We start from the raw sequence: 70,837 nt of genomic DNA, 5'->3' as shown, positions 1-70,837 counted from the left end.
CACCCAGTACTGAGAGTGTAGCCTCACACACAAAGGCTGGCCATTGGATTCAGCTCTTTCCCTGTGCCCCCAACAAGAAAAGGGATACTCCTAGGCTCTCCTCTGTCTTCCTGCCCTTCTCCGAGGTCTTGGGAAGAGAAGGTCAGAGATGTTTCTGAGGAGGGAAATAATTAGAGCTGTCCCTGTTGGGTCAGGAAGTGGGGCGTGAGGCAGATGCTCAGACTGAGGGGAAAGAAGGTGGTTCTCTTCTTGCCCCCCCCAAGTCTGCACCCTCAGTTGGGGGAGGGGTTTAGGGTGCTGGTGGGGTCTTCTAGGCTTTCAGCCTCCCTCTCTCTCTGCTGAACTTTGATGCTTTTCCAGATTCACATTCCTTTCAGACAGAAGACTTCCAAATTTTCCAAACTTCCAAGAGCTATTTCTTTGTTGAATTCCCATCCTGCCCCCTTCTTTTACATTTTTCTCTCTTAGTTGGACTTCCTTCCATTTTCAACTATAAGCCCAGACAAGATCTTCAGGAGGCAGCTTGCCGTTTGGGGTCCCAATTCTGTGTTCTGATGAAAAGGTATGGAGGCCACAGGAGTCTGGAATGTTGAAAATGAATATGTGACACACTTGAGTTCTATGAACTTCGTCCGCTGTTTATAAAACTCTAAAACAAAAAACTTTCCAGTCTCTGTAAGGAGACCTTCTCTGACTGTTCAGTTCTTTGGCTTCATTGAGAAAACTGTCAAATCTCTTTGATGTTACTTAGGGTGATTATGAGTAGAAGTGTCACCGTTCTATTGCTGTGAAGAAACACCATGAGCAAGGCAACTTTAATGAAAGAGAACATCTAACTGAGGGCTGGCTTACAGTTCAGAGGTTTAGTCCATCATCATTATGACAGGGAGCAAGGTGGCACACAAGCAGATGTGCTGGAAAAGTAGCTGAGAGTTCTACATCCTGATCTAGAGGGAGCAGGAAGAGAAGAGAGTCTGGGCCTGGTCAGGCTTTTGAAACCTCAAAGCCCAGCCCCATTGACATACTTCCTTCAGCCTGGCCATACCTCCTAATCCTTCTAATCCTTTCAAATAGTTCCACTCCCAGGTAACTAATCATTCAGATAGGTGAGCCTTTGGGAACCATTCTTATTAACAGCCACAGAAAGGAAGGGAGTAGAGGCAGCTTCTCACTAGAGATGAATAAAAACGGTTTTGGAGTCATGAAGTGAGAAAGCAAGGTGTAACAGGAAGGCAGGGTCTCCAAACTCGGCTGCTGTTGACCCACCACCCTGATGTGTATGCCTCCTGCCCATCCAGAAGGAGGTACGGACTCATTTGAGTCTAAGTTAGCTCTTGTGTCTTACCTGACCAAGACAGTGGAAATGATTTTTAGGAACTTTGAAGGTTAGGTAGTAGCCATTTAGTGACTTGCTGGAAGGCTCTTGTCTAAAGACCCAACCAACTTGGTGTGTGTGTGTGTGTGTGTGTGTGTGTGTGTGTGTGTGTGATTTGGTTGACAGCAGACAGCTTGTTTGTAGTCACTGTAACATAGAATCACACTTGTTATTTAATGATCTCTTTTGGGACTGCTGATTTTGGCCACATCTTTCTCTTTTTTGAAGACCTTCTTTGAAAGTAGGTTCCTATTGGGGTTCGCATGTAAGTCAGCTAAGAGGCTAGAGTTTCCACGTCCCTGCCTGAGCAAGGAGACGGCATGAAAACAGCCTGCATACAGCCATCCCTTCTAAAGGAAGAACTTTCCTTTAGCAAACCCAATAGCAAAGATTCACATTGGACAGGAAGGCAAAGTGGAGGGTGGTCCTTAAATGTCCAAAAGCACTTTAAATGGAATCAGACTTAAACAAATGCGTAATGTAGCATTTCTGCGGGTACTCACTTGGAAAATGAGAGGGGCAGAGAAGGACCAAGCAGGCTGTGTCATATTCTCAAGGTAAATAACCCTTGATTGGTTCCTCAAAGAAAGAGACAACATGGAGCTGAAGTGAACAAATCTGGGTTAACATTTACATTAAGCTAAAAGTTCTTCAGGAACACCCAAATCTAATCCAAATTCCCCGACAAAACACAAGTCAGTAACAACAAAAGCGAGAGAAGGGGCAAAGGCATAACCGAAGAGCACCACGCCTGGCACAGAAGAGCAGGCAGCTTGGAATTTTTGATACAGTCCGAGTCAACTCAACACCATCTGGGTCTGTGCATATTCTGTGCATCCACTGAGGATGGCGTAGGCAGCTGAGCATGTAGAAATGGGTGAAACGGGATCCCTGCTCCCGAGAATCCACGTCGGCAGTAGCTGCACAGGGTCAACCATGCATGCGTGCACAGGCAGGGAAAGACTGAGCCGAGCACGGGACTTCCTGGCTTTCTGGGAATGCTTTGCCCTTTTTGACCTGCCCCTGTGTGGCCAGGCTCTGAATTGTGCCCTCTCTGGTCTGCAGGAGGAGGTGTGTGTGTGTGTGTATGTGTGTGTGTGTGTATGTGTGTATGTGTGTGTGTGTGTGTGTGTGTGTGTGTGTGTGATGGGGACTGGGAAGGTGGCACCCATTCTCTTCCCATGCACATCTGCAAGGGTTTGAGTTTGGTTGTAATCTTTGTGCTCTTCCCACTGTCAGTCTGGCACAAGTAATTATTAAAGCCCTTTCCCGCGATGGAAATACAAATACAGCCATAGAGCTAGCTGAAGCACAGCTAGTCCATTGAGAGCCAGCTGAAAGTGGGTAAGGCCAATAATTCAAAACAGATGAACTGCATGGCAAATACTATGGGCTTACTATCCAGGCTGACCTGACCTTTGAAACTTGCTGAAAGTCATCCCTGAAATTCACCAGAGCTCCTGGAATCACTCCTGTAAAAGGCTTATTTATCACAAAGTCATAAATAATATTTGCTAGCTCTTTGCTCCATCTATCTAGAAAACGAATTAAGCTGGAAGACAAGAGCTCGGTGGCTGAGTTGGGGTGGGGGTGGGGCAGCCAGGGCTGTGTGGAGGTTGCTTATAGTTCCAGGGAGCAGTGTGTATGTGTGTGTGTGTGTGTGTGTGTGTGTGTGTGTGTGTGTGTGTAAGCGCTGAGCTTTCCCTCCTCCTGGTAAAGATAGACCTCCTTGGGACACTGGTGCAGCCCAACAGATTTTAGTTTCGTTGTTCTACAAAGAGGTAGGTAGTTGTAGACCGTCAAGAAAGGATCTTCCCCTGGCCTAGCACTTGTGATATGGGTCAGATGGGCAGGACAGGGACTGCCCACCTGTCTCTGCCTCCCTAGTTCTGGGATCACAAGGGTGCACCATTGTGCTTGACTTATTTTTATTTTTATACAGACATACGATACGTTTTGATCAAGATCCTTCCTTACAACTACTCTCTGTCCATCCCATTCTTGCTACTCTTCTCACCAAATTTCATGCACTCTTTTTAAAAAACAAACAAACAAACAAACAAATAGACAAAAACCCGACTGAGTGCTGCCAGTATGTGCGATGGTGTAGGGTCAGCTACTGGAGCATGGCAGCCTCATCCTTGAAGGAACGGACTCATTGTTAGCAGCCATCAATTGTCAATAGCTCTTCAGCTTTGGGTGGGGCATCATGAGTCGCCCCCCCACTCCATGCTGGGATTTTGTCTAGTTTGATCTTGTGCATGTTTCGTGCATGGCAGTACATAGCTGCTGGGAGTTCATGTGTTAACTGCCCTGCTATGTCTGGGAAACACTGCCTTGCTGAAGGCATTGACGGCCTGAGGTTCTTTCATCTTTATACGCCAACTTCCATGATGACCCCGGAGCCTCGGGAGTGTGTGTGTGTGTGTGTGTGTGTGTGTGACATAGATGTCCCATTTAGGGCTGAGAATGCCGATTTTTTATTCTGAAGGTTGACCAGTTGTGAATCTCTGTGCTAACCAAAATGACATTTTATTTATTTATCTTGTGTGTGCATTTATTTTGAGTCCATGATGCATGGGTGTAACTTTGAGGACAACCTGTGGGAGTTGGCGCTCTCTTTCTCCATGTGGGTTCCCCAGGGTCAGGCTTGACAGCAAGCGGGCTTATCCTCTGAGCCATCCTGGCAGTTCATTTGCATTTTCTTTTCTTGTGTGAGTTCTGGGAATCAAACTTTTGTGTTCTCGGGACAAATACTTTACGGACTGAGCTATCTCCTCTGCCTGATTTTGTATCTTAAAGAGTTGTGTCTTTCTTACGCGTTTCAAAGTTCCAGAATCCTCTCCCTGAGATGAGGCTATCCACGGGCTCTTTGAATATTAGCATTTGGACCCACTCACCCACCTTTCACAGCCTACCATATCCATCTGTCCATCTGTCCATCTGTTCATCCATCCGTGCATCCATCCTGTCTTTTGCTCAATGTGTGTTGATTCATCGAGGCATCCATTGAAGCGTCTGTCGAGCATCTATTCTAAGTCAGGCGAAACGGGGAAGTGGTGCTCTTGATTCTCCTAAAGGGCATATGCTAACTGCAACAACCTGCTTGGTGGTCAGTCAACAGCTGCAAGAAAAGTCCCAATCTGTCCCCTCCTTGGATTCTCATTCTCTTCCACTCTGTGGCAGGGCTCTGCCGGGTCACTTGCTTTGGCGCTATGACACGATTAGAGTGACCATCACTTGTCCTCTTTGTCTTTAGAACCCTGTAACTGTCACCTGATGAAAAATCCCGGGCTGCTTCTAGCAGTGAGAGATGTGTGAGACTTCATCCTGGAAGCCCAACACCGCCCTGATGCGTGAGTAAAGTCATCGAGTGTCAATGTGTTTGTATTTATTTATTTACTCGCTCACTTATTTACTTACTTAGTGTGCATAGCCTCCAGCATGTGTGTGGAAGCTAAAGGACAACCCAGAAGAACTGGTTCCCTGTTTCCACCATGCGGGTCCAGGGTACTGAACTTAGGTTGTCAGGCTTGAAGGCAGACACTTCATCCACTGAGCCAGCTCTCTGGCCCAAGTTGATCATTTCAATGAGAGAGCTTCTCATTATGCTAGACAGCCTATCTAAGCCTTTCCAACCAAGAGTCTTTCTGCCCCCAAGATCTTCCAAACTTAAAACGTAGATGTGAATTACCACATTTGGGCTTTTCCGAGAGGTCCCTTCTCTTGCCGACTCTGATATCGACTGAATAGTGACCATTTCCTGGATTTGGTTGCAGATAAAAGAGGACAGGAAGGGCAGGTCATTGTCACCAGATTCTGAGGATGAGAGGAATGGACCAGGTCACTTCACTAGAGGGATGAAGGGGTCATTTGAGGTCTGTCCTTACAGAGGCTCCTGCTGGGAACACACCAGGGCTGAACACTACCTTTTCTGGCCAACCAGGTGCTTCATTTGCCTCCCCAACCCAGTAGAATCATGTATTCCTGAAGGACCAGGGTGACTGTGTTGCCGTAGATACCCAAGGAGCAACATCTGCTCACTCTTCTAGCAGTCTTTTAGAAGGATAAGACCTCAGTCTCCAATGGTTCCAGGGGTTCATCTATGGATGATGAGCCCTGTTTACGTCGAGGGTCTGATTGCAGGGTGGCATAGAATCTCTGTTGGCCTCTGTGCCTCAGTGGCACAGAAAAAGAATGTAGCGGGGACAGAGAAGAATCAGTCTGTGCTCTACACACTGGGCAGGGTGAAAGAGTGTGATGTCATACAGAAAGGATGCCCAGGATAAGTCTGTTGAGAATGATCATAGTCACGTGACAGTAGCAGCAGCTCTGGGTTACTCAGTGCCATTTGCTTTGTAGCCACCAGACACGAAGTTCTTTGTAGAGATTTTTGCCTCCTGGTTCTTGACATTCCTGAGAGAGTCTCATGAGTGCCCAGCTTGGGGGACAGCTTGAAGTGCCACCGTTGAAGTCGGTATTAGCGGCTGTCTGGGTGGAAGAGGTGGTGCTCAGACTTCAGATCTGACCTCCAGCCTCCCACTCCCTGGGCCTCCCCTCCTCTCTGTGGCATTTTTCTACCCACCCCGGACAGCCCCTTGAACATTAATATCTCCTACCCTAAATCACCACTCCCCAGCGTCTACATAATCCTTTCAGCTTCTGTTCCTTACCAGCAAACAGTTGAGCCCAGATAAAGGCAGCCCCACTTATCTGTCTGCCAGCCAATGTGGTGCTTTCCGAGATAACACAGCTTGCACGGGAGGTCATGGGGAGGTCCTCGAGTAAACGGCGTCTGCTTACCTCTCAGGAAGCACCGTCATGAAGGTGGCGGATTTGACTGTGTGCATCCAAGTCTGGTCCCTGGAGGCTAAGCAGCCCCAACAGGTTTGCAGACTCGGAGCTTTAGAAGGGGTTGAGCACGAAGTGGCCTCTGAAAGGCTCCATGAACTGCGGGAATTATATAGTTTTCATCTAAATAAACAAAATGCATGAAACAAAACTGTACAGACTTGCTGTTAGAAATAATATTACCGCTACCATCGTCCTGTGCCCCGGCACCTGACACGGCCCTAGGGTGAGTTGCTCCTTCTGTCTGCACTCTCGGGGTACACAGAGTCAGGGAGAGGAAAGGCCTTAGTCCCAGACCCCCAGGGCCCAGGTGGAGGTCCCGCCACTTCCTAAGTATTTGACCTTGAGAAAGTTACTCTTCTGGGCTCCAGTCCCTTATCTGTAGGGAACAGTAATAGTCCCTGTGACACAGCCTCACTATGAGGATTAAATAAGAAATTTCAGGCATGTGATAGAGCTGGCACCATGCCAGGGTAGAGGGGTGATTAGAGAGGACAGGCATTTGGGACAGAGTGACAACTCTGGGCAGGAGGCTCTACCCTTCCTGAATACTTCTAAGTGGGGGCTGATCTCAACCAGAGGGCAAAGTGGATATGTGTGGATGGGGTGTAGATCCAGGGAGCAATGGTCAGGCACACAGCTCGTGTCAGGAAGCAACCGTGGGAGGCCTGGAGAGGGGGCTTCAAAGAGAAGCATTCAGGAGCAGTGGCCAAAGCCTGGATAAGTAAGATGGCCTGGGAGGCAGAAGGAGAGAACCATCCTTGTTCCACGCTTGTTTAGACAGACTGTTCTTCAAGGGACGTGCTTCGTGCTTTCTTGCTTCATCAAAGACTCTGTTAGTTCCTATGGCAACCAGGAGTTACTGTTATCCCCATTTTACAGATGCGGAGCTCGAGGGCAAGCTCTTTCGTGACTTGTTAAGGTCACAGAGAGCAAGACAGTGTGAAGGACAGAAGTCTGTGGCCTTTCAGAGCTGGTGCTGGGTTCTGGGGAGCACCAAGACCCCGAGGTCTCCACGTCACCCGTACGTTTCTGTAACAAGGGAAGGCAAGGGGCGGCAAAGAAAGATTGATCACTTTGGAATCCTTGGTGCAGGGTTTTGTGAATCGTGCCAACCAGAGAGCAAGTACGGACGACCTCCAACTTGCCAGCCCAGGCTCAGAGCTTCCGGGAGGCAGGAAGCGTAGCGTGCTAACTTGGGACAGAGTGACTTGGGTTGATTTTTCTAAAATTGTCACCCAAATTCCAGATGCTAGCAACCCCTGCTTTTACTCCCGGGAAACTCTTCCCGACAACCTTCGTAACGTCCGTTTTCTTGATTTGTTTCTTGCTTCTCTTTTTAATTCAGGGAGGTGGGAGATTAAAAGAAGCAAGCGACCAACCAAACATAAATCAAGCAGGGCACTGAAGTAGGACCTGCTCCAGGAAACCACTGCTTCTGCCTAGCTGAGGGGTTTGTCCTGCCTGACTCTTCCCGGAGCCTGGGCTTCAGTGTGCCTGTGTAGTCTAGAGGCTTTGCCACTGTTGGTGACAACCGCCATTGCCCTGACTGAGGGGACTGTGTGTGGTCACATCTCTGGGGTGTCAGAGAGGAAGGGGTGAGCCGATTGATTTGTCCCTGACTTACTGCTGCAAGGCAGTGCCTTCTAACAAGAGGATTTCACTCGGCAGGCCACTTCAGTTGGCCTTCGCGTATTGTTCCCTCAATAAGCTCAGGCCCGTGTATTGAAAACCCCAAAGGGAGGCCCAGGGTGGGAAGGAGGGGCAGGAGAAGCCATTTTCTTACCATCTTTAGAGTGCCAGTTCTCTCTGGTTACTAAGTGGGACTCTGGCAAAAAGTCTTATGTAGTAAGGAGCTGTGGGCAGGCCTGCTTTTCGCCTCACCCGGCTCCCGCACGGCTAGCTTAGTCCCAGAAATAACAACACACAAATTGTATTCATTTAAGCACTGCCTGGCCCATTATCTCTAGAGAGTTAGTTACTGGCTAACTCTCACATCTTGATTAACCCATTTCTAATAATCTGTATTGCATCACGAGGTCGTGGCTTACCGGGAGAGATTCAGCATGTCTGACCTGGCGGCTGGTTCCATGGCATCTGCCTCATAGCCCTCTTCCCAGCATTCTATTCTGTTTACTCCGCCTACCTAATTTTCTGTCCTATCAAGGGGCCAAGGCAGTCTCTTTATTGACCAATGAAAATAACACAATAGTCAGATAACCCTCCTCCATCAGTCTTATGGCAGCCTTGGGTTTATTCATTCCTTTTTCATCCCTAATTCTTCTTAGTCCCTCCTGTTTACCTCCTTTACACCTATCTGTCCACATGTAGTATTGTGCAAGACTGCGGGTCAATACACAAGATTCTTCCCTTGCTCTCTATGCATTTCTAGTCCAGGAGGGTGCCTAAGGTAAATGCATACGTACGACCAATCGGCAAAACTAAAGGGCTACACTGTAGAGGACAAAAAGATCGCGTGCAATTGGAGAAGAGATGCTTTAGACAGGGGGCAGAGGATTTGAACCCGGAGAAGGAGGTGAAGGGATTTCCGTGGATGGTAGTGGCGGTGCTCAGCTATTTGAGTAGAGGGAGCAAGTGGTGGAGTCTGTCTACTCGAGAGAAGATGAATAAGATTTGGCCATAGAGCAGAGAGTGCTTGGGAGGTGAAGCTGGAGGGAGGGCTGTGAACCAAACCGTAGGGGGCTCTGAGGTCAGAAGCAGCTGCAGTAGGCAGGCTGGACCCATTTGAGGTTTCTGGATAGGTGTGGCGTGTGTAGGGTTGAGCCAGGGATCACTGTGCTAGCAGAGATGGCGACTTCAGGTGGGCACCTCACGCTTGACTTACATGCCCGTGGATGCATCCACACCCTTCTCACTCCTGAGCCCTGAACAGCTGATGAGATGGCACATAGTTGAGTCTTCTCTTTCCTGCTCAAGCGCTTTGAGCAGTGGCCACTCAGAACCACACACATTAAGGTTGGGATAGATACGAAAGCAACGCCAGAAACAGCTGGGTGGCTTTAGGGAAGAAAAGTTTTGGCCAGAAGAATCTTCTAAAGCCTCTGGAAGGTTGGTTTTGAGGTGATTAAAAGTTTTAAAAGCTTCATTCATATAAACATCCATTCATTCATTTTATTCATTCATGAGTGTGCTCATTCAAAGATCCTGGGTATTGCTATGTTGTCCAGACTGCTCTTGAACTCCTGGGCTCTAACGGTCCTTCGGCCCCAGCCTCTAGAGTAGCAGAGACCATAGGTGTTTGCTACTGTGTCTGGCTTGAACCAATTAATTCATTCAGTGACACATAGAGATACTAATTTGTGAATGTAAACCGCCCCAAACATCGTGTAGTACTTTCATGTATGTTTAAAGGTATTTTCCACAACAATCGCTCTCCCCATCTCCCCATCTCCCCATCCCAACTCTCGTGCCTTCCGTGACCGGCCCTCTTAATGGGTATTTTTGCTGTTGTTGTTTATAGTTCACAAGGCTGCCAGCCTGCAAGTGTGCCAACCCTGAGAACTGTTGGGTCTTTAGTTCCTCTCTACAAGCCAATTCCTGCACTCTCCAGGGCTTCCAGCTCCTTGGAGATCACCACCTGGAACTGAATATTGAGTAATTTCAATAAACATTCAACCAACACGTACCTGCCCTGTGCCAGGGCTTCCGGATGCCAGACTGCAGAAGGATGGCAGAGATGAACATCCCCTCAGTTGTGCTGTAGAGACCCAGAGGACCCTTCCTTCAGGCCTTGTGACTAGGCAGCAGGAACACCCCTCGAGTGGCGAGTGCCGTGTGGCAGGCCCCATTCCAGCCTTAAATGATTATCTCATTTAAATCCACTAACAGCACCCTTTATAAAACAGCTCTGAGAATTTTTGCCATTTCAATCTGCAGAAACGTGCTTGAAAACATGCATACATGTACAAGAATCTGACCGAGGAGGAATTAGCAGGCTGAGTGCAGACAAAAGCTGTCTCTATCTTCTCTGTAGCATTGGGTACGAGGAGGAAAGGCTCCTATAAACAGAGGAAAGCCAGTCAGGATAGGCGTCGGGAAAGCAAAGCATAGGGGGCAGAGACAAGGCCTGAGTGGGGCATGGAGACATGCTGGCTGGCTACAGGAGGGTCTTGTCTCGAGCACCTTGGCATCCTTACAGAGAGCATAGGCTTGACACATCCTGTGCACACAGCAGGTACCCGTTGAATTCATTCTTGCTTTCCTGTCACACATGTGGGGGACTCACTAAATTTGGGGAAATAACTATTAGATTGAACTTAGGTCTCCTCCTCCCCCTTGGCAGCTCCCCAATACAGCAGACGATAAACCTAATTCTTTCACTAGATGCTATGATAAGTTTTAATGTAGTTATAAAAGGGGTTGAGAATAGAAGCCTCCCTTTGGCGGGTTCTGGTGTGTGTGTGTGTGTGTGTGTGTGTGTGTGTGTATGCTTCTACTCCACCCAACTCTATTGCTCCCATGCAAGAAAACGTGGAACATTTTCCTTGGAAGGTCAGTGGTGGCCCATCCTCCCATTCATAGACTGGAGAAAGGGCATTAATCTTCTTGACAGGGCAGTGGTGGGGGAGGGAAATTTGGGCTGGAATCCCTTAAACTGGAAGCAGAGTCTTGTCTTATTTGGCTGTGCAAATCAGCTTTGGTTTCTAAGTCCAAAAACAAAAAACAAAAGTCATCTGGGCTTGAACAAATCAAGTAGCACAATAGAAAACAAATTCCATACTTTATTCCTTTACTGGGCTGACAAGGCCCAGGTGGAAGGGATTCCATGTCCACTCAGGGACTCTGAAGTATTTTTTGAGGACATCCATTTTCCTAGCAGGAGCCAGTGAGCAAGGATGATTGATGTGAAGGCAGCGTCCTGGTGAAGCCCAAACGTAAGAGCAGAAGCCCGGATGGGGTACATTCGAAAGCAGCATTTACAGATATAGGTGATCTCTCTCTCTCTCTCTCTCTCTCTCTCTCTCTCTCTCTCTCTCTCACACACACACACACACACACACACAGACAGACTGGCTGGCAGGACCTCTGGTGGCTTTATGGCTAGTTCATTTGGGTGCTCCCAGCCGTGCTGTTCTCTGTTCACCCAGATTTTGTAGCTCCAGGGCTCACCCAGAAGCCAGGGAGCCCCAAGGGTCCCCACCCTGTGTGTGTGGCGGGGAGAGCCCTTTCTGACTCTCCCTGCCCCTGGATTGAGCAGCAGAATTGAGAGTGAGGAGCATGAAGGTGCAGCAGGTACAGATTCAGCGGAGAGGCAAGCAGTTGTCACATACGGTGCTGTCCCATGAGCTGCTCTGTGCCCCTGCTGGTCTCATAGGGAGCACCGAGAGAGCCTTTCCCACCTCCTGAAACCTGGAGTCAGGTCCACTGAGTGTCCCTCCCACAAACAGGACACCTGTTTGTCCCTGGCTGTCCAAGGGCAGGCTATCTAGGTCCTCGAAACTTAGACTCTCCCTAGGAAGTTGATAGGTTTGCCACTGGCCACTCAGACCTCAAGTTAAGTGTCACCCTACTGGGAAGACTTTTTCCTATCAAAGCCATCCAGATGTAACCATCCTATGGCACTGCCTGTTTTCTGACACATTTGTGAGTGTCTGGGGTCTCTCGATTTGCCCTGCCAGAAACTGAACGTGAAAAGGGGTAACAAGCTTGAGGGCTCTGCTTGCTGTGTGCTGAGCGAAGTGGGGTAGTAGACAATTGCCCTGTGGTCCTGGCGACCGAAGAGCTGGGCACCTTGTCCTCCACCATGACCACCAGTGCATGTTGCTAAATGGTTGGCTAAGTGGTTCTCTGGATGAAGCTGGAAGCAGCGTAGTAGGAAGCAAGCCCAGGCCAGAACAGAGGGAGATGGCAGATCTCGGACTAGGGTCTGGGCTTGTTCCTCGTCTGCTACACCAGTCCGTAATGCAATCTCTTGGTCGTTTGCATTCTTTCCTAGTGTGATGCCCAGATCCAGAGGTGAGAAGGTAGATCTTCCTCAGGGCAGGAAACTCTGGCTCAAGGGGGGCCACTTTGGCAGCAGAGGCCCATGGTAGCCGGATACTATGAGGCTGTATACGGAGCCCTTAGAGCAGCATGGCTAATGAACGACTCAAGAGGGAACAAAGAGAAACTTTCCCAATTATTAATAAGGCCATAGCCCCATCCATCTTAATGAGACAGGGTGAAAAAAACCCAGTGACCAGGCTGCCAGAACACAATGGAATACAATGGAGACCTTGCTTTCCTTTTAAAAGCGGGGAATGAAAGACAGACAGAAAGGGAAAAGCCGTGCAGATTGGGAAACAGTTCCAAGAATCCACCTCTGCTGCCCCCTATAAAGAGTCACCCCACTGTGCAGCCACAGCTGTATGCAAAGGGCAGAGGGCACAGTGGTCCTCTGCTGGCGAGGACATGGAGGAGGGTCAGATGTATAACGGCCCCCACAAGTAGCCAGTACTTCGGCATCCAGGCAGAGCCGGTTTCCTGGGGCTTGACACAGCTCAGCAAGCAGGAAAGCTCTTGTCAGGGACACAGTACCTGATGCACTAAATGGGTCTCAAAAAGATTTGCCCAGTTTTGGATTTTTGAGCTCCTTTTTTTCTGCCACCACTAACGCCACCCTGTCTATCATTGATTTTCTGATAAGGCCGAGCATAGCGGCACACGGTTATAATCCCAGCACTCGGGAGGCTTGAGTGTTCTAGCCCCGCCTTGGCTGTATGGTAAGACAAGAAGGGAAGGAAGGCATGAAGGGAGAGGGGAGGGAGGAGAGGAGAAAAGAAGGATGGTTTTTCCGAGCCTCGGTTCTCAGTTCCTCTACTTGTTAGATATAGGGCTTTGGACAAATTGCCTGATGTGTACGTCCCCCTTGCTTGCTGAGGTCACATGGGGCTTGCATAAACAGTGGAGGTTTCTGACACAAGGCAGGTTCCAGGATCTGAAGTTCCCTTGGGCCTGAGAGCAGGCGATCTTGGAGAATGGCTCTGTCTGGTGAACCCTGATTTCCAGACCCTACACATCATGACTGTATGAACATCTGGAACTAGCAGAACCTGATCCACATGAGATACTCAGCATCCTTGGAAAGATGGGGACTTTTCTTCTCAGAGAATACACTCTAACACGAAACCAGTCAGGGGTTCTTTTAGACTTCAAGGACCAGCTGGAGCCCCTGATTGCTGTTCTGGTTTGGGGATTTTCTCCTCCTTATAGGAAAGCTGGGGGTGGGGGAAGAAGGTCTGAGGTCTCTCTCTGGTGTTTTGAGACAGGGTTTCTCTGTGTAACATCTCTAGCTGTCCTGGAACCAGGCTGGCCTTGAACTCACAGAGATCCTCCTGCCTCTGCCTCCTGAGTGCTGAGATTAAAGATGTGCACCACCACTATTGCGTGTCTGAGGTCTCTTAACCAATGTCAAGGGCAGTTACACAGACATTGAGTCAGAGTCACAGCACACAGATAGGCAGTATGTGAAGAAGAAAGCTGGTCTCAGACCTACAGGTTTCCTGAGGATATTCTTGATGGGCGATATTAACAACATTTGTTGGGTGTAGGGTATGAAGCAGGAGGAATGGTTGGTGTGGTTAGCTAATACAAGAGGTCTCAAATGCACCTGGGTCCCTGGGGTGGGGCAACTGTGCTTGTATGGAGAACAAGGCCTGACGCTCACATGTGGATGCCCTCCAGAGAAACCAAACTGAACCACGGGCGTTCATGTGCTGCTTCTGCTCAGACTTTGGTAGCATTGTGGTAAATCCTCACAAGCCTTCTGAGACCCCGCCTCCTGTGCCGACATGCTTCAGATATCGGAGTCACTGAACTTCCTGTCTCCTTCTCAGCTCAAGTAACACCTAGATCCCATAGACTTTCTCCAAGGGGAATGCCCTTTGACTCTGAAGAAAACCCAGACACTCTCTGTAACAGCCAAGGCAGACTTTCCCCATCCTTCCGTCCTGGGACAGAATCCAGTCCACATGGGAAAGGTGTTCGCTATGGCAAGTTCTTACAAGATGAATACGTACAGCCTGGGAAAACATATCTGCCAACACGCTCCTGGTATATGACCCTCAGGGTCTCCCTCTTGGCATGGCGTTGCTATGACAGGATACCCTGGCAGCACATGAGTCATGCAGAGGAGGAACAGAAGGGTAGAGAGGCCTGAAGTAAGCACGCCTGAAGGGAGGGAGTTCAGAGGCTTGGTTACCTCAGCAGCTTACTCTGTGACCTCAAGCGTGCTGTGTGAATCTATAAGCCAGTTTTAACACTCCTATGCTCCTTTGTCCAGATGTGGGCCAGGTGGAAGACATCCGGAACTGCTATCTTCTTCTTCTTCTTCTTCTTCTTCTTCTTCTTCTTCTTCTTCTTCTTCTTCTTCTTCTTCTTCTTCTTCTTCTTCTTCTTCTTCTTCTTCTTCTTCTTCTTCTTCGTCTCCTCCTCCTTCTTCTCTTCCTCCTCCTCCTCCTCTTCCTCCTTCTCCTCCTTTTAGAGAGGTCACTAATGGTTCAATGACTATGTGCCCAAGAGGAGTGTAGGAGATCCAAGAGAGCAGACTGGGGTTAATGAGAGGCATGGGAGAAGAGCGCATGCTCGAGTGGGAAAACGAGCCAGAGTGCAACTTGTACCAACCTTGCACATAGTAGGAACTCATTAGCTATTTGTTGATTGATTGTTGGCCTAAGAGTTCTCTCCCTTATTTGCTTCTGTGTGGTCTGGAAGGAAGATGGAGAATACGATTCCACATGCATCATGGAGCGGACAATGGGGGCACTTATCCAGAAAATGTGAACCCTAGATCTTTTGCAATAACCACCCAATGTTTAAAATGAAGTAGGATTTTTAAGAAGCTGTGTAATTGGGGCTAAGAGCTTTACATTTATTCTCTATACCCTGAATTGATGCTGTTCTATCAATCTATCCTCTTTCTCAAGAATTAATATTTATTTTCTTACATTATTTGCAAAAGTAGTCTATTGTCATTGCAGAAAAGCTACTAGAGGCAGTGAACACTTTAGGGGACCCTTCCCAGCATCTTCGGTGACAATTTTTCTTCTTTTTCATGTCTTCTTTTTTCATTTATTTCTAAAAAGATTCATATCACATTATATGCATACCTATAGCCTGCTTACTCAAAATAGCATGCATGAAGTCATCCACTCTCTCCTTTACTCAGCCCACAACGCTATGTAATGTCTAGTAAAGAATGTGGGGCTGGAAGTGATGGGGTGCTTGCTTAGTGTGTGTCAGTGTAGAAGACCCTGGATCCCCCAGCTCTGGGAGGTAGAAGAGAAGAGAAGAGGAGGAGGAGGGAGGAGGGGAAGCAGGAAAGACTGTAAAGAAGGAAGGAGGGAGGGAGGAGAGAGAGGAGAGGGAGAGAAGACAGGTGCTAAAAGCATAGCATTGCGAGTCCTGGCTTCGTTTATCAGGTGACAATGGTTTTCACAGCAGAAGAGACGGTCAAGGGACAGTGAGCTGTGTACGGGAAGCAGGCAGTCACCCTCGTGCCTTCAGTTTTGACCTAAGCGAAATAATTTTCAAAGTTCCACCGGGATAGCTCTTCTTCTAGCACCCACTTTCCTGTTCCCAATGATCTTTGTCAGTGACCATAACGATCACCAGCTTTCGCTTGGGGCTTTCGGTTTTCAAACCATTTTCGGGTAGGATGGTGAAGGGAACCCAGAGCAAAGACTCTTTTAACATCAGATGTCAAGGTTTGAAGAATCTGAGCCTACCTAGCCTAGTTCCCTCCCACACCAAGAACTTGAGACTCCAGAAGAGGGAAGACATTGCCCAAGGGCATGTGGTTCCCTACAGCGGGAAGCTAAAACTCTACCCAGCCCAGGGCTCTTCCGTGAGGCAGGTGCCTTTCTGGCTGACACGTGACAGCAAATTTTCTCCTCATAGCCACATTAGATTTTTCTTTCCAGTAAGCCTGGGGAAATAAAGTCCGCTGGAGCCCACCACAGGTGCCAGTTAGTTTGTGTGAAACATGCTCTGTTTTGCCCCATTTTCTGAGTGGTAGCCCTTCCCTGCCTCTAGACCCTAGGTCTCTGCCAAGGGGAAGCCTACTGGCCAGGAAAGAACCTGTGCCCTGGTGTCCAGCAGCCAAGACCCATGGAAGCACCGAGGATGGACTTTGTCTGGTCAGCTCCACACTGCTCCGAGTGGAAGAAAGCCAGTCATTTGGCAAAAATCAGCTCAGTTGTCACCATTGTTCTTAAAGAGGCAGAGCTGAATAGGGGGCCTAATGTATTCTATTATACATGCAGCTCTCACTGGGTGCTGGGGTGAGGATCGCATTCCTCTCGCTCCCTCCCCCCACTCCTAGCTCTGCACATACCCCCTCCAGCTCTAGAGGGGAGCAGCGCAGCACCCAAGAGGAGCCCTAAAAAATGACTGTGGGGAAGAGACAGTGATAGAACCTTGGAGCAGAAACAAAAAAGAGAGGCTGTAGTGATTGAAAGTCTAACATAAGACCAGGGATGCTCGTGGTGCGCTTGAGCATGAGATGGGATGAAGACAGGTGGATGCTGGAGGTAGCTGGTGGCTTCTGTGCAATAGGACGTATGGCCCCTGCCTGTGCCTCCTTTACACCTCATTTCTGCAGGGTGCAGCCACCAGTTGTATAGCTGAGCCCACAAACCCCTTCTCTACAGCCCCTACTCATCAGACACATTGCTCTTCCAGGAGACATGGGGTCAGGGACTGGTTTGTCCATCTCTTTTCTAAGGTCAGTCATGCCCAGACCAGGAGAAATATGAGTGATAGGAGAGTGAGGGGCTTTGGGGTGGGTGCCCAGTTTGTCACATGGGCCCTTAAGTATGACAAATGTGGCTCTGAGTGTCACCGCCTCTATCGTTCAGCTTTGCAAACCTAGGCCCCCATCCAGAACTTTCCTTGGTGGAAAACTAAGCCAAAGGAGGAGCGAAGGAAGGAGGATGGGACTGTGGGCTCCCCTGTCATTCCTAAGAGGACCCCAGGTTGGAAGTGTGGCCTCTCTGGCCCCAGGACTGGATGAGCTTGTTCTGTTTTGGACACCAGCGCTACCTGGCTCTTGCTTATTCCCTCCCATCCCATTCATGACCAGTGAATTTCCCCCTGTAGAAGCCTGACTCTATCTTATAAGAAGCTGGAGAAAATCATTTTCTTAGTACAGTTTGATGAGGAGCGAACACAGTGATGGAAGTGTGTGTATATGGATGAGAAAGAGAAAGGGAAACAGGAAGAGGGAACCGAGTACCCCCATTATAGGCATGTCCCCAGTGACCTCATTTCCTTCCAGGAGAGCCTATTTCTTAAAGGTTTGATTTTTTTTCCCAGTGGAGGCTTTAATACACAACCTTTGGGACGTTTAAGGTCCAAACCATAACAGTGACTGAGTTATCTCCTTGGGCTCGGCTTCCCTTCTCTACCTGGCCCTTGCCACAGTTCTGGGAGTTCTGTTTCCCTTGTTCTCTTTCCCGGCATCTTTCCTCCTCACTTGGAGGCATTCCGGGGCTAGGGAATGAAGACATTGTATCTCCAGGTTCTCTCTTCCCCCGCAGGACCTGGCTTAAGACCAGGGCCAATGTGTGTAGATGGTCCATGCATGCTTGCTGACCACTGACCTCTGGAATTAAGGGAGCAGAGCTTAGGAAGCCACAGCCACAGCTGAGCAGCCTCCATGGAGACAGAAATTAGACTCCCATGTGAAATCTCCATTCATTGCAAGGAGACGATTCCCATGGGATGGGGTTGGAAATAAAACCCAAAGCTGGGAGTTCAGATGAGCTAATGCAGGATGAAGAACATTTCATTCTCCAGAGAGGACACTTTTCTCTTGCGAGAGGACTTGACAGTAGCAATAAAAGCAGCCCTGCAGAATGCACGTGAGGATTGTGCACAGACTTAAGGAATAGCTGGTTATATATGTTCTTTGGACCCAAACCACACCAGGGGAGCTTAATGCGGAGCTTAAAAACCACGCGCCAAGGCTGAGTGATCTATTTGGAAAATCGCTACCTGTGTAGCTTTAGACTGTGTGTTAAGCAATTCAGTGACATGGCTACAAAAGGGCCTGACAGACAAATTGTAGTTTTCTGGTGGGACACTGTTGCTTTTCCTGTAACACTGAAGTTGTCAGAGGGTTTGATGAAAGGCCATTCTTGTGAAGAGGCAGACAGCGAGTGTGTGTGATAGGGTGTGAAAGTACTAGATGTTATCCGAAGCCTCCACTTCCTCTTCCCACCCAAGAGTGTGAGTTCGTGCCACCCTCTGAGTTCTCTGGACTCTCGGAGGCTGATGGACCCCCTCCACGTTCGGTCTTACCTCCGGGACAGTGGGCCTCCACAGGACTCACTAAAGGGCTGCAAGATGGAGGGATGCAGTACAACATGAGCTCACAGGCTGACGTAGCCAATGAGTGAAAAAATAGGCTGTCCCAGCATGTGGTGGAAGCGGGGGTGGGGGTGGGGAGGTGGGGGGCACTCCAGCAGAAACCCCGGTGCAGGGGAGTGGTCCCCAAGGTGGTGCGACTCTATTTTAAATACACATGGGATTTATATAGCGTTCTGATTAAGCAGCTCTGGATATGCGAATTCACAGTAACAGGTCACTAACTACCAAATGTGTTCCAGGGCGCGCGCTCTCTCTCTCCAGGAACTTAGCAAAGCAGTCAGATTTAGTGCAAAGTCCAAAGGCCTTTGTTCCTGATTCTAGACCGCCCTGCTCTCGAGCGCTTTGGGTACTGGGCTACTGGCAAGAGCCCCACCACTCTAAATCCATGTGTCTTCTTCTGTGAGTTAGAAAGACTGCATTCACAGCAACTCGGAGGCTTTTGCGGAGACCCAAATATGATAACACACGTCAAAGAGAGTTGGGGAGGAGTATAAAAAGGTAGCTTGCTAGAAAGTAGGCCTTGCCTTAGCCCAGGTATGCTGTGGGGTGTCTTTCTGTATGCCGTGAAAAGTGTAGATAAGAAATCTATGGGAAAGCACAGAACAGAAATACAGATTAAATTTAAATGTAAGAACTAAGTGGTAATAAGCCTGAGTCATTGGCCGAACATTTATAATTTATATAAACCTCTGCATGGTTATGCGGGAACTGGTGGGAGGGGGAGAAGTGGCTGGTTGCACAGGCGAGTGGTACCACTCCAGTAGTGGAGGACTGAGGCATTGGTCAGTCAGGCAGAGCTGGGATGTACTTACGGTAGAAAAGACAGCATTCACAGGGGGCAGCGGTGGGCTTCCCAGAGGGGGGAGCTTGCTCTTTTCCTCTAGCACCTCATCTATATCCCAGTGGGCTTCTGTTGAAATCCTCCATGAGGGCAGCAGACATCTACCCGGTTACCAGTGAGGGTTAGGTAAATTAGCGCATGGCCCCAAGGCATGTGCTCTGGAGTCGAGTTGGCCCTTGGCCCTTGGTACAGTTCGGGCAGATTTATGGGCCTCCTGCCGCTTCACTTTCACTTCCTGCCATGATCACAAGGGTGACTCAAAACTAGCGTCTCCTGCCCTGTGGTGTCCTGTAATGCCTTGAGCCACGAAGCCATGACCTGGAGCCCCCTTCTATCGGCCACAGCTGAGGCAGGATTCTCCTCTCCTGGTTTTAAGTTCTCTGTGTGGAAAGAGGCCACCAGCTAGGTACCAGGAGGCCCCTCAGTGGTCCCGATTTGAGACTAGTCAGCTTTGAGACTAGTAAATGCCCCTTAAGCTGATATGAAGCAAGAGGCGTGGCCCTTCCCAGTTTCCATGGGCAGGGTTGAAAGAAGACAGCGGTAAAGCTTCATTTTGTCCTTGCTCACTTGAATTATTAGGACAGGGGGAAGCCACGGGCTTCTCCTGGTTTATAGTTCTCAAACTCAGAAACCAAGGTTTCTGGGAGCTGCGTTAGGACAGTAGCATTTTAAACATTTAAAAAAATTTAAAGCATTAAAAAATTCTTTGTTCTAGCACTTTCTCTTGTATATACACTATCAGAGAAAGGGAGATTAGATTTTAAAGTGTACGGTCTCGTGTTGTGAGATATTTGATTACACTGTGTACAGATATGTCACCCTGATTGTTTTAATAAAAAGTTGAATGGCCAATAGCTAGGCAGGATTTCCAGGCAGAGAGGACCCTAGGAAGAAGAAGGGGGAAACACAAGGGCACAGAGCAAGCAGCATGGGCACTCCAAAGTAAAGGTAACTGAGCCACGTAAAAGAAATAGATAAAAAAAAACCAGGTTAATTTAAATTATAAGAGCTAGCTAGAAACAAGCCTCAGCTACTAACCAATCATCATAATTAATAAATCTCCGTGTCATTATTGGGAAGCTGATGGTCCCGACAAAAAAAATCTTCCTGCAGTCTAGAGATGAAAACTAGAATGTAGGTGTGGCCTGCCTTGGCTGCCACTGTCCTGCAGTGTGACGGACAGGGACACTTTCCATCTCAAACCGGATGGATGTCTATCAGCGGGGTCAAGACTTAGCCTTCCCTTCCCAGCTGGTCCTTTGGAGGACTCAGGAAAATATAGCCGCTGACATTCCTCATCCAACCTGACAATTGTGTCCCCGGCCTAGTGCCACAGTCAACAAGGCCGCCAGGATGCAGGTCAGCTCTTCCTGTGAATGGCTTTGTGCAGCTGACTCTTGACTGGGGACTGTACAGCCATCAGAGGCCACTCACCTGCATGCACTCCCAGCACTGTAGCAGAGGGTAGACCCAAGTCCTCCTGCTGTCGGGGAGAATTGTACACAGGTGAGTGAAGAGTGGGCTAAATCTCGATTCAGAGGTCAAAGAAAGGCTCTTTATCTATCAATGCTAATCTTTCCAACGGGCAAGCAAACAGACACTTTAGCTTGGAAAGAGGGTCTAACCAGGGGAGAGAAAAAGAACCTTCTAGCAAACATTTTTAGCCCTGACTGTTGCTGAATTGAGAGACTCTAGGCTCTATGAAGAATGTGGTTCCCCAGCTCCTCAGGCAGGGCCAGCACTGCAGACTGTCTCTTGATTAACCCCTGGCCATCCACAGCCTTGTTCTGCACCTTTCCCTCTACCCAAATCAGCCTGTTTGGCTTTGGGCGCCTTTCACTTTCCAGGGAAGGACAGATGTGTTGGCCATCTGCAGCCGCTTCCCGATTGTGTGATGGAGTCCCAGTGTCAGTGTGTGCATGCTTGCTTTAAGAAAAATATCCCCGCATCTTTGCAAGCTCCAGGGCTCTTACTTGGAACCAAGAAATCAGGTCTATAGAGTTGAAAATAAGAGTTCCTAAAGTTCTATAAACAAGTCGCCTGGGTCAGCAGCACCTCCAACTGTGTCCTGCTTTCCAACTAAGAGTGGCAGTCCATTTGCCGCCTGGTGTGGCACCACAGGGCATCCTTGGCTACCCCTCCAGCCACGCTGAAGGACATAGCATGTGGAGACCCAGAGAGCTTCAAGAACTGCTTGTGCATACTCTGGCCAGTTCTCCATCACCCCCTAGCTCTCTGATTCTAAGGCACTCAAGTAATTTCCAGGAAGTGACTAGGGGGACAGGGGAGCCTAGAGGACAGTCCGGCTATTCCTGCCTGCTGGGTTTCTGCCTTGTTGAGGGGTGGTGGAGACATCTTTCGTTTTGACCCAGACTACCTCTGAGTTGGCGTGTTTATCTAGCTAACTGATAGAGCTGGTATCCACCCAGACATGCCGAGAAGTGATCATGTGTTTTTAGTGCTTTGGCTTTCTAATTCACAAACATGTCAGCGTGTATGTGTTTGTGCAGATGTCTTCCACTGATCTGGGACTTGTGTAGGGTCTTAAAAATATCATTTAGAAATGCAAACTGTCCTCCCAAACTAACTAAAACAAGCAGTATTGTCCTCCACAGTGAGCTCCTTTCCCCTTCTGCCCCCTGTCACCTGGAAGGGTACTGCGTTTTGAACACAGCCACAAACACCACTTTCTCTTACACTTTGCAAAAGCCCAGGCTCATTTGGGGGAACTTAAAAGACCTGTTCCCTAAGTTCAGCCTGCTCATCCGAGTAGCTGAGAAGCAGCCCGCCTCTGTACATAAGCAGCAAAGAATAAACCGTGGGGTGGAGAGCTGCTGGTCCGTTGCGCTGTTGCTTGGAATTAGGAAAACGTGTAAAAAAAAAAAGTCTTCACAATTGCATCAATTTGCCAAGTATTATGAAAATTCCTTTTTTTTTTTTAACAAACTGACTTACGTTAATTACAGCGTTCAACATCGTCTTTATCCATCACACGCTTTTAACTACCCTCTTCTCTCAGCATTTGCCTTCTTCGAAGTATTTGCTTAGTTTTTGCTTTTGCTTTTTAAGGGGTGTTGACCTGTGTCTAGTTCTAGTAAACCGATCCCTCTGGCCGGCTCGGCGATTGGTTAACTGCGCGGCTGACTGACGCGGTATGGAGAGCGGCTCCCGGCAGCGCCGAGCTGATTGGCTGCGCGCGGGAGATCCAGGGCTCGGCCACCCGCACACCGCGCACTCGGACTGCAGCGTCGCAAGTAGGTGCAGCCTCCCGCAGCCCGCCGCGCCTCCGTCAGCCGGGACGGCACTCGGTCCCCTGCGCCCCCTGCCCCGCGCCAGCTTCGCCGCGGCCTGCGGCATCCGTGGGCGCCATCGGCCCGAGACCCGGGGAGCAGCGCGCGGCAGCGAGCCGGACGGGGCCGGCCACTGCGCCTTTGTCCCCGGCGGCTCCGGGAAGTTTGCAGCGGGACGCACGAGTGAAGGCAGCGCGGGCAGCCCCGACGTCGCCGAGCAGCATGGGCAGCGGGCGCAGCGCGCGGGGCCGCGGCGGGGCCGCCTCGGGCTTGCTGCTGGCGTTGGTGGCCGCGCTGCTGGCCGCGGGTTCGGCCAGTGAGTACGACTATGTGAGCTTCCAGTCGGACATCGGCTCCTACCAGAGCGGCCGCTTCTACACCAAGCCTCCGCAGTGCGTGGACATCCCGGTGGACCTGAGGCTGTGCCACAACGTGGGCTACAAGAAGATGGTGCTGCCCAACCTGCTGGAGCACGAGACCATGGCAGAGGTGAAGCAGCAGGCCAGCAGTTGGGTGCCGCTGCTCAACAAGAACTGCCACATGGGCACCCAGGTCTTCCTCTGCTCGCTCTTCGCGCCCGTCTGTCTGGACCGGCCCATCTACCCGTGCCGCTGGCTCTGCGAGGCCGTGCGCGACTCGTGCGAGCCGGTCATGCAGTTCTTCGGCTTCTACTGGCCCGAGATGCTCAAGTGTGACAAGTTCCCTGAGGGCGACGTCTGCATCGCCATGACGCCGCCCAATGCCACCGAAGCCTCGAAGCCCCAAGGTAAGGGTGCTCCTTCCCACGTCTGCTTGCTCCCGCGTCCAGCCGCACTGACCCGGGCTGCAGCGGGGAAAGCCGGGGAGCTGCGCACTGCAGCCTACAAGGTGTGCAGACCCAATCCCGAAAGCTTCTAGTAGGCCCTGGGTCACTTGGCGCTTCTCCTGCCCCAGGTGCCCTGAGATTACTGGGGGAGCCTCGGCCCGTGGGGTGGGGAGAGGGGAGTGCGGACTACCTGGAGCTGCTCTTCCCGGGCTCCAGTCTGGCGTTTTCCATACCTGAAACAAAGTTCAGCCAAGGTTTTCAAGAAAAGGAGGGTGCCCATCCTAAGCTTTAAACTTCCGAAACAGAGACTGCTCCCTAAGAAAACAATTCGCTCAAACTGCAGAAAACTCTGACTGAGGGAAAGCTTTGTTTATTTTTATAAATTTGAAAAGTATTTTTTTTTCCCTAAAAACAAAACAAACAGCAACAAAACATCCCCTCTCCTTAGTTCATCTTCCCGTCGTGTTGCAGAACTGGTTGAGGAAGGGAAGTTTAGAAGGAGCCACTTCTGTACCTTCGCCTCTAAATTAAGGCTACAACCTTGAATTTAGCAAATCTAAGGGATGCAAAAATCTCTGGTCCACCGTCCTTGCCCCCCTCTCCCAACCCCCCCCCCCCCCGCGCCTCCCATTCACACAAATCCTTAGGTAATTAGAAAGATAAAAATGTAATTAGCTCATTGTTTATCTCCTCCTGGGGGGTGAGGACCTGCAAATTGGGCGCTGCAAATTCTGAACCCTGGGGGAGCAGAATTTCTTCTGGAGACCCAGTATTAAAGGGAAGGGTTTTTTTTTTTGTTTGTTTTGTTTTGTTTTGTTTGAATGTGAGAAGGGAAAAAATCTGGAGACTCTAAAACAAAAACAAACACAGAACCCAAAGTAGCTAGCCCTACAGCAGGGGCAGGGGCAGAGGCAGTTACTTGGGGCAGGGTTCTTTTTTTTTTTTTTTTTTTTTGTGAGATGAGGTCCGGTGGCCTTTATCACAGAAGAGGGCACCCCAAGGCCGTTTTTGAAGACAAAACTTTAACTTATCTTGAAGTGTTGATTGTCTTGGCTTCTGAGGCAGGGTCTTAGTCACTTGGTGTGCAGCCCAGGCTGGCCTTGAACACAAATTCCTCCTGTTTCAGCCTCCTCAGCTCTGGGATGGGCATGAGCTGCCAAGTGCTTCTTGTTTAGTGCCTCATTTGGCTGCCTCAGAGTGAGGATTGGGGTAGCCGTGAGGGAAGTTTGAAGGCTCCTATTCATTCTAGGGAGGAAGGTAGGTCCAAAGTGATTGCCCTCGTCTGGCATGGGCCCCAGCCTGTAAGGTAAATGGTAGCCCTGGGCATCCCTGTCCTCTGGACTGGTATGTGCAGCCTTTTGAGACGGCTCGCTGGGGGTTGAGCATTTCCTTAGACCACAGCACTGTGTCTTCCATCCCCATTGAGTCCCCCCTCCCCCCAGACCACAGTTTCCTTCCTAGCTCCTGCCTGCCAGGAGAGCCTGTGGCCAGTTTTGCTTGTATTCTGTCCATTCCCCATGGCCGCTGATTGATTGCCCTTTTCTGGGGCTATTGGTGGGCACACAGTGGAAACCTGTGGGAGGCAGCTTTGTGTAAAGCTGCTGATGTTTGGGGGCGAGAGAAGAGGACCAGATGGGGGTGGTGCTGCTTCTGAGGATCCCCCCCAAATCAGTCCCTCCAAAAGACTGGCAGGGCAAAGGGCACACTGGCCCTGACCCCATTTCTGGATGCTTTTGTGTGATTGCACGTCTCTGGTTTGACCTTGCCTAGAGCTCAGGTGGAGCAATTCTTTGCAGAATAAAGAAAACAGTCTCTCTCTCTCTCTCTCTCTCTCTCTCTCTCTCTCTCTCTCTCTCTGTATGTGTGTGCGTGTGTTGGGTGTGCGTGTGTAGTGTGCATGTGTAGTGTGTGTGTGTTGTCTGGCAGGAATGTGACTGCGGCTCATTTCCTTTAAAGTGACTGATTTTTGTGAGAGGTACCAGTGTCTCTCCAGAATGACAAACCATCATCATCAGGGTGTCCCCACATGCTGTGTACCCCCCTTTGCCCTGCAGGGCTGCCAGACTGTCAGCTGACTGTTAAGCTGTGTGTGTGTGTGTGTGTAGGGGAAGGTTAAAACAGATTAGATGACTGGTCCTCAGAACCTTACACTAGTGGCCCGGAATAAGACCTGGGACTTTGGGATGCTAGTAAGCTCCACACAGGTGCCTTATTCTGTTTCTCATCCACCCTGAAATTTCAGATTCTCAACACAGCATCACATCTTAGCATATACAAGAGGACTGGAAAATTCTTTGTTACTGAAGGTAAACTTGCTCATGAGAGATGAGCCAAAGACTTGCGTTTCCTCTCTCGCCAACAGCGGCTGCTCACACTACCTTGGCTTCTGTGACAGGGAAGGTAATTGTGCTGTCGGTCCCAGGAGACGGATCTTGGACACACACTAGACTAATTTAGTTGTATGAATGAGCCCTTCTCATTCAGTTGTGTTGTTTGGGCACGTTGTGCATTAAGTCATAGGCTGGAGAGGCCTGGGAGCCCCTACTTTTTCCAGAGGCTCCCTTATGGCACCCCCTTTTCTCCCCTTAGTGAGCTAGCTGCCCAAGGAAAATCAATCTCCCTGCCTTTCCCTGCTCCCATCTCTCCACCCCCACCTCTTCCCCACTCTCTTCACTCCCTATGCACACTGATTTTACCGAGTCATCCTCGTCCTGATTCCAGTGTTGGCTTCCCCTCTAGTTTCTTGTCAGCATTAACAACGTACAATCTCTCCTAGTCTTTGTTCACTGGCTTCACACTTTCCAGCTAGGATTCGGTTTACCTGTCCAATGAAACTAACTCTCAGTAGATTGATTCCTCCTGTGAGGTAGCCTGGCAGGGCCCCAAAGACACACGAGGGGCAGAGATTAATATTGCATTACACATTCTTCTCTCTCTGGCGAAAGCTGCTCAGCTCCTGGCTGCAAGTATTGAGAAGACGGGAAAACACGTTGAACATAACTGGTGATCCACCCCCACCTACCCTGCACCTTCCCCACCAGTAGGACTGATAGTGCTTAACGGTCATCCACAGGCTGAAACATCTGTCCTGTTGGGGTGCAGAGCCTTAGAGGGCCAGTAGAATTGGGGGTGTATGAAGGAGACCAATAAGACTTGCTCTTTATGTTTGGATGCCTTTCTGCTCCTTTGCTCAACATTATAAAATTGAATTTTGCAATGTGATAACTTCTACTTAACAAAGAAAGGCAACCATAAAAATTAGAGCTAGGAAACTCAAACACATAGTTCGTGTTCCTATTATAGGTCACATGGTCCTGTCTATAACTTCCTTTCCTTTTTCTTTCTTTCTTTACATGGAAGCAAACACCATGATGGAGACGTCTGGGTAAGAGGTTTTTGTTATTGTTGTTGTTGAGAAACAGAACCAGATCTCAAGTTCTGGGAGCAAAACAAACATATTTCCAACATCTGGCCCAAAGAGATTTTCTAGCGTCTGCCCCCCCCCAACTTTGAAAGGCAGCTGCTAGGGTATGGTGTAGGTGGAGAGAAACTGGTGGATACAGACTGGAGATGTGTTCCCTGTCTTGGAGGGAGAGGACTGGGAGCAGCTGCATCCCAGCCCCCAGGGTGCCCATGTCAAGTGTCCAAGCCATGGGGAAGGGGGAGGGAGAAGAGATGGTGTTGGTGAGCCACGGGCAACAGGAAGTGAAAAAGGGAGCAAGTGGAGGTCCTCAGCACCCCAAACCCCACATTGACTGCTGTCTCAGGGCTACTGCCTTTCAACTCCAGCTGGGATCTGGCTTCCAGTGTCCAGGGTGTCTGAAACAGACTCTGTTTAGTGTACTTGTGGTTTTCTAGGCCATCAATAAACTGTAAGTTGTTTGATAGACAATGAGGAGAGGGGATTATAGGGAGATGATAGGCTACTTCTACCTTGGTTTCTCCTGTACACTCTTTCTGCCCTTCCAAGGAGGCCTTGGAAGCCACCTCCCACAGGGGCCTAGCTGCCTCTCAGTGTCTTGCCCTGCTTATGTGCGCATGCGCACACACACAGACATACACATGCACATGTGCATGCATGCATGTACACACACTCACAGCATGCATATGCACACGCAAACACACGTGCATGCATATGCATGCACACATACACACATGCAAACACATATCCATGCTCCTCTTCAAAGCACTTCATCAAAGATCATCTAAAGGGCTTCCTTCTCCTCAGCTCCGTCCTCCATTTGGTGACTCCTGCTAACCCCTCCCCTCCCCCACTCCACAGCCAGCTTTCTGGAGTCCCTATGGCACTTCAGGGCCCTGGGCTTGAGTAATTGAGTATGACTGTTCCCTCGGTCCTTGAGATCTGGTCAAATTGATAGGCTGTCTTGTTCAGGGTTTCCAGAACTGGGGGTGGAGGGGTAGATAAAGGGGAGGGAAGAACTGTTTTGGTTTATAAGTCAGCTTTTTTTCTTTCAGATATTCATAGCAGCCTGGACCTGCCCCTACCCACCTCAGATAGCAGTAGATTAAATAATCGTCACATCCAACATATCTAGGCCACAATGTTTGAAGAAAACATCCATTTGTTTACGCGTCTTTGATCCCTTCATTGCCATTGGCTGGACACCTTTCCAGAATCCCAGACTTTTAGCCCTTGTTAGCCTGGCTCCCATCTGCTCCCTTGCCTAGGGGTCCCCATCACCATGACTTACAACTTCTTTTTCGGCTTGCTTCCCCTCGCTAGGTACAACAGTGTGTCCTCCATGTGACAACGAATTGAAGTCGGAGGCCATCATCGAACATCTCTGTGCAAGCGAATTTGGTAAGCTGGAGGTTCAGCCTCGCGCGGGGCTCTTGGAATCCCTGCCTTTTCCTGTCCTGTGTCTCCACTCGGAACATGGAGCTCATGGGGGGGGCGGAGAGCATCGTGTTCGAGCTTTCCCTCCTCTGCCTCCATCTTCTTGTTTTCCCTCTCGGGCAGAAGGAAGTCAAAGTAGAGTGGAGCATGGGCCATCTTTTATTAAAGTTAGGCTACCTACGTCTCTGTCTCAGATTTGGGGAAACCTTCTTTGATGGCAGAGGGAGACAGACTTGGGGACTGGGTGAAGCCCTTCACCTGCTACAGTCAGCCCTGGCTTGGCTTTCTCCGTGGTATGATTTTTATATCCACCCCTAGGTGTCAGCACTACTCTACCCTGGACTAAAAATGGCCCCAGTGTGGGTGGGGTGCCTTCCCAGGAGGGGAGATTTCTGTGCTAGGGGATTCACCAAAGGTCCTAGTCAGGGCCTCCTGGGCAAAGAACATTGATGTTAACACAGGGGTGTGATTTCGCTCCCTCCCTTCTAAGTCACTCTGGGTTGAAGAATTCCAAATCAGCACCTGCAGCTGCCAGAGTGAGGTTAGACTGGGCTAGGGAGCAATTCAGGACCCTGCTAGGATGGCCTCTCTGGCCAATAGGAAAGCCCAATGACTCCCAAACCTGAGCTGCGCGCTTTTGGAATCTGCTCGCCCCATCTCTTGGGTCTCCGCTGCTGGATGTAGAGCAGCAGCCAAGGACGGACCCATTTTGCTGAAGGACAGATTGAGGCAGATACCTGCAATTCCAGGTTGTGTCCCTGGGAGTGGATTTCCCACTTCTTACCCGAGAAAGCATTAAGGTAGCCCCTCCTCTGTGTGTTCATTAGTCCTACAAGCACAAGCAAGAGTCTGATCTTGGGAAGGGCTGTGCTCCAGTGAGCTACATATGTAGGGGAGGGAGCACTCCCAAGCCCCAGGAGTCTGTGTGTCATGGCGCACATATTCACAGGGTGTTGGCCAATGTATGTACGGAAGCTGAATTGTTCAAATCTCGTTTGCCAAAGACACCTTAATAAGAATAGATGCTTATTTATTGATTTTTAAAGCTACGTGTGTGTGCTCATGTATGTGGAGGCCAGGGGACAACTTTCATCATGTGGGCCCTGGGGACTGAGCTCAGGTATCAGGCTTGGTGACAAGCACCATTACGCACTGAGCTTATGGCAGCTCCAGTTTTTTAAAAAAGTTATGTTTATATCTGATGGTTTTAATTTTGATATCAAGTGTCTGTATATGCCTTATTTGGTTTCCATTACATTTTGCTGCTGTGCGAGTCACACCCTTTTTTTCCTTGTTGTTTAAAAAAAATTCAGACTTTTTTTTTTTTTTTTTTTTTAACAATCTTGAATGTATCCCAGTCTGGCCTATCACTGACTGTGTAGCACAGGCTAGCTTCAGACTCTCCATTCTTTTACATTTACTTCCTGAGTTGTTGAGAAAATAGATACAGGCCACCATACCATATATACCTCCTGCAATTTTATTCTGAGTTCATTTAGAATGTTAACAAGAAGCTGGGTGTGGTGGTGCATGTACCCATCACTTAGGAGTGGGGCCAGGTGGGGGTCTTGAGTTTGAGACCAGTCTGGGATATATAGGTAACATGCAAACGAACATGTTACAGATACACGGAAAGGCTGGTGACTCTTCCACTCCCATCTTGATATTAGCTCTGTTTTGCTCCCCGAGGAGGTCCCCAAACTGAACTCAGCCCAGTGAGTTTCCCTCATACAGCGTATGGATACACAGCCCCATATTGCTATAGCAGCAAGTTTCTCAGTCACGAAGATGCACCGGGTTCTTCCCAAGGATAAACCTGGAAGCAAAGGGACCAGAGATTGCAGAGCAACCCTGGCAGGAAGCCTTTTGTTGCATGGTCAGGGCTGGGAGAAGGGGCTTAGATGTGGCTGAGGTCCCAGAGGGTCCTCGGGAGGGCTAAAGACGAGGCTGTTCTTTCCCATGCCATATCATAGGTCAGAGCGTTCACTTTTACCAGTTGCCCTGATGTTGTGTGAGTTTGGGGAACCATCTCAGATGGAACCCAGAAAAATAACACCTTGCTGGATGCTTCCTTGTGTTTATGGAATTTTATCAGGTTCTGGGAAGAGTGATGGAAATCCCTAAATCTGAATGTATGGAGGTGACCGGTAAGAGAAGGCTTCCTGCTAAGGAAGCTCCCAGCTCAGGGTGTCTGTGTCTGAGTCTTCCTCTGCATATACTCTTTCATCTGGCATTCGTTGAGTACAATGGGCTAGGCTCGATGCTGACCCAAAAATACCTACCTGGAATAAATTAAAATTTAACATCCCAATCAGACCTTCAGCAGTGGTTTTCTATAGAGTGGTGGATTTCAGTTAGAGTGGAGGTTATAGGAATTTAAGTGCCGGGGTCAGCTCAGCATTGCTGAGAAAGTGTGTGTAGGTCTAGAATCTTTGCTGAAATTTTGAACCCCAAATCATCATTAAATCTCCTTTTCTCTCACTTTCTGTCCACAATTCTGTTCCCTGGGGGGTTTGTGGCAGCTAAAGTACATACATTTGGAAGAGGCACGCCTTCAAAAGAACCTGTTATGGTAAGCTTGGTTTTCTAACAAAGGCAGTGCCACAACCCACCCATGTTGGATGTCCCTCCAGGGCAGTAGGTTCCCGCCAAGCCAGCAAGCCCCCAGGCCTTAAAGGAGTGCCTCATTAGTGACCAGTGGGGCATGGTGAGCAGGAGTGATGGACCCTTTAAGATTGCCTCCTTGGAACGCTAAGAGCGTTTTCTTCTTGGGTTCATGAGGTCCTCCAAGACTTTAGCCTTCATTTTACCACATCCTCACATTTGATGAGCTAGGAGTCGACTTTCCCCCTTGGAAGACTTTGGCTCACTGAGGAACTTGTTTTTTCCTTTCCTGTGAGATGAGGAACAGTACTAGGACCGTGGCATGCAGGTGCCCATCTATGCACAGTGATGACTGGGCGGGCTAGGCTTTTCTGAGGGTCGGGAGAGAGTTTCTTGGCTTTTGGCTTGTAAAGTTTTCAAAAGATGATGAATAGGATTCTTCCTTCCCTTTCTCTCTGTGGGGACCGAGCTTAGCCCTGCCCTTCTTAGAAGGCAGCCTTGTTGAGAAACTTGTTGCCTAGCTCGGCTCATTTCAAGGAAGAGAGGCAGTCAGCCACACTGATAGGATTCAGTTAGAACACAAAGACGTTTGACAAAGGCAGGCTAACACACAAGCAAAGAATGTTTGACTCCCCACTCCAGGGATCAAGCTTTATATTAAGTGGCCCTGGTGTCCCCAGTGGGAAGACATCAGTTGCTGGAAAGCATTGCTTCTTAGGGGTGAGCACACACGCTCGCTCATTTGCTCCCTCTTGGTTATATTAAGTGGCCCTGGTGTCCCCAGTGGGAAGACATCAGTTGCTGGAAAGCATTGCTTCTTAGGGGTGAGCACACACGCTCGCTCATTTGCTCCCTCTTGGCTCTTCCATTTGTGCATCTTAGCACTTCCGCAGCCAGTGTGGAGCTAGACACGCCGAGTCTGCTACCTTTCCCCTGAAGGATGCCGCTCCAACCCCGTGGCGGTATTCACTCTGTCCTCTTGCACGCTCCCCTCTCTCAGTGCAGAGTGCATTTTTTCCCTCAACAGGCAAAAACAACAGTAGGAAGTCTGTGCCCATGCTCAGGAATGCTTCAGATCAGCCTGGATCCAGAGCAGCACATGGGGGAGGCCGCGATCAGCTGACGCAAAACCTTCAGACTCAAAATGGTGGTCACCCGGCTTGCTGTACCACAGTTAGGACCCACAGGTCTGCCTGGAGTCTTCCCTGTGGTTTCCCACTGCACTGTGACTGGGTGCTGTGCTCAGTTCTTAAAGAGGCCAGGGCAGCTTTTGTCAGCTCCCAACAGGATAACTTTGTGGCTGATGGCTCGTGCCCACAGCCTACTCTCTCTAGGGTAGTTTATCTCCGGGAGAGGCTTACCTGATTAATAGTTGCTGCGGGGTTCTTATCCCACATCCAGTCATTTTGTCTCGCTTCTATTTTACTTCCTGTGAGTGCCCTCAGGCCTTTCCACAGTACCCGTGTGATGATTCACGGTGCTTTGCGGGGAAGGAAATGCATGTCCCTTGCACGGGCATCTTTACTTTTGGGATTTGCCAGTTCTCCTGGCAGCTTCTTCAGCTAGTGTTTTCTACTCAAGAAGAAAGGTTTCTTTGCCTCTTCCTTCACCCCCCGCCTAGTTTTCCTTGCCCCCTGAGAGAATATCACCCCTTTGTTTGTTTATAAGTTTCCTCAAAGAGAAAAACGGTACTTGGCAATCAGTAAAATTAGTCAAATAGGAAAAGAAAAGAAAATCAACTCTGAGTCAGCACTGGGAATGTTTCCTAGAAGTATTTCCTGTGGTCCCTGCTCCTCCATGGATCTGTTCTCACTCTGCCTCGCGACTCTCAAGGTTTCTTGGCTGAGTGGCTGTTGGAGGACCAATCTTCGCTCTGCGGGATGGTTTGCCGAGCTGCTGTTGAAAGTTGGGGTGGGGGGAGGGCTGAGCTTCACTGCAGGGCAGTTTGCTCTCTTGCAGAAAAAAAGTTAGCTCAGACTTTCCAAACTAAACTTCGGGTTTCCTCTTGGAAATGGGGGAAACCAGCTGCCAGCATGGCAATTCCAGCGCCGGAGCTGCTTGCGAGCAGGCCGTGTCTAGGGCCAGATTTACCTCCTGCGTGATTAATAGATGCTCTATCAGCCCTGTCCACTGACAAAGAAAACACACTTCATTACTAAAATGTGAAAGAAAAATCTGCGTCTTAGAACAAAATAAGGCCCGTTTGTACTCAGACTGGTCCCTGGACAATGCCTCACACACAGCAGGCACAAGTAAAGGAGACCATCCCTCCCGAGTGGCTGTGTGCAAACTGTTATTAAATTGAGGGGAGCAACATGCTAGGTTTGGAGTGACTGGGCCAGTTCATTGGAAGTAAAATGGAACAGGAGTAAGAGAAGTAAGTGGTGTTAGGAAGACGGCAAATAGCTGAGGGCACCTAGAATTCGCCAACATGTATCTCATCCTTATTCTCTGAGCTTGAAACAGTTGCCAACCGTTCCAAGCCCTGGGAATTGTTGAGTTGGGGGCCCTTTGATCCAGGCACTGACGGTATAAGATGGCTCACAGTCTGCATCTCATTTTAACCAGACTACCTGATGCATGGGGTTGGGAAATCTACTGTGAACCATGCTGAACTCAAAGCCTAGAAAAGCTTCCAGGGTCATGTAGCTAATATGATCACCTGCTCATTTGTGATTGCTGATTGGGGAGTTCCTGGGGGACTGGTCTGAGATCTCAGAGCCAGGCCTAAGCAGGAGAACCACTAGGTTGACGGCACACATTGAGGAACCAGGAGAAAAAGCTGTAAAGAGTCAATGTTTCCCTCCAGTGAGTGGGGTGCAACCCATCCTCCGTTCCTGATTGGCTGGCAGGAAGATGTTACATTGAGTATCACGTTGGCACCTTCAAACCCGTGAATCCCAGGATGGGGTGCTAGACCCTCTGGGGCAGACTTGCATCTTTTGTCTCTTTGCCGTGTGTGGGCTCTATACGCGCGCGGAGCAAGCCTCTCAAACTTGCCATGCCTCAGTTTCTAGCAGAGTGGTAGCGGATACGCAGGTGCGAATTTGGTGATGAAATGATGTCCTCCCAGCTGCACCCAGGATGCTCATTTTGTTGACTTCTCCCCCGCCCCCCAACTTGCCTTCAAGACTTTTGCCCAATTGAGCTTTAAACCAAACTCAGTTCTCTCTTCAACCTTTCCCCCTCTTCTGGCTTTCAGTGTGTGGCTGCAGATCCTTGTCTTACAGATCTAGGTGTGCACTTTAATGGTTTAGGGCTGGATGGTGCCGGTTTGCTGGTTAGGTGTAGCTCTGACTGGGTCATTCAGAACTTGTTATGCTGTAATATCTAGAAGTCTGTGGGAAGTGCCTTCTGATCTGCATGCTGAGAGGCCCTGGTTGGAGTAGCCCAACAACATGCCTTGCCTAGCATCCTCACAGAAACCTTACCGCCTCAACCCTTTCTAAGTATTCAGTCAGTGGTGTTAGGTACCCTGTGGCGGGAACATCGTCAGGTCTGTCTCTGGAGTTCTCATTATCTACACTGAAACTTTGTGCCCATTGAACAGTAATCTTGCCCCTTCCCCTTCAGCCCCGGGCAAACACCACTTTCCATCCTCTCGATGAATATGGCTGCTCAAGGAGCCTCACAGGAATGGATCAGGCAATATTTGTCTGTACGTTTGACCTACCTTCCAAAGCCTGATGTCCTTTCCTTTTGGTATATGACTATTATTATTATTATTATTATTATTATTATTATTATTATTATATATAACAGTCATGGCTAAGGTAACCAAGGAGGATTTGTCCTCAGTTGTCACCCTTTTGAAGCCTTTCCGGTGGGTGACAGAGGAGGACAGACAGGGGACAAGCTGAGATAAGGAACTGGTGACAGCCAAAGCTGCTTATTTCCGAGTGCTGGGTGGCCCACCTGTTCCGATTTGCCACTGTAAAGGGACTCTGAATTGGGTGGAACTTCACAGGTCAGCCAGTCCATGCCCTCCCTTTATAGACTGGAAAGCAAGGAAAAGGAGTTAGCACAAGGCTGCCCAACCTGGCCTGGGTCCCTGGCAGCTCTCCTTTGCTAGTACTTGTTGGGCAGCGAGCTAGCTCATACCTCATGGTCCCACCTTCTCGCCTTGCGTGCCCACCACCCTCCCGTCCTGCCAAGATGGCGGAGGAGCTCCTTGGCAGGGAACTGGAGCACTCCTTTGCCCTCAGAATGTGGAATCTGAATGCCTGTGCCTCACACAGAGAAGGTGCTTGCTCGCTCCACCGTTGTGGATTTCTTCTTGGTGGAAAGAGAGGCTGAGCCGACCGAGTGAGACAGACTTGGATTAAATCCAAACCCTTTAAGCTGGGCCACCACAAGAAGTCTCTCAACCTCCCTGAGCTTTCTCAAATGGTAATCCCAACATGATGTTGTTCAGAGAACTGAGTTGATCAAGCAGATTAATTAATTGTGTTTCCTGGACTGGAGGAGGTGAACATAGGAATGTTCACCTAATACAAAGAACCATTTTAGGATGGAACTTAGCCTAGGAAGGAGAAGTCTATCACTTATGAAATCATCTTGTTGGACAAAAAGAGAAAACTTATAAAAAAAATGAAATAAAAAAAGGAAGAGATTAAGAAGTGGAACGGTATACCTAGGTGATTCTCTGGTTAGCAGAAGGTTTTATGAAGTAGTTTGAAAACTTGAAGGTTTGTGCTGCTTCAAGGTTCCTGTAGTTAACCAAACCAAATACAGATAAGCTGCCACCCCTCCCCCACACCTCCACCCCTCTAGATTCTAGAAGGGAAGGCAATCCCGCCTAGCCTTCGATGGTACTCCTCAGTCATGCCCTAGAAGCCACCAGACAATTATAACCCAATCCACACCAGTTCCAGGACACGCCCACTGGAGTTTTCTTTTGTGCTGGTGTGTTTTCTGAGAAATCTTATCCGTAATATATTCCGCTCATAATTTATTGGGGTCTGTTTCAGAGAGATTTGAGAGCCCCCTTTGTGTCGGCGTACCTCCCTCTCCCTCCCCCTTTTTCTCAAGCAGTATTCCAGGCCGGAGTTCCTTTTCAAATAGCTTCCTTGTGATGCCCAGCCCCACAAATAGGCTATATTCAGAAGAAAGGAGCCTTGAAATATTGGTAGGTTTTATCCAGTTTTGCAGAAATGAGCCAAAAGCTTCAATCTGTATTTTTTTTTTAAAAGGAGAACAAATGGCCAAAGAAATGTCAAACCCTTGCCCTGCCCCAACCTGCTTAGAGCAGCCAATTAAACACGCATTAGCTTTGCAAAGCTTCTCAAAGGCCGTAGATTATGCTTGAGATCTTTGTTTAGTCTTTCAGGGACACTGTCACACGGATGATTTATCAAAGAAAGTTGTTTCTCTGGCAGTCATATAAACTCTGGGCCTGTTCAGACTGAGATTTCCCGTGAATTTCTACCAAGGTAAACAGAGGTAACTGGCAGGTTGCACATTCTGTGTGAAAGCCAGACACATACGATAAATATTTGAACTATGGCTTTGCCGTGTAAGAGGCCCTGCCTGTCACAGCGCTGTCACCCCGGCCTGCTTGAGAAGACCTGGCAGGGCGGTTGTCTCTCGGTGTCTGTAGGAGCTGCCTTGGCTGCATGGGCTTTCCTGGTTTGAATACTTCTTCGTGCTCGGGCACTTGGGACTTCCTGGTTCTGGGAGGGGGCAGGTCTCAGGATGGCCTCCCTCGAGGGGGGTGAACCAGAAGCAGCCAGCTTCGGTTTCTTTGAAAAATAAGCATTTGTCAGAGTCAAGCTCACAGGGGGCTGGTTGTATGGAAGGCCTTGGAAGCTGGGGCCTATGTGTGGGGATCGAGATGGAAACACCGCCTTCTGCTGAGTTTGAATTCTCCTGGAGGGGAAAAAACCAAATGCAGATGCTGGGGTTTTTCTGTCTATGCTCTGGGGTGTTTAAGAGGTTTTCAGAGGTCTGTTTGGGGAGATAGAGGCGCAGAGGCAGGTGCCCAAGACATGTTGGAGCGAGAGAGCGAACAAATGAGTTATTGTCGTAGTGGACAAAACTGAAGCAAAGCCTGGAAGTGCTTTCCAAGGGAGCTGCTGCCTCAGCTGTGGATGCCCGTCCTATTCGCTACCTTTGGCTGCTGTGACTAAATGCCTGGCAGAAGCAATGTACAGGGAGGAAAGGCTGGTTTTGCCTCCTGGTTTCAGGGGGTTTAGTCCGTTATTACTTGGCTCTATGGGTTGAGCATCTTGGTGGTGAAGATGTGGGGCCGGGAAAGATGCTTTATGGCAGAGAGGAACCAAAGATTAAGAGAGGAAGGAACTAGGAATAGAGTGCCTCCAAGAACCTATTTCTCCAGCTAAGCCCTACCTCCTGAAGTTCCCATGACCCCCAGAATACCACCACCAGCAGGGACCCGGCTTTCATACATGATTCTGCAGGGAATGTATAGTGTCCACATGGTAACAGTCAGTAACAGGAGCTTATTCAGGGGGCCTGAGATGGAAGCTGCTCCTTCTCTGGCAGGCTAAGCTGCTGGAGCCTGAGGATCACACAGGCTTGGGAAGGGCTCCTCGCAAGGACCGGTTTGAGAGGTGGGAGTGGGTGCCTCTGACTCCTTCAGAAGGCTGGAAGAAGAGCTGATGTCTGTGTCTGTCTGATGAGGACTTGGGGGGCAGGGGAGCACCTAGGCTCCCTTGCACAGCGTGCACGCTCACGGTTGAGACAGTACAGCCTTGGTTCCTCAGGGGGCTCTAGCAAGGCTACAGACCTTAACGAGGCAAGGATGTCCCAACAGCCCTTAGGTCTGCTTCCCAGGTAGGAGATGTTTACATTTAGGTAAGCAAAGGACCATTTTCTTCAGGGCAGGAATTAAGGGAAATTATTTACCAATTCTGAAAGGGTGTCGTGAGCTGGGAAGAGGTGCCAAAAATAGTCCTTTGGTCCTGGTGAGAAACGAGGAGTCGGTTTTCCCGAGCCGCATTCTTTCTCACTCAGGCAGGATTAGGGGATTTATTTCTCTTGCTATCCCTCATCTTCCACCAGCCGCAGAACACTTCCTCCCGGGACTGTCTCGGGCCTGTCTTTCTGTGTGCACTTCTGGAATTAATTCCTACAGTGTCTCTCTCTGTATATCCATCCAGTTTGGGGAAGTGGCTGGGAGATGAAGGGAGGGAACCTCAGTGTCTGGGGCCTCAGAGTGAGAGTGGACCTGAATAAAATGTGATAAATCCCCCTCCCACCCCAGCTACTTCCAAAGAGCAACTTCCATCCTGTGAAGCCACCACCTTGTCACGTGTGGCTCCTGGGCTCGCCAGCCACAAGCGCCCACCCCGTGCTCCCTTTGGTCCCAGCTCCATGCTGTAGATTCGTTTCCTAGCCTTGATCCACTGGGGAGTCAGGCCGGACACCACGGTCTTTGTGCGCTCCTCAATTCTGATATGCGGTTTCATCTTTCAGGCCTGAGGGGTTTCTACAGAGTTTAGAGAAATTTAGCTACCCAGGAGGGTTAAGAACAGGAAAGAAGTCAAGGAGGGCATTCCGGGGTTCAGGGGTCAAGGTCAAGGAGAGGAATTTAGGACCCCAACAACTAAGAGTGCCGAAACGGCAAAACCGTAATTAGATAAAGTATGTGAAAAATGTCTGCCATTTTAAAAGTCCAGCCGTGAACTTTTAGCATCCTCATTTAGAGCTACATCTAGCAGAAGCTTGCAGACTCACTTCAGGACTAATGGAGAGAAAGACGTGGTCCTTGTGATCTTCCGCTGGCCTCAAGGGAGGTGTGGTCCCCAAAACACTGGACAGTTTTTTTTTCTTTTTTGAAATCGCAGCTGAAATGCAAATCAGGGACAATTTGGTTGTAGCCACGGATCAAGTGGAGATACTACCCCTGTGAGACTTGGAGGTAGGAGGGAAGGGGAGATGCATCAAGCAGGTGCTTGTCAGCTCTGGGAAGAGTCCTGAGGTGTGGGAAGACAAGATTGAAACTCTGCAGTCTGCCTCTAGCCCCCAAGCGACAAACTGAGTCACAACCTTTCCCCTCAGGTACAGAGATGCAAGGAGGCTCTTCTAGGTGCCAGGTGTTGATTAGCAGACTGCCTCTCAGACTGCAAGTTCTTCACGGGTGTCCATTTAAATACAGGCACCTGGCCTGTGGATTTTCTCCTGCAAATCTGACCACGCAGAGAGGGCATCCGTCCCTGTGCAGACTGGATTCCTTTGCCAGTTACTGGACTTGCTCTGAGAATAAGAGTCTCCTTCAAAGGTCTTTCCGTATCTGCCAGCTGTGAAATTATCCTCTAACAATATTTAGTTGCGCATATGGACGTGTTTGTATTGCTTTTCTGGAGGGTGTGAGAGGAGGGGTCCTTCAATCAGCCGGACAGGGTAGCTAGAGCACCAGCCCTGCTGACTGAAGAGGTCCAACCAAGTCTCTTCCTTTTTCCAAGGGCTCTGAAAGCTGCCACAGTCAAGTTCTTCTTGATAAGGGAGGTGAAATCTCTGTTGGCCAAAAGCTAGCTCTTACCTGTAAATAAGGACGGTTGGAGGGATTTCAAGGAGACAGTTCTTTTAGGTTGTATGTTCTGCTTTAATCTGTGCAAGGATTGAGAAGCCCGCGGGAGACCTGCTGTGATGGGGGGCGAGGGCACTGGGCAGATAGGCACTGGTAAGAGACTAGGAAGTGAAGTAGACTCTTGCTAGGGGTAGGCTCTTGTCAGGACTATAATGTCTCTGCTCCTGGGGCCAGCTCAAGGCACAGCTTTGATGCCTCAGGCTCCCCCATCACGCCTCTATTCTCCCCACAGGCCACAGTAGCCCACTCTGCTCTTCCTCCTTATGGGGAGAAAGTGCCTTGATGAGACTTAATGGGGTCTAAGGGACTGAACAGGCTGCATTGTCAGGCAGACTTGCCCTGGTTAGTCACACGAAATAGTTGTGCAGTGTGACCGAGATGCAGTTCCTCCCCCACCCCACTCCCGCCACCTCATTATCCAGGGATCAGAGGGCATATAGGATAATGCCTTCTTAAATCTGGCATTCTAAGAGTAGTCAAGAGTTGGGGCCCCTGCAGCGAGGAGGGAGGGAGCATTCTTCTCTGGGAGGGCCAGAGCCACAGGCAAGACTGGCCTACAGGGCAGTGGTAGAGCTTGTCAGGCGGAAATATGGGCTCAGGGAAGAGCCACCTGCTAGTCAGGTTCGGGAAACATCTGTGCCGAGTGTGCAGGGCAGGCCAGAGCCTGTGATCAGCTCGCTCATGAGTCAGCACAGAGCTGGGCCTTAGCAAGAGCCGCTGCCAAGAGAAGCTTTCCAATCACCATGTCCTTCTCTCCCTGAGCTTGTTGGTTGCTCTGGTAGGCAGCAAATAGTTTCTGGAGCTACCCTGTGATGGCTGCGCGGGTCATGACGTTGGTCAGGGCCGAGGGACTGGATCAGCTCAGGTGTTGTGGTTTCTTTGGGGAAGTGTGAGAGAGGCCAGAGCTATAATAACAGATAAGGATAGAGATGAATGATGGATGTAAGGTGTGTGTGTGTGTGTGTGTGTGTGTGTGTGTGTGTGTATGTGTGTGTGTGTGTGTATGTGTGTGTGTTTACATTCTGGGCACTCAGGTGTGTCTCCTGGCTAGTTGTCAGTGCACCCACACAGTTGCCTGGTGGTCTAGGCTCTGTCCCTGGGGCTCTTGTGTGTCTCTAAGTGTGGGTACAGCACAGCTGCCTAATCACATAGCCGGTCTGCTCAGACCAGTGAAACTAATGGCAGCCTGCCTCTCATAGGCTGTCCGGCTCTGTCCTGTGCCTGGTGTCCATTTGTGTGACTCAGGGCTTGCCTCTTCCCTCACCGCTTCACAGAGCAGCTGTGGAGATTATGCTGCTGTTTCTTCTACTTGGCAGGGCTTTAACTTCTAAGGGCCTTCACTTCAATGGTGACTTTGGAAGCCAGAGGCCACCTTCCTAAGTTTGGGCCACACTGCTGTTGACCTATGATTTGTTTATTACTCCCGGTGCCAATATATCATGTGCTGGTTTGAGTATTCCCTGATTCTGCAGGTAAAATCCTTTTGAGCGGATTCCAGCAGTTGATAGGGACTGTCATAAGCGGCATGTTGTCCCCAGGATTTAAAAAGCTTGTTGGAAAAAGTTTGTGTAGGGTTAGAAGTCAATAAACCTGAATTCAGTGTAGAGCTATTTCGATTATCAAGTTGGTACAGGTAATGTTCGCTCTCTCTATGGCTCGGTTGGCTTACCTGTCCATTCCAGTGTTAGGAGATGAAATAAGACGCAACATTAAAGTCCATAAATTTTCAGGTCATTAGAGCTAGTTCTAGATTGGTATTGAGTAACTATGACTTGAACTAACCAGTTCAAACTTCTGCATTGATTTCCTTAAGCAAGCTGAAACAGCTTATAGGTGAGTTTTCCATCTTGAAAACTATGTTGGATTTTTTTCTTCCAAAACTCTGACTTTGTGTGTGCATGTGCGTGTATGCGTGTGTATGTGTAGTAGCTTTGTTAACACCTGCATGTCTCCTGGGAACACTGGCCTTTGTGCTAGGCTTGTAAGGGAGAGGCCAGTATCTGAGAGGGTGGGACAGAGGCTAAGGTAGAGAACTGGCTGAGAAGCTGACTGGCTAGTGTGGGCGTGGGGAGGGGAGGACCATTGTGAGGGATAGTACATTCGGCGACCAGCATCCTCTACCGTCCCCTGGTTGGCTTCTGGTGACCTGACCTTGGGCTGTTCTTTGGGCCCCTCCAGCCCTTCACTGTTTGTCGCAGAAACACTCAGTGATCGGTGGCACCTGTGTGGGGTTGGTACAACATTGTATGAGAATGCTTTGGAAGCACAGACTAAGTATTTGCTCTTCCTCCTCCTCCTCCACTTCCTCCTCCTGACAGGCCTCAAACTTGCTGTGTAGCAGACAATGTCCTTAGACTTTCAACCCTCTGCATTTACCTCGCGTGTGCTAGGATTACAGGCGTGCACCACTGCGTCCAGTGTATACAGTGCTGGGGATCGAACTTCTTGGGTCTTAGCCAAGTACTTTATTGACAGAACTGAGTTACACCCCCAACCGTTTTTGTGCTTTTTGAGACGGCGTCATGCCGTGCAGCCCTGGCTTGTCTGAGGTAATTTCCGTAGACCAGGCCAGCTTCGAGCTTGTAGTAAGTCTTCTGTGGCTGCCTCCCAAAACTGGGATTACAGGTATGCGCCACCATGCGTGGCTCAGAACAGGTACTATCCAAGCGGTTGCTGTCTCGATTCAGAACTGAGTATTTCTGCTTCACAGTTTACCATGCATTGGACTTTACTCAGGGCCCAGGGCCACTTCCTCTGAGACAGTTTGCTCACCTGCCTTGCAGGGCTAGTCATACATCCCTTGCTGAGAGAGCGTTTGTAGCCCATGGCATTGCCTTGGTGTCCTGGAAACTACCAAGCAGATGTCATGTTATAGCTCTGTGTAGTCACCCCACATAAGGCTTCCTCCTCAGGTTGGGGGCTGGTGGCTTGCTGCACCTTCCTTAAAAAAGAAACAGACTAACTAACTAAAGGAATGTATTTTACAAATGGGTCAAATCTAAGCCAGGGCACGGGTGCTGATGCTTTTCTCTGAGGAAGCCTAAAACTAATTTTCAAGGTTATTGAAATACAGGCTGGGCTGATACTAAACATCTCTAGACTCAGAAAGGGAGTTAGTGTTATCTTGTGAGCCTGAGAGCTGAAGCCCTCAGGAACTTGGGCTTGAGACTTTGTGCCAACCATTGGCTCCAAAAAAGGCGCAGTATCTTCAGACGCCTGGGCAGACAGGACATGTCTGGGGACCATCAGCTTTTGGTACCAAGTGGCTGTGCTGGTTTTTTTACACTCTCCTCTGATGTGGACCCGGTATTCAGCACAGCCGTGGTTCCCAGTGGCTGATGGCAGATGTGTCGTCATGGAGAAGTGAGCTGCTGCATTGGGGGGTAACTATGCCTTTCCTAAGGGCCTAGAAGTTACCTTCCCCGAATCTTCCTTTAAGACGGATGGGTCTGTCTGGACATGAAGGCTATAAGCTTGGTGAGGGCCTGTGGATGCCTCACCCTGCACAGGAAAGACCTGTTCTGTGTGTCTCTGGAAGAGTATGACTCATGGCTGAAAGCAAACTTAGGATGAGCTGCATGTCAGGGAGCGTGCACCCCACTACTGGAAGCATGCGAAGGCAGGGTACTTCTCGTCTGTGACCTCTAAAGTCTGACGTGGCAGAAATCCAGAAGGAATTAACACGGTCCTTTCCAGCCCTTCAAACCGCAGGATCGTAATTCTTGGAGTACCTGTTGTGTGTTTTCCAGCAGGTGGCGGGGGCTGGGTGGCAGGTGAGCCTGCTCGTCTTTCATGGGGACCGAAGATGGCTTCCTTTTCTACCGCTGTGATAAAGCACCTTGACCAAGGCAACTTCCAGAAGGAAGAGTTTATTTGGGGCTCAGTGTTCCAGAGGGTAAGAGCCCATGAGGGTGGAGTAGAGGGAGCAGGCAGCCTGTGGATAGAGCAGTAGCCGGGAATGCGTATTTCAAACCAGAAAAAGTAAACAGGGAAAACAAGTTCAAAGTAGCTTTTGAATCTTCAAGGCCCTGTTCCTAGTGACATATTTTCTCCAGCAAAGCCACACCTTCTAACCCTCTCCAAACAGGGGACCAGGTACGTTTGAGGAACATCTCATTCAAGGCACTTCAGTGGTTCTTACTAAGGAGTTGATTAGATCCTACCAATATTCAAGGATTCCAGCCCTGAACCCTGTTTCTCTCCAGTCCCTGACCTCACAAACAGACCTAACGTGATGCTAGCTGAGCAAAAGGAACATCTGGAAGCCCGGAGTCTGCAGAGGAAGACCAGACAGCTCAGGCCATGCAGAACCAGGTCGTGAAACAGCTGTCCAGCTGCCAGCGAAGAGGTCCAGCAGATGTGCGGAGAAGGCCCTGGGGAGTCTCTTCCTCCCCCAGCCTACCTCCTTGTAGGCCTGAGTGTCTGGTCCTACCTCCCTCTCTCAAGGTTCCTCTTGGTATCAGTTTTCCTGGTAATTTTTTAAAAGCCTTTTTTTTTTTTGTTATTGTCTTTATAGTTGCACCACTGTGTATGTGGTAGGGACGTGGGGAGGAGGCTGTGCATAAGGCTGCCCTTCACTGAGCAAGGCGTAGAATCAATATATTGTTTTGCTTTTTGCCTTGACTGACAGTTATTTGCCTAGAGTCTTCTTTCCTTACAGACTTAATGTATCTCCTGGCACATTTTCTTGTTTGCAGTGACTGCTCCACATCAAGAATAGGTGAGCTGAGGGAAGCTTTTCCCTCCATGGACCCATCAAAGTCCCCCTTTTCCCATGCTCTTTGGGGGTTCGGATGACTTAGAGACTTTCTCTGGACTCTCCTGTGCCACCTAGATTCCTGTGAAAGCCAGGCCAGGGCCCATGAGTTCTTTCAGCCTGGAAAATCATGGGAAACCCACATCTAAAATCTCCAACAGGGACACTGGCCTTTGGTCTGGAGTTAGTCCTGTCTGTCCTAAGTCTCGTCTCTATTTTGCCTAGAATGCTGGTTGAAAGTCAGTGCTGGGAACACACTGAGATAAGCCCCAAGGAAACCCAGAGACCTTGCTCTGTCCGACAGAAGGAATTGTGGGCTGTGTCTGCTCAGTGGTCCTGGAATGGGAGGGGACAGCTCTGCCGGAGTAGACTTGGGGAGTAGAAGGCAGGCAGAGGGGACACTGACCTGGCTTTCCGTCTGTGCTGCCGCTACATCACTCTCAGGAAATGATAGTGAATTTAGGTTTTACGTCTTTAGTGCAGAGTGGGCCTAGTTTCTGGCTTGGGATTTTGTTTTGGCACTAGAAACATACACCGATAAAGAGTGGTTCGTATGTGGGGAAGTAGCTTGGGCTTAGTGGAAGTGGGACTTCCAAGCCTGGATATATAGAGGGAAAAATGACAGGAACATTCGTGGAGGCCGAGGGGCTGGGACAGTGGTGGCCATAGCAGCTGTCGGCCTCAAAGCAGTGCTGGCCCCATGGCATCTCTGGGTGGTCGTTGGCGGTCTGGTTATGGCCTCTTAAATCTCACCTTGTCCTGTGTTCCTTAAACACATACAAGGGTTGGAGGTGCAGTTCAGTTGTATAGTACCTGCCTAACATATGTAAAATCCTAGGTTCTAGTCCTGACACAAGAAGAAAGGACATTCCCAAAACACACTCAACATGCATCTCTTCAAGGGAAATTGTGACTGGATTCCCTAACAGAAGGCCAGTCAGCGGTGTCCCTAGCTAGGTAGAAAATGATCTAAGGCCATTTGATAAGGCCACGGTTACTTTGGGACATCTGTGGGATGCGTGGCAGAAGAGAGATTAGTCAGTGAGAAACTGTTTACTTGTACTTGAACATCAGGGCCTGAGCCAGAAGTTCCTGCCTCACAGAGGCGGTCATGACACGCGGTCAGGTCACGGGTGTTACACGCGGTCAGGTCATGGGTGTGTTCCTCGGTATTCACTTGAGCTCTCCAACTGCTTGCCAAGGATTCTGTGGCCTTCAGGGTGGCAGAGTTTGCTTTCTGTGCCATTGCCAGGCTCTCTTATCCAAGGTGCCCCTGTACTCTGCAGTGGGCCATATGGCTCCAGGGGTTGCCTGTTCCACTGCCGCCCTGCCCATCCGTTTCCCTTGCTAGTTAAGCTGCTGTTGATCGGCACCCACAATGCCAGGGTGAGGGTCCTCGTTGGCACTTGGCTGTCACAGAGCACAGGTGCCACGCCTGGAGATGGGGTGGGAGGATTGCTGTGCTCTCCGACTGTGTCCCTGCCCCTGGGAAGACAACGCTTTCTCCCTCAGGGTGGCCCGTCTATGGTACAGCTCATCTGAGCTGGGCTGGAGCCACAGTTCCTTTCTCCCATCAGGCCCTCCTTCCAAGTCTGGCCTAATAAGCAAGCGTCATCCTTAGTCTCAGATTTTTCCAGGGGCTTCTATGTCTTTGTCTAGATACGCTTGTGTACGTGTAGCTCCTACTTCCTGGTAACCTGAGTAGTTGCCTTCAGCGCTCGTGCATGCTCGGTTGCCAACAGGTAGTGAGGATGTGGCTAGGGGTGGGGACTGCTTTGATGCTCAGTTGCTCCTGACTGATTCTGGATTCTGGCTGGATTCTGGCTCAGCCGAGACAGCTGTGTATTGTTGTGTTAATGGGAACTGTTAGTCTAAACAAAGGGAAAAGTTCTATTTGGCACTGCAAGTTGCTTGAACTAATGAACGGGGGACAAGAAAACAGGAGGAATTCATTTGTAGTTTTACTTCTACAAAGTGTTGAGGCTGGAGAGATGGCCCTGTGGATAATAAGGTGACCGCTACGTGTGCCTGAAGACTGGGTTTAGACCCCTAGCACTCGTACAAAGCGACCTGTGACCTTACCATGTGGGATGCAGAGATGAGAAACCCTGGGAGAAAGCTGGCTGGCTGGATTAGCTGAACCAGCCAACTCCAAACTCATTGAGAGCCTTTGGCTTAATATATAAGGTTGAGAGTGATCGCCAAAGATCCCAGTACCCATCAGCCTTGGGCCTTCACATGCCCACACTGCCTTGCACACGGACCTACATACACAATACACATGCTCACACGTGTGTGCACTCATACGGCAGGTATCCTGCACACTTGTGTCGGTCTGGGTGGACTTTTACCGTCTCATCTCCTGTTATTGTGTTGTGCTCAGGTAACTGGACATCTTTCAGTACATCTTGGGAGTAGCTACAAAAACAATACGATGTCTTTCCGGGTATATTTCCAAGCGTGGTTTCATTAGGTTTCCCACACAACTTCCAGGTCTATTAATGTAGGGGTACTTGGGGAATCCCAGGAAAAGGCCTGGTACTGTTCACTCCCATTGCATAGGGGTCTCCCCGGACATAAGAGGGAGGATGTGATGTCCACTCCGTGGTCTTTCAGGGAGCTCGTAGGGGAACTGTCTGTTTGTCATAGCCAAGGGAAGCTATTCGGAGTCTCAATAAATACGACCTTGAACCCTCTGAGGCCAAAAGGGAGAGAGATTATGTCATGAAAAGCAAGAACCCATGCAAAGCAACCCTCTTATCTACCTGCTTCCCCTGGGTTCTTAGAATCTCTTTTCTGCCGTTTGTAGTGACAGAAAAGAGATTGAGAGGACTGGAGAGCAGGAATCAGGACACTCGGCTCCAGGGTGACATCGTTGCCACCCGGACTGAAGGCCAGTTCTCAAATAACTGGGAAGTCAGGATAAACTCTGCGGATAGCGATGAGGCCAGCCTTGAGATAGGCCTGGTGTTAACTCTGATTTTCATTTCAATTCTTAGCTTTGACTTAACCCATATCAGGTCAAGACCAATTTTTACCTTGAAGAGACCAGCACTCCTATTGGAAATACGCTGTCATCTCTCTGTGTGTGTACATTCCCCGAGGACCTCTGGATGGGTGATAGAGACCCCTGTGTGATCTGTCCACTTCTTACTAGAATCCTCCCCAAGGATGAGGAAGGTGGGGGCCAGGGCTCAGATTGGCCCTAAGCACTGGCTGAGGGTCAGAGTCAGGATAGTCTGCCAGGGTCTCCCTGCCTTGAGTACAGACCCTTAGAGGGGCTTGAAAAAAAATAAAAAAACCAAAAACCAAAAACCAGAAAGTTCAAATGTAGGTAGGTGGGGGACGGAACAAGAATGAGCAAGATGTTAAGTGTTACTACCGAAGTCAGTGAGGAGGTGGGCGTGGGCTTGGGGACAGAATTAATGATGGTCTGAGTGAAGGATTTGGCACATCTTTGTTCTTGGTCTTAGTACAAGTTTGTGTTGAATAAGAGGGATGTTATCCTCTAAATCCTTTGACACATAAAATGCCCTTGGATGGAAAAGGGGCCAGTGAGATTTCAGTGAAGTCTGTCCTGACCCCAGGCCCGGAAAGTAGCATTCTACTGTAGACAAGAAAGACATCCAGGACACAGGGACCAGGGTCCTGAATGGTTTTTTGGGAACTTGACTTCTTGGTTCAGATTCTAGCTCCACCGTTGTCTAGTTGGACCTGGACAAAGGCGTTGACCTTTCCCATGTGAGTCATCTAGAAAGGTATCCAGAGCTGAATATCTCCTTCAGGAACTTAGGGGCCTGGGGCATGCATAGAGAAGGGCTAAAGAATGCATTTGTGTGAGGAATTAGTCTCACGAGTGAGGCTGTGAACCTCAGGGCAGTGACTGTGTGACTTTCATTCCCTTTTTTTTTTCTTAAAAAAATGCTTAACTGATCATTCTAGTGGCCAAGGCATTGCAGTAGTTGCCAAGCAGAGTTCATGTGAACGCACAACCGCAAAGGGGAGGAGGAGAGATAAGGTGAACTCTTGGGTCATTAGCATACAAAGCTGGGTCTATTCAAGATTCAGAAGTTGAGGGCCACAGAGGGCAGGGTTGGGGCTGGCTGGCTGAGAGCTTCCTGGAGTCGTTTGATACTTTGACTTAAATAGGAAAAACATGGGTGCTGCCTCTAAATGACTCCGTGTGGAACTAATGGAAGAAAGCCGAAGTGTGTCTGTGGCCATCATTGCTCAGAGGCGCTGGATTCATGGCTTCTTCAGCTATTAGCATTCAGGGTGACAGCACCTGCCCTGTGCATCTTTTAATGGCTTGACATGAAGGCCGGCTAGTCACCATGCTTAGAGGGTGTCCCGTGTGTTCTGCTCTGGAGTTGTCCTTGAGTTCAGACTAAGGTCATTTTCTTGGGCTGTTGTTTGACGAGAGGCACGGTTGGGGTAAATCCAGGCAAAGTCCCTTGACACTATGCACAGCGAGGGCCACCTGCACTCCCTGAGGTATTTACATTTTGGGTGGTCTGGGATTCAGTACTAGATTTCCAAGACAGCAGAGGGAAGGGAACTGGAAGATTTAGATTTAGATCGCAGGCCTGGAACACCGAACTGCCTCGCTCCTTGTTCTGCAAATGCTTGTGGAGAGCCAGAGAAGTGAAGGCCTTACCGTGTTAGTACAGAAAGCTGCCGCTGGGGTTCGCGAGGGTCTGCTAAGTCTGGGTGCGGGCCCATTTTCTTCCAGAATGTGCTGCCTCACGCTAGAAAAGCCTTTGTTTTCTGGCTCTGCAAGGGCCACAACTAATGAACTGAGGTCCAAAAGGTCTCACTGACTCCGTAAATGCTACTAGGTCTAGACAGTCTTTGCTTGTCTTTTGGGTGTCTCTCAAGCTGGTTCCCAGCCTGGCAGCATCCACGCTTTTCTAGAACTTGTTGGGAATGTGAATTGTTGGATCCTATCCCATTGCTACTGAATCAGAAACTGTGGAAAGAGGGTTGACAGAAGGGTGGGCGGGGGTGTGTGTGTGTGGCGGAGGGTGTCTTAGCAGTCCCCATTCCAATATGCCAACATCTGAGTGATTCTGATGCTCAGGCTTGGGAGCTGTGTTCACAGTTACTGTTGAGAACTCATGGCTTGTCCAGTTCATGGTCTCTGAATCCCATTCCCTACTCTTACCGTTTTCCTTCCTACGAGATGTTGCAACTTTGCCATTCATGTGAACCCCAGGAGGGGAATGGAGAGGGCTGGAAGCTCAGTGACCCCGTGGTGGGAACAGCTGTTTAATTTGGCAGGTTTGCCTGGGTTGGAGCCAAGATTCAGTCAGCCCTAATGACTGACTTCTTTAGATGGGTCTTCTCCTCCTGGCTGGTAGGCACGTAGGGGTGGTTATGTTGAGTCCAGGACGAGAAAGCACTGGATCTCTCGGTTCTGCTTAGGGATTCAAATTCTTGGTGCCAGAGCCAGGCTTCTGAGATGGAAATGACACCATTCACGACTTTGGTCTCCAGTGGAGAGTTCCGCTTTGCTGCAACTGTACGTTAGTGGTGTAGCAGTGCAGTCTGTGAAGGCAGAGAGTTGGCAGTGGGGTTCCAGAAACTGCTAGGGGGTGTGTGTCGTGGGGAAGTGGCAGGATTCGTGTGGGGTTGGGGGAAGCTGTGAACTTTTCTGTGATCAGTTCCCTAAATTCTAAATTATCTGGGATCCAGTAAGCAGGACAACTTCAATTAAATAAATGACCCCAAATGAGTCACTCAAAAAAATTTTAACCTTCTGTTCTTTGTAGCTGGTTGGGGCTTTCAATCTTTAGTATGTATGTATGTATATATGTATGTATGTATAAGTGTATGTATGTAATGTATGTCCTGTAGTCAGGAAATGTCTGGAAGTATGTAGTATGTGGTTTATGGCGGCGGGGGGGGGGGGGGGGATAGAGTCTGAGTTCTTGTGCCTGTGTGTCAGCTCTTTTCTTTGCTAAACAAATTAATTATGCTAAACCCTGGCTCCTGGTGGGAACAGTGAGCTCTGTCAGGCCACCATTGGGAGACCATTGTTCGTAGGACATATCTGGGCTCCAGTGTTTCAAAGCCAGCCCTCCATATTGGCCAGGCCCTCTGCATTCTGAAGGTGGCTGCCGCTACTGCCAAAGGCCCTTGCCCAGGATATTACTGGCACAGTTGAGTTCAAGGAAGGTGGTTTTTGCCTCAGGCCTTGGGAGGTTTATGAACTGGGATGGGGAAGCAGAAAGCCTACTCTCCAGTTTTCACAGCTGAGTAAAGCTTTGTTATCTGAACACACTCTTTTACCTGGAGGATCCACGTGGTAGGAACCGTGTATGGTGGCAGCATGGCTGGTGCATGGCGGTGCCCGTCTGTGCCCATCTTCCCAAACCATTGGCTGACTGAATCTGGCAGGTGAAAGCCCACCACGGGATAAGGTGTCAGCTTCTGGAACCACTTACTCCTGCTCCCTAGATCTTTGGAAACGTCAGACCTCTCCGAGAGAGTAATTTAGATAAAGCAAATCTTGTAGGAGCCAGGCTATGTACTCTGGTGTCTGCCACCGTGGGTTACACATCTGTGCTACTGGAAAGAATGTGCAGATGCTGGGTCAGTAGTTCCTATTCCTCCATTCTTGCTCCAGGAGGCACTGCTCTTTGGGGCAGAGGTCGGCGACAGGTGGTAGTGTTGGCTGTGGGGGCTTCCAGCCTCACGACTTAGCCAGAAACAGCAGCTGAAGAAGTTGCTTTCCAGTTCAAAGTAAACAAGGCACTTTCTGACCTAATGGATTTCTCATCTGGAAAACGGTGAGCGTTGATAAAGATGTGTGGGTTGCCTCTCCATCATCCCTTAAAAGACAGGACAAAATAAATCAGTGACAAAGGGAAGAGAAAGAAAGAGAGAGAAAGAGAAAAAGAAAGGAAGGAGAAGCAAAGATTTTATTCAAAATAATTATTATTTTGATTATTTATTAAAAATAACCTTTAAGGAGGCTGAACTGAAACTAGGTTGCTTCATTTTCCCTGGAACTGTATAATCTCTGTTTTCTCTGTAACTCGTTCACGTTCTGCATGAGATCATAAACTTTCTAAAAATTTACCGATTTTATGCCTCAAAATATAGCCTGAAAATAAGGATGAAAGACTTTTTATGAAAAACAACAACAACTAAAAAGAACAAAATAAAACAGGCTGGAGAGATGGCTCAGCAGTTAAGAGCATCGACCCGACTGCTCTTCCAGAGGGCCGGGGTTCAATTCCCAGCACCCACATGGCAGCTCATGACTATCACTCTAAGATCTGACACCTTCACACAGAGATACATGCAGGCAAAACACCAATGCACATAAATAAAAAGTAAATTAGAATAAAAACCCTAATGAAATAAAATGGCAGCGTTCTCCCTCACGCCCTCCCACCCGCATCTCATAAACCAGAAGTGCCGATTTTCCCTGGGTAGAGTTTCTGGAGGTGGTCAGCAGACCGCAGCAAGTACAGGACTTGCAGGGGTCGATTTCCTGGTCTCCTTGTGTGGACCATTTGTTGACTTCTACAGTGAAGGCTGAAAACAGTCTCTTTTACACCATCTTCCCAACGCAGCCACACAGGGCCCTTGGCTTAGCGTGTACACAGTTGAATTTCCTGGTGCTGTGTAGATTTTATTTGCATCTGAGTAGTTAAGTGTGCTGCCTGTGCCCTCACCTCTCAATTGGTCCCTTTCATTTTCCTTTGAGATAGTAATTGCCTCGTTTTATTTCCTTTGTTCCTCACTTCCTGTTATGGACTCAGCTCCCTTCCAGCCCCCTCCCTCTCTCAACCCTAGCCCCCCCACCCCCCTTCTTAGCTATACAGCAGTATGTCTCCTGAGCTCTGTCCTGCCTCCTGCTTCAGCCTGGGTAGACTGAAACCATGCCACTGTGCCAAGTGTAATGGAGAAGATGTTTTAAGCCTTCTTTTGGCTTTCTTGATGTGAGCTCTTCATTTTCCTTTCATTAACCTCCACATTTAAAAAAAAAAAAAGATTCCTCGCAAAAGACACTTAGGAATTAGTATTTAACCCATTAATGTCTGAAGATGTCTTTATCCTGTTGTTAAGTACAGGTTGGTGGTTTGGCTCTGTCATAGTTAGGGATTTTAAAGGCTTTCCTTCATTGTCCCACAGGCTCCCAGGGTTGCTATGGCAAAATCCAGTTCCATCCTGATGCCGGATCCATTGGCTTAGGTGGATCTTCTTTTCTGTGTATTTCAAAATGTCATTCCATTCCTTATGTTTCTACGTATGCCGATTCTTTGAGCCAGGTACGACACAAACTGAGAGTTTATTTTCTTCATCTCTGAAAAATTATTTCCTTGGTTTCCCTCCATTTTTTTTTTTTTTATTTTATGTGTTCCGTAATTGCCTTTATTCAGACGAAGAGACTCAGGTCTCTGGTCTACTTTCACGGTTTTTCTGCCTCCTCTCTCAGTCTCTTTGTTTGTGATCTCAGGAAATGTCTTTAAACCTGTCCTAAAACACACATATTGAACACAGCCCTGTTCTGCGAAAGCTTCCTTTAATAGTTTTCTGTTCTTGTTATATGATACAGTCACTTACCCAGTGTGATCTCATTTTAAAGATTTCTTAAGCTTTCCTACATTGCCCCTGTTGTCTCTGGAATCCTCCCCACACCCCCGTTATTTATTTGGTTTTGGTTTTTTTTTTATGATTTTGGTCTCTATGATTCACATTCAGACTTCCCTTAAAATCCCGTCTATCCTTTCCTGGATGTTTGAGTGTGAGACCTGTGGAGTTGAAGGAGTCGAAAGCTTTTTGTATTTTACAGCTGCCACTTGTTGTCTCTCATTGGAGATTTTTAAGGAGGGGCAAAACGAAACCCAGAAGACCTGTGCTCTTTTCTTTTGAGCTACTAACCCTCTGACTTGGAGGTAGAGATCAGTGTTCATCTAAGCGTTTTTATAACATTTTATTTATTTATGCATTTATTTGGGCGAGTTATGTGTGTATGTGTGGGGGGGTCAGAGGACAGCTCATGGGAGTGAGTTCTCTCCTTTCACGTGTGGGCTCCAGGGATTTGAACTCAGGTCATTAGGCTTGGCAGCAAGCTCCTCTCCCTGCTGAGCCATCACACCAGCCCAGAAATTCAGGGTTTCAAGATCCAAGGGTCCCACTTTTTACCTAGCAGTCTCTCACCCAGTGCTGTGACGCCTTCTGCACTTCACCCCCTCTTCCTATCAGATGCAAACCTACCATATCAAATAAACCTCCTGGCTACTGCTGGGGCTGATGTGAGGTCAGTCTCTTGAGCCCATAGTTGCATCCTGTGGCCCAGCTCCTTAGCATCTGTGGTCCCTGCATAGGGCCAGCACGCTCTTAGTGAGCAGCTGGTTTCGGCTTGTCTTCTCTGTCAAGGCCAGTCTGATCTTCTGTTTACTTTCTGCTACCCAGAACTTCCTCTTGCTGTATTTCTTGTTGTCGTTACCATTTTCTTTCATGTGTTTTGTTTGTTAATTCTTTTTTAGATTTATTAATTTTATTTTACATAGTTGGTGCGTGTAGGTATGTGTACCATGTACATGCCTAGTGTCCACAGGGGCCAGAAGGGGATGCTGGATCCCCTGGAACTGTAGCTGTGGATAGTTGTGATCCGCCCACCACGTGGGTGCTGGGAATCAAACCCAGGTTCTGTGCAAGAACAACGAGCGCTCTTAACAACCATCCCGTCAGCCCCTGTGGGTCTGTTGTTTTTGTTTTAACTAACTTTCAGTTGACCGCAGAAAGAGGTAGAGAGCTTGCGTGTGCCCCCATCTAGTTGCGTTTGGCGTGTGGTCATCAGTGGGTGTCGTTCTTTCAGACATTCCAAGAATTCAGGGCCTGTCTGCGGGGGGGGGGGGGGAGGGGAGGGGGGGATGCTTTCGTCTCCTCCTCTCCATTGGCTGTCAGCTGTCTGGAATGACCTCTGTTGGCTCGGATTCTGGCCTCTCACGGATGTCAGTGACCTGCATCACCAGGCAGTCCCGGTTTAAACACATTCTTCAGCACTGGGATGGGGAGGTGGCTGCTCCATTTGAAACAGCTGCCTAGGTTATTTTGTTTATTTTTAATCTTCGCCTGTGGCTCTTTTCTCCTCTTTCCCAGCAAAGGTGATTCTTTAGGGCCCTTCTTTTTCTTCTCTCCTCGATACTTTACCCTCACTGTACCTGTTCCCTGTCATCTGCTGAGCTTCAAGCATGTTTTCTAACTCAGTTACACACCCACCTTTCCCGACTTATTCCTTTACCTCTTAGATACATACAGCAATGCCAGATTATTGGCTGTTTCACTGGATGGCCGTTGGCTGGTGGCCACCTTGCATCCAGTGTCTGTACCTGGCCATGGTGGCAAGAAAGACGTTTGTAGAGTAGGGATGTCAAGAGGAAGAGGCGCTCTAGAAGAGAGTTTGGGCTTGGATGAATGTTAGGACTTTTCTGATTCTCCTTTTAGACTCAGCAATCTGGCTGAGTGCTGTCGGGAGGCAGTCAGGGAAGTATAACTGGAGTGCAGAAACTCCGGCTTGAGTGACCGGAAGTGGAATGGAGCTTTTTCATGGTCTACTGAAATGCACTCAGATGTACTCAAGCCGAGGAGATGGTTTGCTTTAAGATTTCTGAGAAAGACCCCAAGAGTACAAATTGCAACCTCAAGTTTGGAGTTTTTCAGAGTTTTTGAATGTCGGAATTATTGGCTGGCGGTACTGCATAGATAAGAGTAATGCTTTACCCTCAGGGGACGTTAAATGGATGCTAAGGAAGAAAAAGGAATGGTTTTGTTTCCCTTTAGTTTTTCCCCTTCTTCTTTTGTTTTAAGGTGACTGCAATCTGCAGCTCAAGGTTTAGTTTCGGGGCTGTGTTTATCTAACAGGGCAGGTGAGTGGAAGCCATGCCAGCAGCAAGGCTGTGCTCTGTGTCTTACAGCTAGGAAGTGGTCCACACAGTATTGTGCCCCGAGGCTGCTGTCCCAGCTGCTGTCTCCCCTGGGTCTTTGATGCCACCGGCATTTGCATGGCAAACCCACCCATGGGTGAGTTTCCTAGCATCCTGGCAGTGAGCATGGCAGGATTAGAGAGAGCAATGGGGATCGATTCGTGGCTATTCTGGGCCCGTGCCAACTTCTGCCTCAGTGCCACAGGCATGGCACGGTGGTGGTGGGGTTAGCGCAGGCACCCACAGATGTGAAGAAATTAACTTTGGACAGGTTATTGCTTATCAAACACTCCAGGTCATCTGCATGCCTAAAGCAAACCCTGGGAAGATGGAAAGATGTTAGCAATTCTGGCCATATGTGCCTTCTTCCCTACTTTCTTCACCTTGAAAAGGAAAGTGAGCCAAACAGCGGAGAACTGGGGAGTCTAATGCATACCACATTTCCATCATCAATTTCCCTCCTCCCTTCACCACCCCCCCCCAACCTATGTAAACTAAATTCCTTTACATGGTCACGACAAAGGAACATTTTTTTTTTTTGAGTTGTGATTAAAAGCAGCACAATCAAGAAATAGTTTCCACTGAGGCAATCGCGTTTTAAACTCAATAATGGGTGGGGAGAGAGAACGCGGTCAGTGGGCTTGGCTACGGGTTCTAATCCTGATTGCATCTCCTACAAATTGCAGCCTTGTGCTGTCATTGTGTGGCCCTGCTTCTTCTTGCCTGTAATAAAGCACTCGGCATGCCTGCTTGACTGCCATCGTGAGTAGCAACCAAGAGCCAGGAGATGAGCCGCTCTCAACCTTCCTGACGCTGCGACCCTTTAATACAGCTCCTTATATTGTGGTGACCCCCAACCGCAAACTGATTTCCTTGCGACTTCATAACTGCAGTGTTGCTACTGTGATGAATCCAGTCTGCAACCCCCGTGGGGGTCATGGCTCACAGGTTGGGAAGCACTGCAGTAAATGGAGCACCTGGCCCGTGTTTGTCTCGCAAGCACAGGGCGTGGTTGGTATTAGTAAATGGTGACATGTTTCGGTGCAGTAAAGAAGGTCCCCTGTTGGTGGCTGGCGTGTGCATCACTCCCCTTCATGATAATGCAAGTGGTACCTGACTGCTTCTAAGACACAGTTGAGTTCTACGCATTGGACTTGGGCATCATCTACCTTGTGAAAGGACCCGAGTTATCTCATTGCCTTGCAGCCTTTCTTTAAGAAGTAGTGAGCTCACTTCCTGCTGCCACAGCTAATACCTCACACAACCAGCTTCTTCAGGAACGGCTTCTTTTGCCTAATAGTTTGGGAAGCTAGTGCATGACCAGTTGGCCTTGTGTGGGGCAGCGCACTATGGCAAGAACACTGTCTTGAACGGAAGCCACTCACTTCATGGCCAGAAAGCCTCAACGACTGGAGGAAGGTATGGGGGGCGGGTTCTGCCATCCCTCTCAAAAGGCTCACATCAGTGACCTAAAGACCCCTCACGGCCTGCTGAACATTCCACTAACAGTTCCGCTAAGGACTACGCTTTCAACACAGAGGTCTCGAAAGGACACTAAGATGGGAACAATAGGGAAGGTTTGTTTTCTCTTCCCATTGGCTCTGAGAAGCGAACAGAGACTGCCTTTGCTTTGGCCCGGCTGGTGAGTCTCTTCTGGCCGCTCCTCTCACTCAACCCCGTTGAGAGCGCTCATTCATCAAGTTTTATACTGGATCAAGTGATTTTTTTTTTTAAAAGTGAAGTCCCAGGTTCAAGGTCTGTAAGCCAACAGTGGGAGCCGAGGTAGGTGTGGGCCAGTTTGGGCCCGCCTGGGTGAGGCCTTGGAGGGGCAGTCTCTGCTGTCTGTTCATTGCAGGGTGGGGGCGCTGGCTTCCGATTGCTTTGTTCATCATGGGTGTGAGATTCAAGCAAATCAGAAGGGGTGGGCAGCAACCTACCCTACTGCGGTGGGGGTGTTGATGCTTTGAATTCATGGGAGTCGGGGTGCTGTGGCTCGCCTTACTATTCCAAGTGCTGGGCACTTCTGAAGAACTAGGCGGTCAACAGCTAGGGATGCCTGCTCACAAGGGTCCATTTGTGACCTTTCTGTCAGCCTTGGCATGAAGCATTTCTTAAGCCTGGGGTGTTTATTAGGCAGGACTTGAGTTAAGTAGGCCTCAAGGTGTAGAAAACAGTCGGGGGAGTAGTTTGAATTCACAACCTTAGACACGTTCGTTCGTGAAAGATTTGCTCTCAAGACTCTTCTCTTTGCCCTTCCTCTTTGCTTGTAAGGGAGCCAAGGTTTGGCCTGGTAACCAACAGAACATTCTGTGGTGACTTCTCCTCCTAGCATGGTCTCTTTCAGCCAGAGGGACTCTTGTGCCGTTTCATGAGAAAAGCCGTTCTAAAACGGAAGTGGAATTAGGAGCCTCTCTGAGCCCCTTATTTTCTCGATCCAGTTAATGAGCACTCTAAGTTTTGGGTTCATTAGGAAGAACTTTGAGACCACAGAGGCGGTAGGCACAGCCCAGCGATTGGAAGTGTGCTGGTTGTCAGGGCACTGTGGTTTGGCTATAGCCCTCTGCCCCACAGGCCTCTGTGCTGCAGGCTTGGTCCCCAGCTTCTGCCCCCCCCCATCCCTGTGGCACTCAGGGAGCTGGTGTAACATTCAGATGAGATCTGGTGGAAATGAGTTATTTTGGGCATGGCTTGAGGGAACCCAAACCAATGTTCTTTTCTTTCTTTTTGCTTGCTACTGCCAGGTGGCTAGCAGCTTTCTCCTGCTGTGTGCTCTGGCTCTCACGTGATGTTTGGTCACATGCCCTTGGGGACAGTGGTGATGAACTGAAGGCTGGAGCACAACCAAAAGAGAACTTTCCTTCTTAGCAGTTGATTTAGTTCAGGTGTTTGTTGAGATAGTGGACGGTTAATTAATGCACAGGGGTCGGAATTTAAAACCAACGAATGAGCAAGCCAACTGACTGGCCAAATGTCAGTTTTCTTATCTCCTAGATGGGGGACAATCATTGTCCTTTCTTCATGGAGTTACTAGAATCCAGCCGTTAAAGGAATAAAAGCCAAAATACTTAGTACCTTTGCAAGTTAACCTCACACTTTGAGAACCAGTAGCTACTGGAACACAGTAGCTACTGTGGAATGGAATACAGTGGAAGTCTTAAGATATTTGAAATCTTAAGATTTCAAATGGTGGTGGTGGTGGGCTTGGTAACTTTTTAAAAAAATATTTATTTATTTATTTATTTATTTATTTTAAAAAAACTATCTTTTCTCATTTTACATACCAATCCCAGTTCCCACTCCCTTCCTCCCGCTCCCTGGCTTGGTAACTTTTAACTCAAAACAATTCAGATATTGATTACTTGGTGACTGATATCTGGAAGATGATTTCCAATTTCTAATATCTGGTGTTGGCTAGTTCTAAAGCACACAGCAATGTGTGCTTATTGGATGTCTTTGCTCATTGGGCCCTTGATGGCCTCCACTAAAGGAGCTGTGTGCAGGTTTAAAATAATATTCAGGGCTGGGATGTTGTTCAGTCGTAGAGTGCTTGCCTGTCACACAGTGGGTCCCGTGTTCCATATCCCATATTTAGGGGAAAGAAAAAAAAAACTAACACAGAATCCGTGAACACAAAGCAAAGAGGAGGGAGGGCTGAGGGTAGGTTGTTACTTCTTTCTCCCGGTTCTGAGAATACAAGAGGCTCTTCTTGCATATTAGATGTGAGGAGTGGCGATCACTTGTATGTGCCTGCTAAAACTGTCTCTGAGCTGTTAGGTAGTCATGGTGAAGTTTAATTCTGCATGGGTCTTTTCCATGGACAAGACCTCAGAGGTACCCATCTGTGGCTTAGTGATCAGTGGGGCAGTTCCTTAGATCAGACTTTCCTGAACAGACAGCTAGAGGAACTCCGACTTCTCCTGTGCTGAAGCTGGGCATTGGTGGTGAGCACGCCTTGGCATACAGTTTGAAGGGCTCTCTGAATTCCCCTTGCTGCGTGTGCACCCAGATTCTATCTGCCTTGCTTTGGATGGTATGAAAACAAAACCACTAACTTTCTTACAAAAAAAACAAAACAAAACAAAACAATTAGGACAATTTTTTTTAAATGTTTCGGACCATAACATTAGATTATACAGGTTAAGTTGAATTATGTGACCTCTTCTCTTTTTATATTGTTTTTGGACATACCAAAGAATTGGCTTCATGATATATTCATGCATGTGTGTCGTTGTCTTTTGTCATATCCATTCCCATTATTTTCTTATTCTCCCCTTCCCCCACCTCAAGCTACCTTCATCACATGTGCATGCACACACATACCCCTACATCACACACACACACACCTACATATCACACACACACCTACATATCACACACACACCTACATCACACACACACCCCTGAATCACACACACACCTACCTATCACACACACCTACATATCACACACACACCTACATCACACACACACACACCTACATATCACACACACACCTACATATCACACACACACCTACACTATTCTGTACATGAGAGAAACGCAACAATATTTGTCTTTCCAATTCTAAATTATTTTGCCTAACGTGATGAAACCTGAAATTGATTTGAGACCCTCTGGATGCCCCACAGCTGTCCCTCGGGGGCTCTCACACTCCGTAGTATGGTGACCAGCGTCACTGTGTTCCCTTCCTGTAGGACTGGGTGGGCTGTTGTTTCGAGTGAAAAGCTGTGTTCTAAATGCTTTCTCTTCCTCACCCTCCCCTTCTCTCTCTGCCTCCCCCTCCTCATCCTAGCACTGAGGATGAAAATCAGAGAAGTGAAGAAGGAGAATGGCGACAAGAAGATTGTCCCCAAGAAGAAGAAGCCCCTGAAACTGGGGCCCATTAAGAAGAAGGAGCTGAAGCGGCTTGTGCTGTTCCTGAAGAACGGGGCCGACTGTCCCTGCCACCAGCTGGACAACCTCAGCCACAACTTTCTCATCATGGGCCGCAAGGTGAAGAGCCAGTACCTGCTGACGGCCATCCACAAGTGGGACAAGGAAAACAAGGAGTTCAAAAACTTCATGAAGAAAATGAAAAACCACGAGTGCCCCACCTTCCAGTCTGTTTTTAAATGATACTGGGGTGGACTGGGGAGGGAGTGTGTGACCTGGGGTGAGGGTGGGGGCGAGGGGACGGCCCTGGCTCTTGGGGTTCACATATTGCCCTTGCCCATTACAGTTGTGGCTTTCGCATCGCAGCTGGCTCCATTCCTACAGCGACCCCACTCCCTCCTCTTGACATAGCCACATCCAGCTATGTCCAGGGCTCTTTAGACTAGAAGGCTTTTTTTAAGGGCTGCAGTAGGGCCAGCAGTCACTGTGCAAAAGGAGGGGCAGAATCCTTTCACTGAGTCTCAGGCACACACACACACACACACACACGCACACACACACACACACACACACACACACACACACACACACACTTGCCAGTTTGGAAAGAAGTGTGTGAGGGCAGCTGATGCAAGCTGTATGCTGCTCTGGACATCATTAGGAATTGCTCGTGGAGTCTTTGGGTAAACCAAGCCCTTGCAGGTAGAAAAATTTGATCATTGGCAAGGCAGGTTGTTTCAGTTTTGTAGTAATCCCCCCTTTTTTGCATTGATAGAAACAAGAGCACCAGTACCCCATCATACACACACACGCACACGCACACACACACACACACATTCTGAAGGTAGCCAGGGTATCCCAGTACAGAATGCGATAGACAAGGGGCAGGATGGGAGGCCACAAGGGTGACAGAGGCTTGCTTTTGTAAGAGGAGGAACGTGGTGGGCATGAAGAGACATGAGGTATTTCAGGCTGAGAAGCCAATGGTTACTGGTTTTCAAAAACATAGTGAAAGAAAAAAAAAACACAAGAGCATCAGCAAGTCACGAGTCAGGGTGAATGGGGAGCTCACACTGTGGCTTCATCAGTCCTATTTCAAAAGAACACCTGCTACATAAACAGAGACAAAACCTCACACACCCTTCAAGGCTTCGATAAAAATCCACACTGAGCGTTTGAAAAGACAGCCAAGACTAAGATCTATCTCTGACTGCCTAAGGCTGCCCTCTTAATAAGCATGCTGTCTGCGCACGTGCTATGGAAGGTAACAACTGTCTGCGCATGTGCTGTGGAAGGGGTGGGCGTGGCATCATGATGGTAGTTCCCTGCTGCCCTGGAGCCAGCACAGCAGTGGAAGCTGACAGTATCTACAGCGCTCCCCAGATTGCTTTTCTCCAAGGAGATCCATTTCTTTCAACACGATTGCGATTGCGTATAGCTAAAAGATACTCGAAATCGCTGCTTGCCTGATCCCTACACTTTTGCTTTTGTACTCCCTCGCCCCACTCGTGCGTTCTGAGGATGAGTGTCCTGTCCAAGAAGATGGCGACAACAGCTAACCGTTGGCAGTTTCCCCAAGTGCCCAAAGGTAGTCCTCAAAGTTGGTATGCTTAGTAAGTGATGTAAATAAGCCGGTTCTCTTCGGCAGCCTAACTCCTGCTGTCTTCTTTAGAGTAGCTCTAAAGAAAAAAGACGTGAACGCTGATTTCTTCCACCAAAGTCTGACCCACTACATCTCAAGGAACGCAGTGGCGGTCTGTCTCCCTGGGGGGCTCACTCCTGCTGCAGCATTGTGAGGAGTTGTGCCATCCAATGGCCTTGGATCGACACAAAAACAGGGAAATTCTGGTAACTTCTGAACGACTGTAGCCTGGAAATCAGCCAGCCAACCTAGTTACTGACCTGAGTGCGATACTGGCCTAATTAACCTCCTGTTTAGTAATCCCATTATCTTAACACTTAAATATTCTTTCAACCTTAACGTTATTAGGGACCTTAAATGATTTGCCTATACTTTTGGATGATTTTAAAATGCATATACGTATTATTAATTAGCAATAGTCTACTTTTCTCATCGTCCAACTGAAACACAAGCGTATTTCATGAGTGTGTAGAGCTGGGCCTAGAGTCGCTAGTTCAGGGTTCGCTGAAGGGCTGCTCACTTTGGCAAAGTGGGTCATGCAGCAGGGCCCTCTCCAAGTGACAGAGGACTTTCTACACGAGTTTATATGGGGGAGGGGGTGTTTTTTCACAGAAAGCGAGCCGGGGCCGCGCTGGGCAGCTCTAGATTAGAACCCTCAGGTAGGAGGCAATGCTCTCAGAAAGGATTCATAATAAACTGATCCCGTGATCTGCAGCGGCTGTCACCACCCCCACCCCCACCCCCCCCGCGCGCACCCCAGCACCTCCACTGCAGAATCCCCTGGGTTAGAGTTCCATTGTGGACCTGTGAGGATTTTAGATGCATACACACCAGTTTTGTCGGCAGGAGCTCAGCAGTTCAGCACAAGCAAGGGAGGCTATGAACCCAAAGCTGCATGATCTCCAACCTTTGTTCTTTTCAACAAAAGGCACAACAAACCAATGTGCAGACTCATTGGCCTTGGCACCGGCTTCCAAAAGAGGAGGTCCATGTGCATGCTGACCATTGTTGCCAGGGAAAGGGTCAGCCTTGGAGAGCTTTAAAATCCTCATGCTGGAGAGGAGGAGGAGGCCAGACCTGCGGATCCATTGGGCACTACCAGTAGAGAAGATAGGGCTTGGAGGCAAGAATTGTAAGACTATTTGAGGACGTTCTATATCCACACTCAACTCTCATGGTTGGCTGGTTAGCGCTCTGTTCTCCCGGGGGCGTGGCCCGAGCAGGGTTCCGGCTAACTGTGAAGGCTTCAATCACAGAAATCTCATTTCCCAAAGCGAGAGCCTATCTCCCTTGTTAGACTCCGTGTAGCTAGATGATCTGTGTTGTGCCTTCATAGCGGAAGTGTTTCGAGATGTGTTTCAGACGCAAACCTGAGGCTACATCTCCATGCTGACAGGCTGGCTGCTCTGACCTGGCTTCGCAGGTCCCCAGCACACAGATGGAATTCCTGCTGGCCCTAGTTCTTTCGTGAGGGACTCCACTTTTAGAGTCCAAAACTTTTATAAAAAGCTTTGAATACTGTGAAGATGTTTTACATTCCATTTCTTTTGTGTTTTTTTTTAAAACTACATTTGACCAGATGTTTTGATGTTATCACGTTTGTAATAGTAATTCCCATATGTGTTTTGTTTTCATGCTTTTCCTGCCATGTATTCACTTGACTAAAATCACTCAATCAATAACAACGTGAGTTGTGATTTACCTGACTGCCTGTCCAGCATCCACGCTCCCCCATTCTGCATACTCCCCCTGTTCCAGCGATGGCTTCCAGCGATGGCTTCTGGTCCTACCACATCACCCTGACGTGGTGCCTGGGTGTGGTGGGTGGAAGAGCCTCGGGAAGGACCGTGAATATTCCCTAGCCTCCTTCCCCACTAACCATCTCTCTGTAACAGCCTGATGTCTGTCTGGCTGTGTGGGTTTTAGCTCGGCCAAACTTTCTGCTCCGTGTTTTAGATGGCTTTTCCCCCCCGCTGGCCCATTTTAGTGTTCACGGTCAAATGACCTGCTAGAACTTAAGAAATGGTTTGTATCCGGTGCTGTGGTCCCATTCGTGATCTTGCAGATGAACAATCTAAGACGTGACATGACTGGGGCTTCCCCGAAGACTTTGGATAACTTGCGTGGCTAGAATCAGAACCCACAGTCCCTGAGTCCCAGCTGAGTTACCTACTGGGCCTGCTTTGGTACCCGGAGTGACACATTTTGCTGATCCCTGGATGTTTATTTTGGGGTTGGGCTTCTTGCCTATGGAATTTTTCCACTGTAGCGATGGCTCCATTACATGGTAACACCCTCTCCCCCCGGCGAAAAAGTCTCCACACTAGGACTGCTAGTATTTCTCCAAATGTGCCTCAGAGCTTTCCCCACCCAGGCTCAAGACCACTGTCTCTTAGGGGACACACGAGGATCTTCAGATACTCATCTACTCTGGTGAAGTCTTGATGCGCCATCGCTGCCGAGCATGACATTGTCACTTCCTCTTGGCTCTGTGAGTTAAGGAGAGAATTTCCTTTCAGCTTGGTTCTACCCTGCAGAAGCCATACTGCCATGACCCATAATGTCTCATGACATTTCAAAATGTCCTCTCTCTAACAAGTTAGCACAAAGGCTCTGACAGGTGCACAGAAGTAAACTCCTGTTTCTGGGGGTGCTGGGGGATTCAGGGTCCCCAGGGTTGTGGGTGGGTGGGCCTGCATAGGCATGTCAGGTGATCTAAGAACTACAGGCTTGCTTGGGTTCAGTCTGCATAGTGCGCACCAAGGAGCTCTCCAGACCTCCCTCTCAAAGGGCAGCAAGAGATGGGTCCAAGTGAGGTTGGCTCCACCGCCTTCCCACGTGGGATCCAGATGTGCCAGCAAATCCACGTTGGCATCTGAGGAAGAACAACGAGGGCAGTCACCCGGTGACAATTGTAGGAGGGAAGGGGACATAGTCCACCATTAGCATGTGTGGTGGTCACGGAGAGGGGCACGCCCACATCCAGTTTCTGGCTTCCACCCCCAGAGATCTTGATTATAAAGGATAGTAATGGGGTCTCATATGTTAGTTTGCCACCTCTTCACTGAAATGCATGCTCACAACACGCAGGAGACCCAGAAAAGTCTTAACAAGAAGGAACCAGGGGAAGGAAGATGTGGCCTTAAGGACACTTCCCCGGTGACCTACTTCCTCATACTAGGTCCCACCTGCGATTCCCCTCCCAAGAGTTCATTCAAAATTTTAATTCATCAATGGATTGAACTATTCATTAGGTCAGAGTCTTCAGGATCTGGTCATCTCTCCTTGGCATATTATAGTTGAATGGGGTTGACAATCCAAATAACACTAGATTTACAACTTATAAGTGGTTTACTGGCTGTTTCAAGACCCTGGTTTGTTGGATTTTTGCACAACCTAATAGCACGAACTTGGCTTGGGAATGAGAAGCAGGTGCTTACTTGGGACATTTTCTTTTCTCTTGCGCACACATTGCTGCAAGACCTCCTGAAGTATTGTGGGTCACTTTGATATTAGTTAATAAATGGTTCAGAGGGAGGGAATGAGGCTTTGTTTTTTCCTTTATAATGGGGTACACTGGGCTCTTCAAAGAGTTCTGTGATTCAGTTGCACAGCTACATACGACAAGTGTAGATTGAGTCTGTGGATCTAAGACAAAACATTTCTTTCTCTTTTCCCTCCCTTCCTTCCTTCCTTCCTTTCACTCAGTGTTTCAAGACAGGGTTTCTCTGTGTAACAGCTCTGGCTGTCCTAGAACTCGCTCTGTAGACCAGGTTGGCCTCAAACCCACAGAGATCCGCCTGCTTTTGCCTCCCGAGTGCTGGGATTAAAGGCTTGAGCTACCACCTAAGTACTCCACACCTCTAGGGACAGTGGGAGCTGGGTCTGCCAAGCACTCCTTGGACAGGGGCACTCTCAGGGGCTCCCGAGAGGCCTTGCACCTAGCGGGACAACCTGTCTGGGAAGTTCTCTTAAGGAACCATCTCCTCTGCAATCACAATAGGAGCCAGACATTGAACTGGGAATAAACCCAACTGGAGTGGAGTTGATTATAAACCCAGATTAGTTGGGGTTAATCTTCCACCATTTACTACTTTTTTTTTTCCTTTAAATTGTTTACAGTGCTGGGAGGCCGACCCCAGGCCTTGCACAGAGGGGGCAGGCTGTCCACTTTCGAGCTACAGTCCTAGGCCTAAACGGCTGCCCCTGTGGGGTAGACTCTTCCCTCTACTTCTGGGAGCACTCAAGGCCCCATCTTTTGCTGCCCCCTTGGCACGGACACCCTATTAGCATTTCAAGCTGTGTCCCTTCACCGTGCTGGTTCCCACTACTGGCGGCTGTTGGAGCTAACCGGCTGCCGGTGTTATCTGGACAGCTGAAGTAAGACAGGAAGTTGCCAACAGAGGTGGGACTTTTCGTGTTCCATTTGTTCACATCTGGGCAGCTTCAAACCCTCGCTGTGGGGGAAGCCAAGATGGGAAGGGGCGACTGAAGTTTTCGGAGGGAAAACCCTTTCCCTGACAAATGGAGAATGGCCTGCCAAGCAGGGCTGATTTACTAGGGGGCAGGCATTAGGGTTTCTGTCAGCAGAGGCCAAGGAAGGCTGCTCTGTGGGGCTTTGAGGAAGATCGGTGTCAGGGCGAGCTCTCCAGAAGAGCAGAAAGCTCCCATGTCTTCATACATCTGTGCAGTATTTAGATAAGAAGGGGCTGCACTTAATCACGGCGAGAGTTGTTTGCTTAAATAGAGGGAGGGAGCATTGCATGTGTGTGTCTGAGGAGAGAAAGGAGGTGGGAATGCGGAGAAAGGAGCCAGCAGTTTTAAACAGTACCGCCCCCCACCACGTGGTTTTCATTAGGATGGCCTTCCCATCACCTGAGCACCCAAACCAGTCTGGATGCTGGGAAAGGATCAGAATTCACATGGCCTGGTCCTTGGGATTTCAGGGGGAGTTTCTGCCTCCATCCCTGCCAACGCCTGAGTCAGGAGCCTGGGTGTCTATTCCTCCAGGAAGCCTGCTGTTTGAATGCCGGTGGGACCAAGGCCAGAGCTTCTCTGGGAATCCCTGGGTCTCAGGTCTTACAGATAGCAATCCAGACGTAAAGCCGTACACTTGATTTTCTTCTTTCCAAGGCAGAAAGAGCAGGGGATCTCATGGAGGCATCTGTACACGTACATTTTGTACGTCTCTCCTATACTTTCTGATGATGTGCATGAACACCCAATGTCATTCGTTATCCAGACTTGGGGAAGGAAGGTGGGAAAGGAAGAAGGTGACTTCAGGGCCTCAGTTTCCATTTTGCTGCTGCAGTGTCTGAAGACACTACACAGATATGGGTGATTTTGCCACTTTGTCTAGATGCTAAGTTCATCATCTGAATGAACGAAGGGAAAATTGCGTGCCCAGACCCAAGGGGCTGTTTCACAATGCGACCCAGGGACAGGAAAGGTGAGTACCACATACACATAATATATGAGATTCCTCAGTAATAAGGACATTCCCCCCTAAGGCGGCAGCTGAGGCTACTGGAAACCTAGTTTGGCAACTATCGTTCCAAGATACGCAATGGCTACAGCCACAACAGTTTCCTAGGCCACCGCAAATTAGCTTTTGACTTGGGTCAAGCTTAGGGGAGACTCCAAAGAGCCTGAGGAGGTGTGTGTGTGTCAGGGGGGAGGGGGGATCGGGAAAGGTGTCCAGTTGTGGACCAGTGAACACGAAACCTTCTCAGTCAAGTCCCTGGACCAGGTCACTGCTGTTGCGCAAGTACGCTGCAGGCTCCCAGGATTCTCTTCGGCTGCGGCTGCGTACTCTCTCTGACGTCAGAACTGTGAGAAGAAGGCTGCTCACAGGTGAGGATGACATTACCCCATGGAGACTCGATACGGTCAGGTCAGATGTTTGTCAGGACAAGACATTTGTGTTTGTTTCCATTAGTTAGCTGGAGTTCCCAGGTGAGGGACCAGTGTTAACTTGCCTGTGCCACGACTCCATGAAGGCAAAGGGTGGCTGGTGTGTTGCGGACAGCCTGGCTCCTAGCAGGAACCTTCCATCCTAGACCTTCGTTGCTGGGACCTCTTTGTCCTGGGTTAGGGGGCAGGGGTCTGGCCCAGGGGCACTTCTCTCCCACCTGAACATGTCTGGGTCCAGAGAAGGCAGGATTCCTTGTCTGACCTCTAGTCCTCCCTGCCTGGTGACGGAAACAGTAGATTCAGCTGCAGGGGATGGATTCGGCTTCTAAAATCAAGTCAAGAAAAGCATGCGCGCACACACACAGTCGCACTTGAGCTTAGAGACAGGGCCACAGCTCTGCCCCCAGAACTTCCCACCCTCCTTTTTTCAGAGAAAAAGCTGTGCCAGCTTTTAATTCTCTGCTACCCTGAGCTGACCGCTCTCACCTGTTGGCATGGCTGTGCGTAGTTCCTCAGTGGGAATGCTTGCTCTCTTGTAAATGCCCGTTTCCTACTGAAATCCCTGTACCACACCCTTCTGTTGTCCTCCTTTTTGCTCGTGCCCCCCCCACCCCAGTTCTGTCTGGCCATCGGTAGCCTTGCAGTGTGCATCGATTTGGGCTACTGGGGTTTGTCATGTGCACCTTCTCGTTGCAGAAATGCAGGGCTAAGGGCTGTGGGGGAACCGTTCCTGGTTGCTGAGCCAAACATCAGGACGAGGGAGGCTTGACAAGGGTCTGGCCTGCTTCCTGATTTTGGATTAGGCCAAATTGGGAGTGTATTGTACACCCCCACCCTCAAGTATTTGAGAGGAAATGTGACCCTTGTGTTTCTGATTCATGTGCACTTAACTCATTAAAATGCTGATTTACAGACAGTGGCGATGTCCAAACTAATCTCTGGGGTCTCTTTTGCAAGCCAGCCAGCTTTTTTTTTTCTTCTTCTTGGTGACTTTTTATGGAAAGAGTAGGTGGGAAGGAGAAATCGAGATTTTGCTTCCCAACCAGGGCAGTTGCATTCCTCCGGTATTGGAACTTGGGCCTGGCAGGCATGGACAGGAACTCCGACCTTGGAATTGATTGGGTTCTCTGCTGGAGGAGACCTAATCAGAGCCACCTGGTATTCCTCAAGGCCCAGTCATTGTCCATGCTGTAGGAAGCATTGGAACTTGACCTGTGCTGGAAAGGAGCCAGGGTACATGAGAAAGGACACATCCACTTTGGGGAATGAGTGCAGGTTTAGGGAGCTCGCAGGTTTAGGGAGTGTGCAGATTCTGCAGACAAGGCACCAAGCCTGGCTTGGCGGCCACACTGCAGCTGAGATTCCATCAGCTTCTCCTGTGAGCACCAGTTTCCTGGGAACTTGGGTGCATTTGCTCACGCGGTGCATATGAAACTTGTTTGTAACGGGACAAAGAAGGTGGGTAGATCATAAATTCAGCAGCTGACCGCTAAATTCTTTAGGGAGTCTTGGGATTTTGCCCCATTTCTTGGTTTTATTTTTGAGGCGGGGAAGGTTTATGAACAAAGCAAAACAAAACAACAAAAACCTAAACTGGAATAAGAAGAGTGAGTCTCTTATTATAAGTGGGTGGTATCAATGTGTGTGTGAGTCTGTGTGAGAGAGTGTGCACATGTGAGTTTGTGTGTATGTGAGAGAGAGAGATCAGGGCATGTATGTGGGTATGGGTCAGTGGGTGGTAGTATCAGGGTTTGTGTGTCTGTGTGCATATGTGTTGGTATCAGGGTGTGTGCGTGTTGTGTGTGTCTTAGTTAGGTTTCTATTGCCGTGATAAAACACCATGATCCAAAGTAACTTGAGAAGGACAGGGTTTATGGCACTGTACAGCAGATGCCAGGGCGGGAACCTACAGGCAGGAAGAGGAGCAAAGACCATGGACAATTGTTGTTTGCTGACTTACTCCCTCCTAGCTTGCTTAGCCTACTTTTTTCTTCCTTCCTTCCTTTCTTTTTTTTTCCTTTCCTTTTTTGTTTTTTGAGACAGGGTTTCTCTGTGTTAACAGTCTTGGCTGTCCTGGAACTCACTCTGTAGACCAGGCTACTCAAACTCACAGAGATCCGCCTGCCTCTGCCTCCTGAGTGCTGGGATTAAAGGCGTGCACCACCATGTGCTACCACTGCCAGGCTAAAGTCTACTTTGCTAAGTACCCAAGACCACCAGCTCACAGGCGGCACCACACACAATGGGCTGGACCCTCCCACATCCCTCACTTATTTTTTTAAACACTACAGATTTCCCCATAGGCCAGTCTGGGGGGGGAGGAATTATCTCAGTTGAGAGTCCTTGCTCCCAAAGGATGTTAGCTTGTGTCAGCTGGCATGGAACTAGCCAGCACAGTGTGTGTGTGTGTGTGTGTGTGTGTGTGTGTGTGTGTGTGTGTGTGTGGTGTGTGTTGGGGCTGTTGACGAATATCTGTGTCAGTGTGTATAGGCATTAGATGTAAGTCCCTTGTTTTATGTTGGTGTCTCTATGCAATTTGCCTGTCCCGACTCTTTGCTCCCTGTAGGCTCCTCCCTGGGCACTACTTGCCTTACATGGGGTGCAAAATTGTGTGGTACTAAGTCTACCAAGCATTGACCACTCTTGTTTCTCCATGTCTTATAATTACCTGGCTTGTTTGTAGGCACCCCAATCATAACATGCTAATTATAACACCATCCCCTCTCATTGCTCTCAGCCTGGTGCCTGATGCATGACATATGTGAAGTCCTGGGTCGAGCTGGCGGATCTTGGCATGGTTTTGGCCCAGGGGATTGGGAAGGCCTCAGGGGAAGGGGGAATTTCACTGAAGGGTGGGGAACTTGGACAGCATCCAGTAGCTTTTCTGTACCTGCCTGGGAGCTCTTCCTTACATCCTGGTATCTGAAGTCAGTGGTTGATTCATCTTCTGTTAAACTAGATCTATTTTCTTCATTACAAAAGGAGAGCGATGAATTTGCTCAGGAGAGTTATACTTCTGAAGAGTAGTCTGCTCATAGACAATGTCCCTCAGCATTGATTTGCCAGTAAGATGAGAGCAAAGCTGGTTTCTCAGCATTTCTGTGGCAGAATACTCAGCGAATGACACTGGACCAGGATTAGGGCTTATGAAACAGAGCCAGGACTCG

General features: G+C 49.0%; 1 protein-coding gene across 1 annotated transcript; it reads left to right on the top strand.

The window, feature by feature from the left end:
* The first annotated feature begins 22,948 nt into the window (after window positions 1-22,948).
* On the top strand, window positions 22,949-63,442 carry Sfrp1 (secreted frizzled related protein 1). Its single transcript, XM_048456134.3, has 3 exons — window positions 22,949-23,492; window positions 28,276-28,353; window positions 60,036-63,442. The coding sequence occupies exons 1-3, from the start codon at window positions 22,949-22,951 to the stop codon at window positions 60,356-60,358; spliced, it is 945 nt and encodes a 314-aa protein (XP_048312091.2). The 3' UTR covers window positions 60,359-63,442.
* Window positions 63,443-70,837: the final 7,395 nt, after the last annotated feature.

The sequence above is a fragment of the Myodes glareolus genome, chromosome 23 (genome assembly GCF_982192425.1).
Source record: "Myodes glareolus chromosome 23, mMyoGla1.1, whole genome shotgun sequence".
In the NCBI taxonomy this organism is placed as follows: Eukaryota; Metazoa; Chordata; class Mammalia; order Rodentia; family Cricetidae; genus Myodes; species Myodes glareolus.
Note: the sequence above shows the minus strand (reverse complement) of the source record. Positions and strands in the feature narration are given on the sequence as shown.

Coding starts and splice junctions, on each gene's coding strand:
- Sfrp1 (XM_048456134.3), top strand. CDS start 22,949: ATGGGCAGCGGGCGCAGCGCGCGGGGCCGCGGCGGGGCCGCCTCGGGC. Junction 23,493..28,275: donor CGAAGCCTCGAAGCCCCAAG/GTAAGGGTGCTC, acceptor TCCCCTCGCTAG/GTACAACAGTGTGTCCTCCA. Junction 28,354..60,035: donor TCTCTGTGCAAGCGAATTTG/GTAAGCTGGAGG, acceptor TCCTCATCCTAG/CACTGAGGATGAAAATCAGA.